At 35.4% G+C, this 72,089-nt stretch overlaps 2 protein-coding genes, 1 long non-coding RNA gene and 1 other non-coding gene across 7 annotated transcripts; 1 reads left to right on the forward strand and 3 right to left on the reverse strand.

The window, feature by feature from the left end:
• Nucleotides 1-13,445: 13,445 nt before the first annotated feature.
• Nucleotides 13,446-19,939, reverse strand: LOC129891298 (uncharacterized). 3 transcript variants are annotated; one of them, XM_055966604.1, is made up of 8 exons: nucleotides 19,792-19,939; nucleotides 18,602-18,725; nucleotides 17,964-18,083; nucleotides 17,791-17,869; nucleotides 17,485-17,571; nucleotides 16,109-16,171; nucleotides 14,124-14,223; nucleotides 13,446-13,919 (listed from the first exon to the last, which is right to left on the reverse strand). In XM_055966604.1, the coding sequence occupies exons 2-7, from the start codon at nucleotides 18,655-18,657 to the stop codon at nucleotides 14,146-14,148; spliced, it is 483 nt and encodes a 160-aa protein (XP_055822579.1). In that variant the 5' UTR covers nucleotides 18,658-18,725; nucleotides 19,792-19,939; the 3' UTR covers nucleotides 13,446-13,919; nucleotides 14,124-14,145. The 3 variants fall into 3 exon arrangements, with proteins under 3 accessions (XP_055822579.1, XP_055822581.1, XP_055822580.1); XM_055966606.1 differs by lacking the exon at nucleotides 19,792-19,939 and adding an exon at nucleotides 19,537-19,745; XM_055966605.1 differs by lacking the exon at nucleotides 19,792-19,939 and adding an exon at nucleotides 19,056-19,325.
• Nucleotides 19,940-20,571: 632 nt separating this feature from the next.
• On the forward strand, nucleotides 20,572-20,678 carry LOC129893635 (U6 spliceosomal RNA). The gene has a single exon (XR_008767528.1). It is a non-coding gene; the product is annotated as a U6 spliceosomal RNA (small nuclear RNA).
• Nucleotides 20,679-39,824: 19,146 nt separating this feature from the next.
• Nucleotides 39,825-53,021, reverse strand: LOC129891299 (subtilisin-like protease SBT2.5). 2 transcript variants are annotated; one of them, XM_055966607.1, is made up of 11 exons: nucleotides 52,829-53,021; nucleotides 51,805-52,029; nucleotides 49,833-49,977; nucleotides 49,329-49,723; nucleotides 48,620-48,715; nucleotides 48,448-48,520; nucleotides 45,120-45,405; nucleotides 43,968-44,293; nucleotides 42,501-42,768; nucleotides 41,917-42,198; nucleotides 39,825-40,603 (listed from the first exon to the last, which is right to left on the reverse strand). In XM_055966607.1, exons 2-11 carry the CDS (start codon nucleotides 51,978-51,980, stop codon nucleotides 40,197-40,199), a joined length of 2,454 nt encoding a protein of 817 aa, XP_055822582.1. In that variant the 5' UTR covers nucleotides 51,981-52,029; nucleotides 52,829-53,021; the 3' UTR covers nucleotides 39,825-40,196. The 2 variants fall into 2 exon arrangements, with proteins under 2 accessions (XP_055822582.1, XP_055822584.1); XM_055966609.1 differs by having other exon boundaries at nucleotides 52,862-53,010.
• A 14,335-nt stretch (nucleotides 53,022-67,356) lies between these two features.
• Nucleotides 67,357-68,163, reverse strand: LOC129891097 (uncharacterized). Its single transcript, XR_008767097.1, has 2 exons — nucleotides 67,942-68,163; nucleotides 67,357-67,863 (listed from the first exon to the last, which is right to left on the reverse strand). It is a non-coding gene; the product is annotated as an uncharacterized LOC129891097 (long non-coding RNA).
• Between the last annotated feature and the right edge of the window lie 3,926 nt (nucleotides 68,164-72,089).

Here is a 72,089-nt window from a genome sequence, read left to right on the forward strand (position 1 = left end):
GACTGGAGGATTTTTTGGAGTTGGAAGTGAATTTGAGGATTTTCCTCTAAGCCTGAGTTCTATGATAGCGTTGTTCGACCCGAGAGGGTGTCCGAGGTTCAAGCAAAGCACGCACGTCCGGAACCCCCATCCTTTCGTGCTTCTAGGGAGTGACTGTACTTTTACTTTCGCAGATGAAAGTTTTTTTAGTAGTGGATGTTGTAAGGACCCTAAAGGTCATTTTTGGATTCTTTGTAAAATGACCATTTTACCCCTCCTATTAGTTGCCCCGAATTACTTTTGATTGGTATCGGATGTTGATTTTTAGAAAATTCTATGAAAAGTTAAGTCTTTGGAAATTTTGAGTCTTCATAAGTTTTAAGTATTAAAAAATGGTATTTGGGGTCAATCGGAGTTACAGGTCTCGAAATGGCATTCCTTCAATTCCAGCAGCTCTGAAATGTCGAAATTAGCTTAGGAGACTTTACAAAATTAGTTTTGGAGTTGTAACGAAGTTTTGAGGCCTTGAGTTGAGAAATTAAGGAATTTTAAGTCAAGGTTTGACTTTGGTCAACTTCTGGAGTTTCGATACTCGGAATGAAATTACGAAGACTCTGTTGGATTTGCGAGGTGGCTTTTGGTCTAGAAGAAGTGTTGGTTGAATTTTTAGAGGTTCTGAGTCCGTTTTGGTATTTTGAAGGCCTAAATTGGTTAAGTTGTGACTTTTTGAGTTTTGGGTCAACGAGATCTCAAATTCAAATTATGATGGTTCCATCAGCTCTGGAATGAACAAATTAGGCTAGTAGCACTGTTGAAATGACTATCGAGGCAATCGATATGAGTTTGGGGTCATTTGGCATTTTCGACTTTGAAAGTTAGCCTATGGTTGACTTTCGCCAATATTCAAGGAAAACGGGCTTGAATGAAAATTTTGACAGCGCGGTTAGTTTTGGAATGTTGATTTTGGTCTAGAAAGATCCTTCATTCGCTTTTCGAGGCTTTCGAACTACTATCGAGGCCCGTTGTAAATGTAACTTAAAATGCCTCTTGGGTGTGGGACACACTTTTTATTAAAATAATCTCTTATGAGAATTATGAATGCGCCATTGAGTCCGAAACGTCGAATTTAGTGGGGTAGCATATCTGATTTATTTTTATCGGATTCTGAATGAATCCCGAGCACTCCGTTGGAGATTTTGGATTTTTCCAAAATCTGCAGCAGCTTTACCCTTTTTGGGGTTTTTTTCTCCAACTTTAAAACCCTTTATCTTGAGTTATATAGCTCCAAATTGGGTGATTCAAAAGGAAAATCTGTGAAATTTTTTGAGGAGAACGCATCAGAGAGCTTGAAAACTAATTTGGAGCATTCAATTCAGGTAAAAATCTTTATTTTATTTACAGCAGTGTCCATTTTCGGATTGAGTTTTTGAAGAACTTTGAAGAGTTATTTCTTGGCCTATATAAATCCGATTTAGGTGATTCCGGGGGCTATCTTGCGTGGAATTTTGAGTAGAACATTATGGAGTGTCAGAATCTTCTTTTGGCACATCATTTGAGGTAAATTGTTTTGATTGAGAGATTTTTGTTTTTGAGAAATCGACGCGTAAAGAGGCTGCCTTATTTGTTTTCTTAGTTGAAAATGTGGAAATTGATTGTTTGATTATCTTGCGTTATTTTTCCATCCCAAATTATGTTATAAATCAAATTTTTGAGCTTGTGATAACATTTAGAACCTATTTTAGGGGTCAAATCCTAAATTCTGTATGTGGGTCCCATATTTTTCGTTTTAGACTCCGAAATTGGTCTGTCTCCAAAAATTATAAAATTAGTGTCTAAACGACCGTATCGACGCTGCGGTTCTATTTTTGATAATGTGGCGGTGTTTTGAGGCCGTTCGAAAGGAAAAAGCTCCAGCATAATGATTTGAAACTCTCATGTTTAGCCTTCAGGTAGGCTACGGTTTTATCTTTCTTTAGATTAAGCTAGAATGTGTGAAGCATGTTGAAATAGTTGGAATTTGGGTTGGGTAGTTTGATTGTATATTTTAGGTGTTAAAAATCATGCTTTAGGCTTGTTATTGGGTTTTTTGGATATTTAGAAACATGTGTATTTTGCCGTTATTTGTTAGTATTGTAAGTAGAGTTGAATGAGCATGTTATTGATACTATGGGGTATGTTGGTCTTAGTATATGATGTAAACTTTCTTTAGATGTTCTGCCATCGCTCCGGTGGACTTAGATCCTTATAGAATAGTGTAGCGGGCTAGTGCCTGATAGTTTAGCCTTAGTTAGGCGTTACCCTTGCTATTAAAAATATCCCCATCCATAAATCAGTATAATCATGATTTTTGTGATGCATCGGCAACACTAGATTTCATAATCTTTGACTTTGGCTCCGGTTTCAGTTTTGGCGGCATATCGGTTGACTCATTTGGGAAAGATTTTTGGTACTGTTGTATTTTAGTTGGAAAGTAGAATGTTTGGCATCATGGGATAAATTATCTGTGAGCATCCGGGTACCAAGTTCCGAACTTCGTTATTAATTATTGGGGAGCATCCGGGTACTCAGCTCTGGCCTCTACCAGCTTGCTAGTATGACGAGCATCTAGGTACCCAGTCTCGACCTCAATCATACCGATATATTATGGTGAGCATCCGAGTACCCAGTCCCGGCCTCAACCGCACTTATGTATCATGGCAAGCATTCGGGTACCCAGTCCCAGCCTTGGCCACTTTGAATATTCAGGTGAGCATTTGGGTCCCAATCCCGGCCTCGACCCCTAACTCACCACTAGATCGATTGACTCTTGGAGATTCTGGGTTTGGAAATGATATAGTACTTCAGCTCCTAACATCGCAGATTCTTAGTTCCTAGCCTTGGTAGTTGTAGCTATTCTATGTACTCGGTGGGCTTATGGGGGTTCGTCCGGGTTTTTACTTAACTTGCGCACGAGTGTCCCGGCTGGGCTTATGGGGGCCTAGTTGGGTATAGTTAGTTGTAGTTCTCATAGGTAGTACTCTTTCCCCTTTTTGATGCTTATGTTGACTCCTATTTAAGTTATTCCTCTTTTTCATATTATTTTTACTTTTTCTGCTATTTCAGCATATGATGCCTACTAGGTACCTGTTGTCTTGGTACTCATACTATACTCTGCATCTACTTTCGTGATGCAGGACCGAGCATCAGCTACCGCCGTGGATAGATCGAGCCTATTGCAGTCAGCTTCGGAGACTAGAGTGAGCACTTGGCATTTTTGGATCATTCCTGTCTCCTTCAGTATGGATGGCCCATCTTTCACCTTTTGAGACTAGCCAGTTGTTGTATATATTTTTGGTCCACTTTCGGGACTTATACTCATCTTTTATTTTGTAGCAGCTCTGTACTTGTGACTTTCAGGTTTTGGGAGGGATCTTTAGTTGTTTATATCATATTTTGGTTTACTTCCACTTATTTTTTCTGTCTATCGTTATAATTCGACACTCTTGTTTAGTTTCTGCCCTCAAACCCATTACTTGAAGTTTCGAGTTGACGGGTTGGCTTACCTACTGGTGGGTTATAGTAGGTGCCATCATGATCTAAGGAATTGGGTCGTGACACTTTTGATGAGGCAAGTTCAAGATTATGAATTTCACGGTCTTGGGATTTCAGACCAATCACAACAACATATCAACCATCCAAACCACGATAATTAAATGCATAGTAAACTTCACACATTACTCAATGACTATCAATCGCTATTAAGAGCATATCTATGATATAGAATAAAAACCATAACCTACCTCAACTGAAGAACCGGAAGTCAAGCAAGCTAACTCACCAATGCCTTTCCTTTATTCAATGCCTCACATTTCAAATCTATCAATTATACAATATTCATAAGCAAACGAATCCGTAGACACCAATAATATTATATGTCTAGCCTAGACCCAAAAACTTATTCAAATCTATAATCAATTTTCTTAATCTTATGCCTAGAATTAAGTCTTAATTTATTTAAATAACATAACTCTAATGGTATTCATATAACATAATACACCTTATATTAAATTAGATATACCACTATCTCAAACCTAAATCATAATATGATAACAAAAGGATAATAATTCAACTCTAACTAACTAGTTACGAAGCCAGTGACTTCCACCACAAAAAAAACATAATTTTTCCCTATCTACAATTGATCCATTCTATCATATCATCCCATCATTAGCTCATCATGACCTAACAATTGCCTTATTATTAGCAATGATTGGCACTCAATTTGTGTCCATTAAATTCAAAAGCACAATGAACCCACACTGCAATAATCCACTTTTTTTCTCTTTAGTTCAATACAATAAGAATATAATAATATTACTTATACATGTAGCAATTGATGTATGAACAAACAAAATTGAAAAGATCACCTAAAATTCCTTACTTGAAGAACTTCGTTCTCTCCATTTTGTACGCCACACAGGTTAGCCTATCACCATTCTCTTTTCTACTTTTCAAAAATAGTTATGTACTAAAATTGACAAACCCTATTAACTTATTTTAATAAATATAAAATCAAAGGTATATGGTACTAAAAATAATATCAATTCAGCCCACTAATTAAATTAGTTATCTAAATTTACCCCTCAACTAAATAATTATAGTTATTGAATAGTCCAAAATACAACAACAACAACAACAACCCAGTGAAATCCCACAACGTGGGATCTGGGGAGGGTAAAGTGTACGCAGACCTTACTCCTACCAAAGTAGGACAATTATTTTCGAAAGACCCTCGGCTCAATAAAAGCATAAAAAATAGGTTAGATAAGGCTAAGAAGTTTAAAGCGATATAGGAAAGCAAATAAAGAGATCGACACAGATAACATAGAGTAATCAAAGTACAGAAAGTCATAGATAATAACAGAAATCAGAGCACAAAAAATTATAGTGAGCTAATGCACCTACTAATAAGGGAGAATAACGAGACTATGTACTAGCCTTCAACCCTAATATGGGTCCTCCACACCCTCCTATCAAAGGTCATGTCCTCGGTAAGCTGTAGTTATGCCATGTCCTGTCTAATCACTTCTCCCCAATATTTCTTCGGCCTACCCCTACCTCTTCTGAAACTATCCATGGCCAACCTCTCACACCTCCGCACTGGGGCATCTGTGTCTCTCCTCTTCACATGTCAAAACCATCTCATTCGCATTTCTCGCATCTTATCTTCCACCGAGGCCACTCCTACCTTATCCCGAATAGCCTCATTTATAATCCTGTCGCTCTTGGTATGCCCACACATCCATCTCAACATTCTCATCTTTTGAACGTGAGAGACCTTAACTGGACAACACTCTACCCCATATAACATAGCTGGTCTAACCACCACTTTGTAGAACTTGCCATTAAGTTGTGGTGGCACCTTCTTGTCACATAGCACATCGAAAGAGAGCCTCCATTTCATCCACCCTTCCCTAATACGGTGTTTGACATCATCGTTAATTTCCCTGCTGCCTTGCATAATGGACACAAGGTACTTGAAAATACTTTTCTTTTGGATGGCCTAGTCACCAAGCCTAACTTCCGCGCCAACCTTCTGAGGTGTCTCACTGAACTTGCACTCTAACTCTCTAAGTACTCTGTCTTGGTCCTACTCAGCTTAAATCCTTTAGACTCCAAGGTATGTCTCTAATCCTCCAATTTAGCATTAACTCCACTACGAGTCTCATCGATCAGGACTATGTCGTCTGCGAAAAGTATACACCATAGAACCTCACCTTGAATTTATCGCGTTAATCCATCCATTACCAAGGCAAATAAAAATGGACTGAGAGTTGATCCTTGATGCAACTCCATCACAATTGGAAAGTACTTTGAGTCCCTTCCTACTATCCTTACCCTAGTTTTGGCACCCTCATACATGTCCTTGATCACCCTAATATACGCCATAGGTACACCTTTAGCCTCCAGACATCTCCATAGTATCTCTCGTGGAACTTTATCGTAAGACTTTTCTAGGTTGATGAATACCATATGCAAGTCCCTCTTCCTTTACCTATACTGCTCCACCAGTCTCCTCATAAGATGGATGACTTCTGTAGTTGAGCGTCCCGGTATAAATCCAAACTGGTTCTCTAAACTAGACACTCCTCTCCTAACCCTCATCTTTACCACTCTTTCCCACACTTTCATAGTATGTCTTAGAAGCTTAATACCTCTATAGTTGTTGCAGCTCTAGATATCCCTTTATTTTTGTATAGGGGGATCATTACACTCGACCTCCATTCTTCAGGCATCGTTGCCTTCTTAAAGATGACATTAAATAACCTAGTCAACCAATCCAAACCTACCAAGCTCGCGCTCTTCCAAAATTCTCTAGGAATCTCGTCAAGTTCGATCGCTCTTCCCCAGCGCATCCTATGAACAAAACCCTTAACCTCCTCGACTGTAATACTCCTGCAACCTCCAAAATTGTGACGCCTCCCAGTATGTTCCAAATATCCCAACACAATATCTCTGTCCCGTTCTTCATTCAAGAGTTTATGAAAGCATGACTGTCATCTTTGTTTAATGAGGGTCTCCTCTACTAATACTTTTTCATGCTCGTTCTTAATGTACTTCACTTGATCTACATCATGTGACCTTCTCTCTCGTGCCCTAGCTAGCCTGAAAAATTTCCTATCCCCACCTTTCTCTTTTAGTTCAGCATAAAGGCGTTCAAAAGCTGCCATTTTTGCTGTTGAAACTGCTGACTTCGCCTCATTCCTCACTATCTTATAAAGTTTGCTATTCGTCCACTTCTCCACCTCATTCTTTTTTATCAACTTCTCATACACCATATTCTTTGCTTCCACCTTCCCTTGCACTTATCTATTCCACTACCAGTCCCCTCGATGCCGACTACGACTATCTGTCGAGATTCCCAACACTTTCCTTGCTACAACCCTAATACAACTAGCCTTCATATCCCACATACTATTCGTATCCCCACTACTATCCCAGGCCCCCATAGCCTTCAATTTCTCTTCCATCTTCAGGGCACTAGCCATGGTCAAACTCTCCTATATGATCCTAGGTCGGTCATCCCCGACCCTCTTCTTCCTCGTCATCTTGATCCCTCAATCCATCACCAAGAGATTATGTCGAGTTGTAAGGTTGTCAATCGGAATGACCTTACAGTCTTTGCACAGACCTTTATCATCTTTCTTAAGGAGTAGAAAATCTATCTGAGTCTTAGCCACCGAACTACGGAAGGTTACCAAGTGGTCCTCCTTCTTTAGAAAACTCGAATAGGCTATCACCAACCCAAAAGCTCTTGCAAAATCCAAAAGTGAAACTCCTCCTCCATTTATGTCCCCAAAGACAAAGCCTTCATGCACATCATCATACCTTCCCGAAATAGACCCGATGTGCCCATTGAAATCTCCTCCCACGAAAAGCTTCTCAGTACGTGGTATGCCTCCCACTAACTCGTTCAAATCCTCTCAAAAGAGCCTCTTATCCTCCTCGCCTAAGCCCACTTGCAGCGCATAAGCACTAATAATGTTCAACGTGATCCCTGCAACGACCACCTTAATCGACATCATCCTATCAATGACTCTCCTAACCTCCACCACATGATCCCTTAAATCACTATCTACTAATTAATAGTCCAAAATACTCATTAAAAATTTATGGAATAATTTTTTTATAAAATAAAAATATTTTAGTACTCAAAATAACCTAATGAATCATTACAGTCTACAACATATTTTATCTCTTCTTTTTTCCATCATAAATGTGAAAGTTGTTACTTTATATGATAGATAAATAGGTTACATATGGATGAAGTTTGAACCACAAAAGAAAATTGAGGTATCATTGTCAATTTATTGTAGATGTTTACAAATATATAGGAGATATCATCAATTGATGGACTGAGTAGAATCCATCCATCTTTAATTAATCATCACAGATTTGAGTTTGGATATTTTATAAGTTATGATAGAAAGTAATTTTCTTTTTAATGAATTTCATGCAGCGTGAATATGAATTATTCAAGGCTATAATGAGCATAACAAACAATGAGTGGAAAAAAAAAACAAGACAAAAGCAAGTTCTACATAATATTACTTATACATGTAGCAATTGGTGTATGAACAAACAGAATTGAAAAGGTCACCTGAAATTCCTTACTTGAAGCACTTCGTTCTCTCCATTTTGTACGCCACACAGGTTAGCCTATCACCATTCTCTTTTCTTCTTTTCAAAAATAGTTATGTACTAAAATTGACAAACCCTATTAACTTATTTTAATAAATATAAAATCAAAGGAATATAGTACTAAAAAAATATCAATTTAGCCCACTAATTAAATTAGTTATCTAAATTTACCCCTCAACTAAATAATCATAGTTATTAAATAGTCTAAAATACTCATTAAAAATTTACGGAATAAATTTTTTATGAAATAAAAATGTTTTAGTACTCAAAACGACCTAATGGATCGTTACAGTCTACAACATGTTTTTTCTCTTTTTTTTTCCATTATAAATGTGAAAATTATTACTTTATATTATCGATAAATAGGTTACATATGGATGAAGTTTGAACCACAAAATAAAATTGAGGCATTGTCAATTTACTGTAGATGTTTACAAGTGATAGTAACATATAGGAGACACCATCAATTGATGGAATGAGTAGAATCCATCCATCTTTAATTAATCATCACAGATTTGAGTTTGGATATTTTATAAGTTATGATAGAAAGTAATTTTCTTTTTAATGAATCTTATGCGGTGTATATATGAATTATTCAAGGCTATAATGAGCATAACAAACAATGAGTGAAAAAAAAAACAAAGACAAAAGCAAGTTCTACATAATATTACTTATACATGTAGCAATTGATGTATGAACAAACAGAATTGAAAAGGTCACCTGAAATTCCTTACTTGAAGCACTTCGTTCTCTCCATTTTGTACGCCGCACAGGTTAGTCTATCGCCATTCTCTTTTCTTCTTTTCAAAAATAGTTATGTACTAAAAGTGACAAACCCTATTAACTTATTTTAATAAATATAAAATCAAAGGTATATGGTACTAAAAAAAATATCAATTTAGCCCACTAATTAAATTAGTTATCTAAATTTACCCCTCAACTAAATAATTATAGTTATTGAATAGTCTAAAATACTCATTAAAAATTTACGGAATAAATTTTTTATGAAATAAAAATATTTTAGTACTCAAAACGATCTAATGGATCGTTACAGTCTACAACATATTTTTTCTCTTTTTTTTTCCATTATAAATGTGAAAGTTGTTACTTTATATTATCGATAAATAGGTTACATATGGATGAAGTTTGAACCACAAAAGAAAATTGAGGCATTGTCAATTTATTGTAGATGTTTACAAGTGATAGTAACATATAGGAGACACCATCAATTGATGGAATGAGTAGAATTCATCCATCTTTAATTAATCATCACAGATTTGAGTTTGGATATTTTATAAGTTATGATAGAATTAATTTTCTTTTTAATGGATCTTATGCGGCGTAAATATGAATTATTCAAGGCTATAATGAGCATAACAAACAATGAGTGGGAAAAAAACAAGACAAAAGCAAGTTCTACATAATATTACTTATACATGTAGCAATTGATGTATGAACAAACAGAATTGAAAAGGTCGCCTGAAATTCCTTATTTGAAGCACTTCATTCTCTCCATTCTGTACGCCGCACAGGTTAGCCTATCGCCATTCTCTTTTCTTCTTTTCAAAAATAGTTATGTACTAAAAGTGACAAACCCTATTAACTTATTTTAATAAATATAAAATCAAAGGTAAAAGGGCAACCCAGTGCACTTAAGCTCCCGCTATGCACAGAGTCCGGAGAAGGGCCCGACCACAAGGGTCTACTAAAAAAAATATCAATTTAGCCCACTAATTAAATTAGCTATCTAAATTTACCCCTCAACTAAACAATCATAATTATTGAATATTCCAAAATACTCATTAAAAATTTGCGGGATAAATCTTTTATGAAATAAAAATACTTTAGTACTGAAAACGACCTAATAGATCGTTACAGTCTACAACATGTTTTTTCTCCTTTTTTTTCCATCATAAATGTGAAAGTTGTTACTTTGTATTATAGATAAATAGGTTACAGATGGATGAAGTTTGAACCACAAAAGAAAATTGAGGCATTGTCAATTTATTGTAGATGTTTACAAGTGATAGTAACATATAGGAGACACCTCAATTGATGGAATGAGTAGAATCCATCCATCTTTATTTAATCATCACAGATTTGAGTTTGGATATTTTATAAGTTATGATAGAAAGTAATTTTCTTTTTAATGGATCTTATGCGGTGTATATATGAATTATTCAAGGCTATAATGAGCATAACAAACAATGAGTGAAAAAAAAAAACAAAGACAAAAGCAAGTTCTACATAATATATTATACATGCAATGAAACTATTTAGGACTAGAGGCACATAGTTGAAACCTCTCTTAAAGAAACAATGGAAGGAGATGTTAGCAGTTGAGTCATCATCGATCGAATGAATAAAATTGTCCACTTTAATTAAAGATTCCGAATTTAAATTTGAATATTTAAAATAATGATAGTAACCGGTTCTTCTTTTTTTTTTAATTAGTCTTACGCGCAAGGTAAAAATGCAAAGTAGTTGAAGCTCAAATATAAATATTAAAGATCAAGTGAAAATAAAATAAAATACGAGTGAGTTTTACATGTTATAAGAAATACAACAAACTACATTGTTTTGTTCAATACTTTGTTACATGTTGGAAAATCATGTTGTAATGGGCAGCTAGCTAAATCATAAAAGATTAAGTTATATATATTGACGGTGTCAAAAGAACATAAATATTTTTTTAATTTAATTTCATTTTTATTTAATTGGTAATGATGGTGCGAAAACCGTCTTATTGTACATATCGTGACTAGGGCTGTACAGGGCAAACCGATAAACCGCACCAAACCGACAAACCGAACCAAACCGGAAAAAAAAACCGACTAGTGGTTTGGTTTGACTTGGTTTGGTGTTTGGAAAAAAAACCCGACCATTATAGGGTTGGTTTGGTTTTAACTAAAAAAAGTCAAACCGAACCCAAACCGACCCGATTATAGATATACTACTTTTAAATTATGTTATACATAAAAATATTTATTAAAATGTAATTTATAAATATTTTTTTAAAATTTTTCATAATTTTTATTTTCTTTCTTACATTTAGATTTGGACTTGAGAAGGTCATCTAAATAATATACAAAAAAAAACATCTTATAAAGTTATATTATAAAGTTAAAACTTCAAACAATGTTCTGCCTCCATCTTATATGTTGATATTTTGTACTAGAACTCTTTTTAAGAAGCACTGCTCTGTGCTTTTTATTAGATACTATGAAAAATCCGAGAAACCCGAAAAAACCCGAAAACCCGAAAAAACCCGAAAAAACCGAGAAAAATTGATATCGAAAAACCCGACTTTTATTGGTTTGGTTTGGTTTATAGATTTAATAACCCGACACAAATGGTTTGGTTTGGTTTGTAAAAAATCCGAACCAACCCGGTCTATGTACACCCCTAATCGTGACCGTGATACCATCAAAGAAATCTAGTAGCTCAACTAGCAAGATTTCAATAATATTTTTCTACAAAATATCCATGGTATAGAAAATATTATAATAAGTTCTTTTTTATATAATTATCTCAATTATTATGTAATAATAAATAGATGTTAAAACAATTGCATATATATACATTTGGAATAATTCAACTTTCAAGTCTATTTTGAATTGAAAAATAACTTGATCCGTTCTTTATATAAGAAATAATCAACTTTAAAAAGACACTAAAAATGATTTTTATTTTATTTTTTAAATTATCAACATCGTTATCCAATTATTACTTTTCATAGTGATAACTCATAATCGAAATATTCCTCTCACATCATATTTTATTTATAACTAAATCACCAAATATTAGTACGTATTCTTAAATTCAATAAGATATGATACCTCAGAGGGGTCCACTTAGGTATTAGGTGGTAATACATTAATAACACTAAGGAAAAATCACAAAGTCGACTATCGCTTTAGCTCATTTTATACTTATTAAGAAAAAAAAATTAGCTTTCATTTATTGTTACTCAATATTTACTCGATACACCCTAAAGAGCCATAAATAAAATGATAATTTTATTATATCATTTTTTGAATATAGTAAATTCAATATTTTGTATTTTTGTAAAACGGTTATATAGTTAATAATAAGTATAAATTAGGAACAAAGTGATAAATTATCTCTTGATTTTTCAAATTAAACAAGTAAAAATAAATATTTATTTTTAGTATAATAAACAAGTAAAAGTGAACGGAGAAAGTATTATTTTTTTGTCTTGAATTTCTAAAGCAACACTTATTTTTTGTTGTTTAAACGATACTTATTTTAAGAGAACAAGGGCAACATTTTGTGTTACTTTTCTAGTGAAGTTTGAGGTTTCAAAAATGACAGAATGTACGCTTATTGTTTAGATTATATTATTTTTGATAACTGAGAGAGTTTTTTTTTTGGATATACTTGATGAGTTATTATGAACTAAATTACTAAATGATGAGTTAATATGAAAGCAGATGAAGCTTCGTAATGTGGTGTATTTATAGTTTTATAACGTGGCAGTATGATATCTCCTTTAATTTTGACAGAAAAAGAAAAACTTGCTACACTTATTATTTACACCAAACATTAGTTCCATGTAATTATCAAGTTTCTCATGACTGGATCATCATGCATATTCTACTTTTACATAATGGAGAAAAGGTGTATAAATAATGTTAGATCTGTGGCCATCATTATGTAAGAAAGAGGAAAAGAAAAATGAAAGAATTTCTTTTTTAAAATTAACATAAATAGGGAAAAGGGATAAAAGGTTTTCTAATGAAATAGACATCATGGCAAACAATGATTGGTGTGAGCCAATCACTTTTTTTAAAAAAAAAAAAAAGAAATAACATTGGCCAAGAAGGAATTTTATTTTTTTTTAATCAAGAAGGAAAATATTAAATGTTGTTCAGAGAGAGTGATAAGACCCTTGCATAGTTAAAGATCATAATGAAAAAAAGAAGTGTCTCACGTTATTAAATACTACAATAGAAGATGCTCTCCCATACGCGCATTACAAACTGAAGTAAATATATATCGAGAATTCACATAGTCGACCCAAACTACTTTGTGATTGAAGCTTGGTTGTTTGAAAGGTTCATTTGGCATGGGTTAAAGAAATATAGGAAATGTTTTTCCTCAAGAAAAGACCAACCTCTTATACTTGTGCTCAACTGCAGTTTTGTCATTTGCTGACCAGAAACTTGTGTGCTCCAACCAAACCTGTTTGCTGTGCCTGTTATTAAAGCTATATATGCACAAGAGCCAGTTAAAGCCAAATGCATATAAGTGCATGGCATCCATAAACATAAACCACCCGTGCCATTCATTTCTGCTTGTATTCATCGATGATTGAATGTTTCTTAATTCACAGTTGTGCATCCTTATATATTACATATATGTGTACACACAGATAGACACAGTAAACTAGTACATGCAGGCCAGTTCAAGTGGCATGCAACAGTTGCGTGCAGAAAGGTCTGAAATTCTAATTAGTATCAGCAAAACCAACCAAGGTATTCAAAAAGGGTACTGAATGGCAAAACAGAACATTATTCTTTACAACTTGTGCAAAGAAACTAGTTCATAACTTGGTAATTGTACCCATAGGTGTCTGCATTGGTCAAAACATCTCTGATAGCTCCATGATACCTTTAACGAGATTATTGAAATCTGTCTCTGACGAGCCCACGAATATAAGCTCAGCTTCAAATTAATTTGTTCATCCTGTTCTACCAGCTTGTGTCGCCTAAGCAGCTTAATACTGTTGATAAGGTCTAAAAAAATCACCAAAGAATAACAGTGAATATCTTTCACCAGTGGAAAGAGGGAACAAAATATTAGGCAGTTTGGAGAGCAAAGCAAATCTCGTTTGGAAACAGCATTTTCCTCAACATGCTTGATAATTCAAAAGAAACGAGGGTAATTAGTCTAAAACAGCAGGTAAAAAGCATATAAATTTATCTGGACCGAGAAAATACCATGTTCGAGACTCCTTAACTTTTAATTTGAATCTGATGATCGGACTCCATGTCGTTTGAAGAACTCACGAAATCCATAAGCACTTAGATCATAGTTGAACTGAAATAAGAAGAATATTAATGATCAGAACCACTTCAAATGCAAGACTAGTTTGGTTTACACTATAACTTTCCAACATGCTCTTGTTCTGTCATTCATGAGATAGATCTCACTGACAAGTTTGGTTTACACAATAACTTTCCAACATGCTCTTGTTCTGTCATTCATGAGATAGATCTCACTCAGATACAGTATGATTGGTGGATATCAAGCAGAAAAGTAAGATTATAATGGAATACAACTTATTTAGCAGATGGATGATGAAGTAAATATATGGAGAAGGTGGCACAATATTAGTTTTGTGAACTCGATACTAGATGTTACAAATAACTAGAAACAAAATTGAACTCACTAGTAACAGCACTGATGACCATTCTTCTTGCGTTAGGTAATATTGCAAAGAAGACATGCATGAAGATGACAGACAAGCAAGGAGACACTTGAATCCAGTTTGCAACAGATCTTAGACTAATATTGGGTTGTATGATTGTTGAGCTTCTCCATCATGAGGATCTTGTTGACCTGAATATTGAACCTAACAACATTCCACCTAGAATAAAGTTGGCCATGCACTCATTGGGTATCTGGTGTCTCCGTTAATAGGTGAATTTGGAACATGCAACTAAAATATCGTTTTTCTTGTTAATTTGTCACATTTATAGGACTCAAATTTCCTCTAGAATAAATGCAAGAGGGAATTTCCCATGCAACCTATAACCTTAAGAAGTTGTACGTATAACCATAATGAATCTTTAACCAGCTTTGAGAATAAGGGAGGAAAGCGAAAAAATAAAAGAAGTGGATTCAACATTCGGGCTTGATGACAAGTAAGGACATTCATAAGAATTGTAGAATGCAAACATTTTGTAATAACTCCCTAAGATTTGAAAAACGGAAACAAGGACAACTAACTGTATGGTAGGATTAAGATAGTCTAACAACTCCACATCCTGATGTACCCAATAGCTTATGGTAGTCACAGTTTTCAAGTGCAAGCATCATACAAGCTAATGAAACAAAGAAGATAGCTAGCAGCAATGTCAGTAAAAGACATCATTGCATCACTTAAAGGATGAAGCAACGCAAAGCGAGGGGCTATCACTTCATGGGCAAAGCTATGCACTTCAGACAATAGAGCACTTCAAACAATGCCGCACAACATGATCCTAACGAGAAGCAGTTGAGTCTTTGAATCTCAACTTTGAGTAGGATTGATAACAACATCTGTGTAAGTTGGATGCTAAAATTAGTTATTCAACCGCGAACTGATTATTATAGTACTAAATTTGCATATGTTTGATACTTTTTAATTTTCCGTAACTTGTGCACTTTTCTTCAGAGAAGCATCCACTTCACCTATCATTTTTCTCAAGTTTCATGGGCTTTGTCGATTCTTTGCGCTTTTCGCTTTTAAAAACCCTGGCAAAAGAGAGTGCATTCAGAAGACTACTCATCGTTTGCATTACATGGACTGTTTGGCTAGAAATGAAAAAGAGATGTTTTGAAAGTAAGATAGAACACACTTCTTTTGTAAAGTTAGATGTCTGCAAAATTTATACGTTTTGGTGTAAGGTGTAAGGTGCAAGGATGGAATGATACAATTTTTGGAATTTTCAGACTCCCCGAGGCTAGTGGAGAGCTTGTAAATTCTCCCATTTTTAATATTACCTTTACCTCATCAAAAACAAGAAAAAACTAATGGAAAAAATGACACTAACTATAAAAGAAACTATAGGATATGATATCAAATTACACCAACTATAATTTCAATGTAGCCACAGCAAAATCTTCATTACGATATAATTTTGCACATAAAATTTCACGGACAGAAGAAAATATTAATTATCACTTTCTCTACAGATACTTCACAAACATGAGAACTTACAGGTAAAACTTTGACAGAGTATTTGGTAATATTAGGATCAGCAACCCTGCCCTGAGCAGCTGCCTGGTAGAGAGCAAACCAGAATCACTCAGTTGAAGATAAAGAAAAAAGAAATTTATGGCTATGCGAAGCCACAAAGCTAAACATCCAAGCACAAAGCCCTTTCTATTGACGAACTGTGAGACATATCAAATAGTGTAGCAGAGACATCCAATACACATGCAGAGAAAAACAATAGACCAAACTAAAGTAGCATTAATTAAAAACGGAAAGAGAAAAGAAAGAAACAAAAGAAATCACACACTCCCACTTCTGGATATAATTGAACAGTTCACTTCTACAAGTAATACTAAAGAGTTAAGTATACCCTACAAAAAGTTCCAGTAACTCATTCGAGAAAACCATATGATCAATTCAATCATGTCTTATATGATACGAATGTAAAATGTACCTCTTAATCTTGTCCCAAATCAAAACTATGTAATATATAAAGAATAAAGCGAGTAATTGTTTTATGCCCTGAAACTATAGAGAGAAAATAGAGTAAGGAATAAAAACTTATCACTCTCTTTCCAAATTATTAAACTATTGCTCGGACAGAAAGAGATAGAGGGGGAAGGATGAGAGTAACTCCTGGAATGTCATGGCAATAACCTGCACAGAGAATATTGCTCTGTGTTCATGTTTTGCTGTCTGTAGCTTAAGTTGGTAGCTACAAGCTTGCCACTAGCTTTTGGTTGGTTGTGCTTCAGCTAGATTATCCAATAGCTTGTTGTAAGTCACCAAGATCGTGATGGGATGTTAGTGGCACTTTTGAGGTCAGGCACATCACTTTATTCAGCGGGAAATAACTGAGTTTGTCGGGCAGGGATTAGACACAACAAAAAAAACACCCCTTAAATTGCTGAAGAATTATGCATAAGATAAGGCATGTTTGGACCTCTAAGTATTCTAACAAGTCAAGTCTTCAGGGCAGGCAGTATGAAAAACATATGACAACCTATCATGCTTCAACTGCACACAAGTTCTGAAGAATAAAACCACTCCCTCTCGTCACCCACTGTATTCGATATAGCCTGATATTACGCTCTATTAGTTACCTACTATAAGTTCAATCACAAAGTAAATCCAGTAGATTATCCCTACTTTAGCAGAGTGCATCCGTGGAAGCCTCTTCTGCATCAACATCCCCCCCCCCCCCCCCGCCCTCTTCAGTTGTAGACCAAATTTGGAGGAAGCAATCGAGATGTATCAGATGAAAGCAGTAATTTCTTATTAGATGTAGCAAATGCATCTTTATTCTCTACCTCCGTCTATCAAGGCACTTATAAATCACACTTACATAAACATATAATTTCCCGACTCAACAAAATTACCTGTTCTGGACTATGAAATATCTCTACAAATGGATATTCCTTCTTTTGTCTTGTTATGCAAAACCCTGGGTACTTCGGGCATTCTACCTGAACAATACAAAATAATAATGAAAACATGGACCATGCATGAAAACATTTTATGCTATCAAAATCCAATTCAAACAACTAGGTCTTGTTCACATTTCCAGCACTGAAAAATAAACTCGTTGAGCTCCAACACCCCAGATGCCTGAAGAGACTTTTTTGTACCATACTAGCAATTATATTCTATCTACACTTGAATGAGAAGCTCAAGAAGTGTCTTACACGTAAAAATTTTACATGTGGATAAAACTCGGCTGCAGACTCCTCTAGAACTTTGTCAAGATGTTTGCTGTAGTTACTCCTACAGCAGCCAAAAATTATATGATCCAGAGATTAATGCGATAAAACTACAAAAGACATAAGAGAGAGAAAGAGAAACTATAAACTCATATTACTTGATCGTAAATGCAACGACTACCGGGGAGCCTTGATGAAGAAGTTGGACAAATTCACGTTCCGAGGTAAAGTGAATAACCCTGGATGGCCCAAGATCCTTAGGATAGCCAGTATAATACCTTCAAATACCAAAGAAAAAGTTAACCAGGCGTATTAACATTCAATTAATATAAAGAAAGACAGTGGCAGAGCCTGAATTTCATAAAGGGGATTCAAAAGTGTCATGCATGGGATTTGAATCTGTGACCTAAAGCAATTTTTAAATTTTACAAGAATTTTCCCTGATGTCAAGGAAATTTAACAGTCTATATAACCCAAAAAGAAAACTAGGTTTTACCCTATTTGCAAAGATAATTTTTCAGGGAAGGGGATTCAATTGAATCCTCTTTCTCCGAGATAGCTCTGGCCCTGAAGCAAAAGCAGCACACAATAGCTAAGCAATCGCTCTCTATGCAATGCTAACACCTAGTGAGCATGTCACGGTAGCAAAGCTAGCAACTTTACGCAGAAGAAATATTGTTTAACAAAGATCAACCGAGACAGAAATGAAAATAAACTAGCGCTTCCCAAGCTCTCTCTACTAGAGTGCGGGCACTTACTAAAATTTTGACATACACAGAGACAAAAAAGAACGTACTTGCAGGAGGAACGAAGGTTGACAAGGAACTTGCTAAAGAATGATTGCTCCTCCATAACAAGTAATCAAAATGCAGATTTAGTCTCCGTATTTTTCTATTTATTCCTTTAACAATATCCAAATCCTGTTAGAAGAAAACATCAATATCTCTCAATTTCATAATGAAGAAAAAAATAACAAGTGGATAACTGAAATTCATCGAGCAAACAAAATATTTGAGATGCAGGATCGGAACTTTACAGAAGACAAAACACCAAATAGAAGAAAATTCAAGAAGGAATTCACAAGATAAGGAAAACAAAAACATATATGAATGTAGAATTTATCTTTTTTTTCAAGATGAATTGGAGAGTAACCATAATAAGCAATCAATTGAATATCAAAATTTGGAAACTTTTTCAAATTGTATTTAGATATAAAGTTCAAGCTCATAGTTAGTGGTCAAGATACTGACGGTGCGTTTGGTTGTCAGCGGCGGAAAAGAAGGTTGTGATGGTGGCTGTGGCCTGTGAGGTGGACCGGCCAGAGAAGTGATGGTGGTCTAAAGAGGAGACTAGCAGAGGTACTTGTGTCATTTAGCTTAATCAATATGCATAAGCAAACTTGTGAATTAAAATGGTAGAATGGTTAGTAATTTTGAAAATTTGTGCATATTCACAAGCAGTGGAATCAAAAGTGCACGTTCAACTAATTGATGGTTAAATGTGTTTAATCAGATATCACAAGTAGAAAATTAGAATTTATCAATAATCAAACAACCACACGTGCTATTAACCCAAAAGAAAAACTTCTTTTAAAATGAACAGAATGGAACAAAAGTTGTAATATTTTTTCTGTTTGTTTCAAGAACAGTATTTAACAAGCAATTAATCAAAATTGGTCCAATTATGGAAATATGCAATAAAGAATATCACCAGTGAATCAAACCCACACACCAAAAAATACTTATATGTATCTCCCATTGTCGCTTGTTAATTAATTTTCCTCTCAGACAATTCGTCGACCAGGTTACGTGCATAATTTTTTGCTTAGTTTTTTGTAGTCTTCAGGCAATTGAATTACCCTCCTATCCTACCATGGGTATTATTGTTCAATCATAATTACATCTCAACAAGACTAGAAAGAAAGAAAGAAAGAAAGAAAGAAAAATCTGCAAACAAGAGAAATTGAGAGAGAAGAGAGAAACTTACCTGATGACCTGCTGGGAGGGAGAAGAAGTGGGAAATAACAAGAGGGATGTAGACACGCTGAAAATTCTATTTACCAAAACCAATTTATAAGAATAAATATTTTTTTTTTCTAACTCTCAGTAGTAACCTTCTCTCAAACTCTATTCATGTTATAAAGTTGTAGTTATGAATTACGACTTAGGCTAAAACATTACTGACAATAACAAAATTCAGACATTGAACAATCGAACTTGTAAATTTAAAATATTTCCAAATGATTTACAATTTGTGTTTTATATAAAATGTTATTAACGGTTACATCATAGTATCTTCAACTACACACATTGATTAATTCGGAAAAAAATGTGTATTAACTCCTATACAGAAATTACAAGGGTGCTTTTGAATTGTGCAATAATCACGCCATATATGGAGTGAGTAACTCTTACAAACTTTATGTTCTTTGTCATTGTAATATTTGAAGTAGGCTAGTCATGCTCTTTAAAATTAATTAATTTTTATTTTTCCCCCGGGGAATTTTTAGAATTCCCACTGCTTAACTTTCAATTCGCCTCTGACCATCAAATGAAATGTGAATAACCTGTTTCGTCGAGCCCCGAGCTTGTGGTCATGTCATATACAGAATTTAGACAACACATAAAATGAAATTCAAGAAGAAGAGGACCTTCACCAACAGAAATAAAAAGGAGAGTTAATAAAGAATTTGTTGATTGATTTCAAAAGCTGGTGAGTAAACAATCATTATTTATAATTTATGTTTGATTTAAATGAGCAAATTTAGTCCCTTCGAGAACATTTGATAAAATTGGAACAATACAGAGAAAATTAGCATGGTCGCTGTGCAAGGATGACACGTATAAATCGAGAAATGATCAAAAAAAAATTTAAAAAAAAACAGAGCAAATTTAACTAGTCAAATTTTTTATTTATATTATGAATTCAGACAGAATAGATACACCATTGGTTAATCTAAAAATTTTAGCACGAGGTCCATATATAAATGCATGCAAGAAGCTTTACTATATGTAACATCAACAAATTTTAATTTCAAACTTTGTCTCAAAAAGAAGATTTGAAAATTTAGTGGAAAAAGTTAAAAGATATTTATTGAAATGAATTATAATAGAGACAAATTCAAGATTATTGTTTTCAAATGTAAATGGGCTGATATTGCTTAAGATAGAGGGTATCAAAAGACTATTAATTATCTTGTTAAAGAAATCATAAATGGTTAGGGAGAAAGGGAATGTCCACCCTGTATCGAGCAGATGAATTTGACAGATTAGCAGTTGTTGCTATGAGGTTTATATTATTTTTCCTATATTCTCTTACAATATTCCTTAACTGTAAAATTCCTTATCAAAAACATATTGTAATTCGACAATTGAAAAGGTATTTGTAATTCTGCTTTCAAGTTTATAAAAAAGATTGTATTTCATCCTGAAAAGAGGAAGAGAAAATTCAGTTTGTGAAATTTCTTAATTTTTTCTTATTTTGATATAGAGCTGAAAACTAATATGATGTTTTGAAATGTTGTCGTGTATGCCTAGAAAAGATCATATTGATTATGTAAATTTGCTTAGCCAAAGCATCATTTTTATGTTGTTGATTGATGTCAATTTCAATAGCCAACTGAGTTGTAATTTTTCTACTACTCTTAAGCACATAATTTGATGCATTATGATTCAGATTCTCCTATATCAGTATAGCAGCAATATTAATTTCCTTCACAACTTTAATTTTACTTATTTGAGTTTCGATGGCACAATCAAATCTCGACTTGTAGATGGTACTGATTTCAAAATTGTTTCACGTCTTTCTTTATCAAGAGTTTGTCTAGCTTTTTCAACTTGATTAAATAAAATCAAAACTTATTGATCGATTTAAGTCCTCATCTTAAGATTTTTTTAAAATTCATAGCAATAATTACTTTATCAGAATTTTCATCTGTGCCATTAACAACTGAAACAATCTCATTTTTAATAGTTAACTTGTAACGATCTTTTTCCGTCGTTATGGATAAGTCAATGGGGAAGGAATTTGCGCCGGAAAACTTCTGAGTAGTAACTTGGAAATTTTGAGCATACGCCAGACTTGGAAAAAATCTGAGTCAGGTGAGGTCTGGGGTAATCCAGAAATGAATGGGTGATAAAATTATGAGTTTGATTATTTGAGTTGATAGACAATCATTAAGGAGCCTGTACGACTTTACGGAATCAAATTCGATATTTGAGTTGATAGACAATCATTAAGGAGCCTGTACGACCTTACGGAATCGAATTCGATATTTGAGTTGATAGACAATCATTAAGGAGCCTGTACGACTTTACGGAATCGAATTCGGACGAGTAGAACTCCCGTAATTGATCTTGACATGAAAGGGTTGTTTTGGAACGTCAGGGGTTAAGAATGTGTTGCGAAATGAGTGGCTTGGAACTCGAGTTTGGAAAGTTTCTGTCTTCGTGCAATTCGCCACGGCGGGATTATTCCTGCTATGGTGGGGCCTCTATGGCGAGTCAGTCGCAAGTAAAAACGGAAAAAGTTCTAAAAATGTTATTTTCTGCAAATTTGATTTTTCGAGAGCAAAGGGCGACCTAGGACAGTCGCTTCTCAATTTTCCACTAATTCTTGTGTTAAAGGTAAGTTAAATACTCCCCTAACTTGTATTTGATTCTTAGAACTTAGAATCCATGATACTTATCTTAGGGTGGGTTCTTAGCCTGAATTTAATGGTAGAAAAAAGCTCTAATTGGGTGATAAAATTATGAACTTGGCCAAGGATTAATATTTTGATATTATCCGGATAAATTAGGTCATTGTTTATTGATTGCTTGTGTTCATTGTTTGTTTAAGTCTAAAGTAATGTTTCATTTATTAGTAGGGGTAGATGGATCCTTCAGTTCGAATAATTTTTTCGAACTTCCTTTGATTCTTCAATATTTCAGTTATTCTTTAGTGTGTATCAAATAACGAATTAAATTAGTTCCGTTCGATATTTTTTAGTTCAGTTTTTTGATTATTTTCAAGCTTTGAACTAGCCATATTTTCACATATTGATGCAAAGCAAGTTTAGGCTAGAGTTCAATTACCAAGTCAATTCAGATGTAAATATATTATTTTGTAACACCCCGTATATTTTAAAGTGACTATTTCGCCAAGCTGAAAATGTACGAGCAAATTTTTTTTTTCACTTTACATTGTTCGTTGATGAGTTGTCAGAAGAAAAAAAATCCTAATGAATAAACACATCATGAAATGAATATATGGGGTAATTAAAGAATTAAATTAAAATTTTAGGCCAAAGGGAGATTAGTAACAAAAATTCAATTTAAGGATTTCGGTGAAGTATTTCAAATGGTCTGGTATGTGTTTGACTTGGGATGATCATATCTCCCAATTTCTACGGAGTTAGAGGGCATATGACCTAGCAAATTAAAGGCACATATAGTTTTCAATGCATTAAATCGATTGTCAATATGACGGGCCCAAGTTGGTGGAATGGATATATATTGATAGTTTCAACTTCAAAAGTCATTTTCTCCTAAAATAACTTCGTCTCAAGACTCAAAAAGAGAGTCTAAGTTCTTCATTGATTAAATATGTCATAGAGTTTGATAATTAAAGCTAGGGGTGTGTATCTGTAATGATCTTGAAGGCCATTTTTAAAAATTTATGTGAAATTACCATTTTTACCCCTATCATTAGTGCCCCCGAGTATTATTTGATCGGTTTGTGTAGTTGAAAGTGTAAAAATCTTAATGGTTTGTAAATTATGCAAATTCTTGAGTTTCATAGAGTTAAGAGGTAAAAAAGTAATTTTCGGTGCCAACCGGAGCTATGGGTCTCGGAACGGAATTCCGTCAATTCCAGCAGCTTTGAAATGTGGAAATTGGTCTAGGAGAGTTTACGGAATTAGTTTTGGTGTTGTAACAAAGATTTTAAGTCTTGAGTTGGGAATTTAGGGAATTTTAGGCCAAGATTTGACTTTGGTCAACTTTTGGAGTTTTGATACTCAGAATGGAATTCCGACGACTTCGTTGGATTCGGGGGATGGTTTTTGGTCTAGAAGAAGTGTTGGCTGAATTTTTAGAGGTCCCGAGCCCATTTTGATATTTTGAAGGCCTAAGTTGGTTTAGTTGCGACTTTTTGAGTTTCGGGTCAAGGAGACCTTGAATTCATATTTTGATGATTCATCAGCTTCGGAATGGACAAATTAGTCTAGTAGCATTGTCGGCATGACTATCGAGATAATCGATACAAGTTTGGGGTCATTTGGCGCTTTTGACTTTGAAAGTTAGCCTATGGTTGACTTTGGTCAACATTTTTGGAAAACGCACTCGGATGAAAATTCTGAATGCTCCGTTGAGTCTGGAATATCGAATTTAGTGGGGTAGCATATTTGGTTTACTTTTATCGGGTTCCGAACGAATTTCGAGGGTCCGTTGGAGACTTTAAATATTTGCAAAACCAGAAAAATCTGGTGCAAAAATCAGAATTTTCATAATTTTCTCTCAACTTTGAACCCTCATTTCTTGAGCTTTTCAAATTAAAATCTAGTGATTCAAGAGTCTATCTTCAATATATTTTCGCGAGGAATCCATTGGTGAGCTAGGAATCTTGATTAGAAGCTTCGTTTTAGGTAAGATTTAATGTTTTAGATGTTGCCTCGACCATTTTTGGATTCAGATTTTTGTAAACTTTGGAAGATGATTTCTTGGTCATCTTAGATCCGAATTCAATGATTCAAAGCTCTAAATTGTGTAGTTTTTCCATAGTAATACAGTGGTGTAATCATAAAATGATGGGAAAGATTTTTTTTTGTAAGATTCGCGTTATAGCAGCTGCCCTTCCTATTTTCGGATTAGATTTTTGATGAACTTTGAGATTTGATATCTTGAGCATTTTGGATCCGTTTTCAGTGATTCTTGAGGCTAAATTGCTGAGTTTTTCATAAGTATCGTTGTGGTGTGATCAGTTTTAGCTGTAGAGGCTTCATTTCTGGTAAATCGCTGTTCAAAGTTGTTGTCTTTTGCCATTTTCGTAATAAAATTGTGGTGATTTTTAGAAAATTGTATTTTTATGATTTGGAACTCGATTCTTACTTGATTTTAATGGGATTTTCAGCCACGAATCCTAATCGATGTGTAGAACATAATTTTTAAATAAAATTCCAGATTCGACCCTTTTCGAAAATAAATATATTTTTTTGGACAATTTTACCCCCGGTTCCGAAACCTATCAATATGGGTGTCATTGGACTCCTCGTGATGTGTATGTTTTATTGTTGATAGTAAGTTGTCAGTCCGGGCATTGAATTCGAGAGTTGCTTATTCGGTGGAGGTGTTCGAGTGCGGTTTCGGCAATTGAGGTAGGTTTGGTTATTCTTCTTTGAGACTGAAATGGGGCAATTAGTCATTCATATGTTATAAACTTTGGGATGGGGTTGTAGTATGAGTTGAGAATGTTATACATATTCATTCCCTCACGCTTGGCGCCAATGAGGTTTTTATTTGAGAGAAAAAAGAAGACTATGCCTTCGAGATAGAATGCAATAGAAACAAAGACAGGGAATATTCCCGGCTGGCATAGAAGTCTCTCGCGATTTTTTCATTACTTCAACTAGTACCGATTGATGGGAGAGAGACATATGTGGATTAGTACAATTCATTATTTATTGGTGTGATGCCCGTGTGGGGGCTTATTTATTAATATGTTGCAGTGTGGGGTTTATTTGTATTACATAGCCATGTGGGGGCCTTATTGGTTATGTTATTTGCTTTGAGAACATGTGATTCGTGATTTGCCTAAGAGAGAGACTTGAGTATATTATTTGACTTGTGATGCCCGCTTGATGGGTTGAGTTGGAGATTTTGAACATGCTTGAGTATTGAAATATTGTTGAGAAAGGGGTGAATATTTAATTTAAGTATTTCCTTCCCATTACTATCTATTGAGGGTGAATATCACGTGTAGGTTAAGTTTTGAGAACTTTGAACCTTGTACCACATTTGAGTTGAATATTACTTCCATGTCATATGTGTTTTAATGCATTCATCCTCATTCGTCATATCATGAAATATGAGAAGTTGAGAAATATGGAAATTCTTTTTGAGAAAGAAAATAAAACACCTTTAAACCTTTGTATCTTGAGTTCCTGACCGAGGCAGTTTTACGGTAGGGTAGTGGATGCATTGTGATCCCTTGACCACGAGGAGGTGGCAAGGATGATGAGATATTTTGATTGAGGTATATGGTCTGCGAGACCCCCATGGGTCCTGCTTGGTAGCACAGCTCGGCAGGTGTATACGACAGGCTGTGCGACAGTCTTGATTCCACCATACCACCACATCATTGCATCATCATATTGCATTGCATTGCATTGATATTTGTGCTGCTTGAATTATTTGATTAATTATGATTATGAGCTGTTATTATGGGTTTACTTTACTCGTGCCACTATATATATAAACTAGCGGCACTGATGCCGAAATGGGACTTTTCTGTATGCAGGTGGAAACGTTCCTTAGTTTATTTCATAGTTTTGATTAATTCCTTATACTCAGTCAGCTAAAACCTACTGAGTACATGTGAATTGTACTCACCCCTACTTCTGTATCCCTTTTTGATGCAGATACTAGTTGGGGTACCTCACGTGGCAGTTGATACTCTAGCAAATTGTGTACTCTCAGATTAGTGGTGAGGTCCCAGAATTCGGATCGTCACTAGTCTATCCTTATTTTTTAGTCTTTTGTATCATTCAAAGACTTATGTTGTATCTTCAGATTCGAACCTTGTATTAGATGCTCTTTATACTTATGACACCAGGTTTTGGGATAATTTCTTCATTTTCTTTCTTTTCATTTAAATCGTGACAATGATTTTTGGGTCGTGACAATTGGTATCAGAGAAGTAGGTTCCCGGTCCCATATGTTAAAGAGAAGGGTGTTTAGTAGATTCTTGCGGATCAGTACGTAGACTTCCGCACTTTTCTTCGAGAGGCTACAAGATACTTAATAGGAGGATTTCCTTCTTTTTACTCCGTTTGTACGATTTATTTATATCAAGTGTTGTATACCTCTGATCTATTCTTTCTGCGCAGATGGTGAGGACTAGAGCCACAATTATTGAAGGTGAGGCTGCACCTGTTGCCCGAGTCCTAGTACGCGGGAGAGGTAAAGGACGTGGTGGAGTCAGGGGATGAGGCCGAGCGGGAGGAGCGGCACCTGCTCATGGACAAGCTAGAGAGCCATCACATGAGCTCATGTATGAGCATGAGGATGATTTGGAGCAGCAGACTGAGGAGCAGAGACCATCCCAACCTCCTGTGGTTCCCGATAGTACTCCGATGCTTCAAGAGTTATTGGTTCGATTATTGGCTAGACTAGATGGTGCTCCTACCTCTGGTATTATTTCAGGTACTGTAGGTTCTCCTATCATAATTGGTGCTACACCGCCAGTTCAAGGGCCTAGTGTAGGATTTCAGACTCCTGGTTCATCTTCAATGCCTTCTATTGCACCTCCGAGATTTGTAGCTCCGCCAGTTTCTACTAATGCTGCCATGTCAGTAGCTGAGCAGAAGAGTTTCGAGAGGTTCGTTCGATTGGCACCTCCAAGGTTTGATGGTAAAGCCGGAGAGAAAGCCTATGACTTTTTGATTGAGTGCCAAGACAGGTTGTTCAACCTAGGCATTTTAGAGGCACATGGAGTTGCTTACACTTCATATCAATTTGCGGGAGTGGCCAAAGAATAGTGGAGGTCAGTTCTTGCTCATAGACCTATTGGTTCTCCTATGATGAGTTGGGAACAGTTTACTGAGGTGTTCCTTGAGAGATTTGTGCCTTATAGCCTTCGTGATCAGCATAGGGATGAGTTTGACAGACTAGAGCAGGGCTCCCTATTTGTATCTGAGTACGAGACTCGCTTCCATGAGTTATCTCGTTATGCTATATCGAGTATTCCCATCGAGTTTGAGCGAATTCGCAAACTAGTGAAGGGATTCACCGGTTATCTCCAAGAGGCTACAGCCTCTCTTGTACTATCTGGGGTACGTTTAAGAGTATTATTAATCATGTCAGGATGATAGAAAGTATCCGACGTGCTAGACAGGGTGGGGCCAAGAGGTTCCGTCGGCAGGGTCAATTCAGCGATCATTCCTCCAAGGGTAGAGAATATTCGGGTTCAGGAACCCATGGTTATTAGGGCAGACCAGTCCAGGCAGCTATTCAGGGTTCTTCGGGATCTGGAGGTCATTTTGACACTTCTAGTTATTCCCCATAGAGTTTAGGTCCTCGAGGTTGTTATGTGTGTGATGAGTTTAGGCATAAGGCCCAAGATTGCCCGAAACGTGCTCCTTCTACTGGACGGCCCGGGGCACCAGTTGTTCGTTCTACAGATGCTCCAGTTATTCGAGGTTCTTCGTAGAATACTAGAGGTTGCACCTGTGGTGCTAAGGGTGGAGCACGAGGTAGTGCTCGTGGGGGTTCGCAGGCTAAGGGTGACCGTCAGTTATGTTATGCTATACCGGGTAGATATGAGGCAGAAGCCTCTGATGCAGTTATTACAGGTATTGTTCCAGTTTGCCATCATTCTGCTTCAGTATTATTTGACCCAGAATCTATATATTCTTATGTGTCGACTTATTTCGATGTGGGTATTGATTATATGAGTGAGTCCCTTATTGTGCCTATTACTATTTCTACCCCAATAGGTGAATCTTTAGTGGTGGATCGGGTATACAAGGGATGTTTGGTGATATTTTCGGGTAGAGAGACCCGTGCAGACTTGATTTTATTAGACATGCTTGATTTTGATGTGATACTGGGTATGGACTGGTTATCTTCTTATCATGCTATATTAGATTGTTATGCAAAGACCGTGATCTTAGCTTATCCCGATTTACCTAGTGTGGTATGGAAGGGTAATCCGAGTTCATATCCTAAGAGGGTGATATCTTATATTCGTGCTCATCGCTTAATGGATAAGGGTTGTTTGTCTTATTTGGCTCATGTACGTGATCTCACCACAGAGTCATCTCATATAGAGACTACGAGGGTGGTGAGAGAGTTTATGGATGTATTTCCTATAGACTTGCCGGGAGTTCCTCCTGACCGTGATATCGATTTTATGATTGATTTGGAGCATGACACTAAACCCATCTCTATTTCTCCTTATCGGATGGCTCTGGCAGAATTGAAAGAGTTGAAAGAACAATTGGAAGATTTATTGAAAAAAGGGTTTATTAGACCTAGTGTATCACCATAGGGTGCACCGGTTTTATTTGTGAAGAAGAAAGATCGTACTATGAGGATGTGTATTGACTATCGACAGTTGAACAAAGTCACTATCAAGAACAAGTATCCTCTCCCTCGCATTGATGATTTATTTGACCAGCTTCAGGGTGCATTGGTATTCTCAAAGATTGATTTGAGGTCGGGTTACCATCAGTTGAGAGTTCAGGAATCTGATATCCCGAAGACTACATTCAGGACTCGTTATGGGCATTATGAGTTTGTGGTTATGTCCTTCGGGTTGACTAATGCCCTGGCTATTTTTATGGAGTTGATGAACCGGGTATTTCGACCTTATTTGGACTCATTTGTGATCGTGTTTATTGATGACATCTTGGTTTATTCCAAGAATGAGGCAGATCATGTTAGGCACCTGAGGACAGTCCTTCAGAGATTGAGAGAGGAGAAGTTGTATGCAAAATTCTCCAAATGTGAGTTTTGGCTTGAGTCCGTGACATTCTTGGGTCATATAGTGACCAAGGATGGTATTATGGTTGATCCAGCCAAAGTTGCAGCGGTTCGTGATTGGGTTAGGCCTACTTCGGTTATCGAGATTCGGAGTTTTATTGGGTTGGCAGGCTACTATCGTCGGTTTGTTTAAGGATTCTCTTCTATTGCAGCCCCATTGACTAGGCTAACTCAAAAGACTGTGGCATTTCAGTGGACTAATGAGTGTGAGGTGACCTTTCAAAAGCTCAAGGAATTATTGACTTCAGCACTTATTCTAGCCTTACCCGAGGAGGGCGTGGCATTTATTGTGTTTTGTGATGCTTCGGGAGTCGGCTTGGATACTGTATTGATGCAAAAAGGTAGAGTTATAGCTTATGCTTCTCAACAGTTGAAGGTACATGAGAAGAACTATCTTACCCACGACTTAGAGTTAGCAGCGGTGGTGTTTGTTCTGAAGTTGTGGAGGCATTATCTCTATGGAGTGCATTGTGAGGTCTATACTGACCATCGTAGCCTTAAGTATATCTTTTCTTAGCCGAATCTGAACATGCGTCAGCGTAGGTGGTTAGAGTTATTGAAAGACTATGACATTACCATACTTTATCATCTAGGCAAAGCTAATGTGGTAGCGGATGCCCTGAGTCGCAAAACATCTAGCATGGGTAGTTTGGCCTTTCTTAAGGATGTGGAGAGGCCTTTGGCGTTGGAGGTTCAGTCATTGGCTAGACAGTTGGTCCGACTTGATATTTTTACACATCATGGTATTTTGGCCTTTGTGGAGGCTACGTCTACTTTGATGGACCAAATTCGTACACATCAGTTTGAAGATGAAAACTTGAGGGCCATTCGAGACAAAGTGTTGAGTGGTGAAGCAAAATCAGCCTCTCTTGATCTGGAAGGAGTTTTGAGGATTAATGGTCGCATTTGTGTGCCCAAGGTTAGTGAATGGGTATGTATGATATTGGAGGAGGCTCATTATTCCAAGTATTCAATTCACCCGGGAGTGGCAAAGATGTTTCATGACTTGAAACAACACTATTGGTGGTGTAGCATGAAGAGAGACATTATTGATTTTGTGGCTAAGTGTCTAAATTGCCAACAAGTGAAGTATGAGCATTAGAAACCGGGTGGTCCTATGCAAAGGATGCCCATTCTTGAGTGGAAATGGGAGCGTATCACTATGGAATTCGTGTCTGGATTACCCATGGCATTGGGTAAGTATGACTCTGTCTGGGTGATTATGGATCGATTGACCAAATCAGCCCATTTCCTTCCGGTGAAGACTAGTTACAATGCGGATCAGTTAGCTAGGATCTATCTTCGTGAGATTGTTAGGCTGCATGGGGTGCCTATCTCTATTGTGTAGGATCGGGGTTCAGTGTTCACCTCTCACTTTTGGAAGGCATTACAGCGTGGTTTCTGTATGCGGCTAGAGATGAGTTCAGCATTTCATCCCCAAACCGATGGTCAGTCCGAGCGGACAATTCAGGTGTTGAAGGATATGCTTAAGGCCTGTGTGATTGATTTTGGTGCCCGATGGGACCAACACTTGCCCTTAGCAGAGTTTGCCTATAATAACAGTTATCACTCCAGCATTCAAATGGCACCATTTGAGGCATTGTATAGTCGTAGGTGTCGATCACCCATTGGATGGTTTGATTCTGTTGCGGTTGATGCATTGGATACTGACTTACTTAGGGATGCTGTGGAGTGGGTACATTTGATTCAGGGTCGACTATTGACAGCTCAGAGTCGTCAGAAGAGTTATGCTGATAGGAGGGTTCGTCCCTTAGAGTTCATGGTGGATGATTGTGTGTGGCTTAAAATATCGCCCATGAAGGGTGTGATGAGGTTCGGAAAAAAGGGCAAGCTTAGCCCAAGGTTTGTTGGCCTGTTTGAAATCCTGAGGAGAGTAGGTGGAGTGGCATATGAGTTGGCCTTACCTAGTAAATTGTCAGCTGTCCATCCGGTGTTTCATGTTTCCATGCTTCACAAGTACATACCGGATGAGTCTCATGTGATTTCTTATGATGCAGTAGAGTTGAGTCCGAATTTGACTTATGAGGAGGAGCCGACAGTTATTCTAGATAGGTGGCTTCGTAGACTCAGGACCAAGGAGGTTGCTTCGGTCAAGGTGCAGTGGCAGCATCGGCCTGTTGAGGAGGCGACTTGGGAGTTAGAGTCTAATATGCGGGCTCAGTACCCTCAACTTTTTGAGATCCCAGGTACTTTCTTTTATCTTATGTTCGAGAACGGACATCCTTTTTAGTGGTGGATGTTGTAATGAGCTTGAGAGTCATTTTTAAAAATTTGTGTGAAATTACCATTTTTACCCCTATCATTAGTGCCCCTGAGTATTATTTGATCGATTTATGTAGTTGAAAGTGTAAAAATCTTAATGATTTGTAAATTATGCAAATTCTTGAGTTTTATAGAGTTAAGAGGTAAAAAAGTGATTTTTGGTGCCAACCGGAGCTATGGGTCTCGGAACGGAATTCCGTCAATTCCAGTAGCTTTGAAATGTGGAAATTGGTCTAGAAGAGTTTACGGAATTAGTTTTGGTGTTGTAACAAAGATTTTAAGTCTTGAGTTGGGAATTTAAGGAATTTTAGGCCAAGATTTGACTTTGGTCAACTTTTGGAGTTTTGATACTCAGAATGGAATTCCGACGACTCCGTTGGATTCGGGGGATGGTTTTTGATCTAGAAGAAGTGTTGGCTGAATTTTTAGAGGTCCCGAGCCCATTTTGATATTTTGAAGGCCTAAGTTGGTTTAGTTGCGACTTTTTGAGTTTCAGGTCAAGGAGACCTCGAATTCATATTTTGATGATTCATCAGCTTCGGAATGGACAAATTAGTCTAGTAGCATTGTCGGCATGACTATCGAGATAATCGATACAAGTTTGGGGTCATTTGGCGCTTTTGACTTTGAAAGTTAGCCTATGGTTGACTTTGGTCAACATTCTTGGAAAACGCACTCGGATGAAAATTTTGAATGCGCCGTTGAGTCTGGAATATCGAATTTAGTGGGGTAGCATATTTGGTTTACTTTTATCGAGTTCCGAACGAATTCCGAGGGTCCGTTGGAGACTTTAAATATTTGCAAAACCAGAAAAATCTGGTGCAAAAATCAGAATTTTCATAATTTTCTCTCAACTTTGAACCCTCATTTCTTGAGCTTTTCAAATTCAAATCTAGTGATTCAAGAGTCTATCTTCAATATATTTTCGCGAGGAATCCATTGGTGAGCTAGGAATATTGATTAGAAGCTTCGTTTTAGGTAAGATTTAATGTTTTAGATGCTGCCTCGACCATTTTTGGATTCAGATTTTTATAAACTTTGGAAGATGATTTCTTGGTCATCTTAGATCCGAATTCAATGATTCAAAGCTCTAAATTGTGTAGTTTTTCCATAGTAATACAGTGGTGTAATCATAAAATGATGGGAAAGATTTTTTTTTGTAAGATTCGCGTTATAGCAGCTGCCCTTCCTATTTTCGGATTAGATTTTTGATGAACTTTGAGATTTGATATCTTGAGCATTTTGGATCCGTTTTCAGTGATTTTTGAGGCTAAATTGCTGAGTTTTTCATAAGTATCGTTGTGGTGTGATCAGTTTTAGCTGTAGAGGCTTCATTTCTGGTAAATCGCTGTTCAAAGTTGTTGTCTTTTGCCATTTTCGTAATAAAATTGTGGTGATTTTTAGAAAATTGTATTTTTATGATTTGGAACTCGATTCTTACTTGATTTTAATGGGATTTTCAGCCACGAATCCTAATCGATGTGTAGAACATAATTTTTAAATAAAATTCCAGATTCGACCCTTTTCGAAAATAAATATTTTTTTTTGGACAATTTTACCCCCAGTTCCGAAACCTATCAATATGGGTGTCATTGGACTCCTTGTGATGTGTATGTTTTATTGTTGATAGTAATTTGTCAGTCCGAGAATTGAATTCGAGAGTTGCTTATTCGGTGGAGGTGTTCGAGTGCGGTTTCGGCAATTGAGGTAGGTTTGGTTATTCTTCTTTGAGACTGAAATGGGGCAATTAGTCATTTATATGTTATAGACTTTGGAATGGGGTTGTAGTATGAGTTGGGAATGTTATACATATTGTGATGCCCGTGTGGGGGCTTATTTATTAATATGTTGTAGTGTGGGGTTTATTTGTATTACATAGCCGTGTGGAGGCCTTATTGGTTATCTTATTTGCTTTGAGAGCATGTGATTCGTGATTTGCCTAAGAGAGAGACTTGAGTATATTATTTGACTTGTGATGCCCGCTTGATGGGTTGAGTTGGAGATTTTGAACATGCTTGAGTATTGAAATATTGTTGAGAAAGGGGTGAATATTTAATTTAAGTATTTCCTTCCCATTACTATCTATTGAGGGTGAATATCACGTGTAGGTTAAGTTTTGAGAACTTTGAACCTTGTACCACATTTGAGTTGAATATTACTTCCATGTCATATGTGTTTTAATGCATTCATCCTCATTCATCATATCATGAAATATGAGAAGTTGAGAAATATGGAAATTCTTTTTGAGAAAGAAAATAAAACACCTTTAAACCTTTGTATCTTGAGTTCCTGACCGAGGCAGTTTTACGGTAGGGTAGTGGATGCATTGTGATCCCTTGACCACGAGGAGGTGGCAAGGATGATGAGATATTTTGATTGAGGTATATGGTCTGCGAGACCCCCATGGGTCCTGCTTGGTAGCACAGCTCGGCAGGTGTATACAACAGGCTGTGCGACAGTCTTGATTCCACCGTACCACCACATCATTGCATCATCATATTGCATTGCATTGCATTGATATTTGTGCTGCTTGAATTATTTGATTAATTGTGATTATGAGCTGTTATTATGGGTTTACTTTACTCGTGCCACTATATATATAAAATGGCGGCACCGATGTCGAAGTGGGACTTTTCTATATGCAGGTGGAAACGTTCCTTAGTTTATTTCATAAGTTTGATTAATTCCTTATACTCAGTCAGCTAAAACCTACTGAGTACATGTGAATTGTAGTCACCCCTGCTTCTATATCCCTTTTTGATGCAGATACTAGTCAGGGTACCTTACGTGGCAGTTGATACTTTAGCGGATTGTGTACTCTCAGATTAGTGGTGAGGTCCCAGAATTCGGATCGTCACTAGTCTATCCTTATTTTTCAGTCTTTTGTATCATTCAGAGACTTATGTTGTATCTTCAGATTCGAACCTTGTATTAGATGCTCTTTATACTTATGACACCAGGTTTTGGGATAATTTCTTCATTTTCTTTCTTTTCATTTAAATTGTGACAATGATTTTTGGGTCGTGACAGTATCGGTTAGTTCGATTCGATTTTAAGTATTATCCATTCGGTTTATCAATTTTCAATTTTTAAATAGACTAAACCGATAATCAAATCAATAAGATATTTTTTATCGGTTTTTGATTTATCAATTTTTGATCTTTAACGATTTGATTTTTGATTTAACCAATAAGAAAACGCTTTCAAAATAAATATACGACTTCTCTAATAATTTTCAAAAATTTTGAACGTTACTGAAAAAGGTAAAAAGTTTCTTAAGGAAAAAATTCAAATGCTCATTAGATTTAACCTCAATTAGGATAAAATAATCTCCTGATTGTTTACCAGCGAAGTCAAATTTTTTGAGAAAGTGGATATGGAGAAAAGGAGAAATCAGAAAAGGGAGAAGAAGAGATCGAAGTAAAAAAAGAAAGAAATCAAACTCACAACTCACAACACTAGCCGTTGCCTAATCTTTGTTGTCGTAGTTGCAACTTGCAAACCGTAGCCGTCATTCTTAGTTCTTTAGGTTTTGAGTTTTAACTTTGTGAACCTAAAGTGGCAACGCCTAAAAGGTAAATACATTGTGAACTATGAATTAGTGTGAAGTGTGAAGTGTGAATTAGTGTGAAGTGTGAATTAGTGTGAACTGTGAAGTGTGAATTGTGTAGGGTATTGATAGTATGCTATAATGATTATATATTTCTATAAATATTTTTTGTTTGATATTTGTGTATGAGTAAATATTAAAATAGAAAATTATTATAATCTTAATGGGTTATCAGTTTACCCAATAACCTAATATTAAAAACCAGTAACGAATCGATAACCCAATAATATTTTTTTATAAAATCATTAAATAACCGTTAACCCAATAACCCAATAGCAATAAACTAACAACATTTTTTTTGGTCTGATTTTTGCACACCCCTAATTAAAGGTTAAGTGCTTCACAAAAACTATTCTACATGTTGAGCTCATCATTTTGACATAGTTTTCTCCGTGTTTTGTATGGTGCTTCTATAACAAGGTTTGAATAACAGGTTTCCAAGGAACTATTCGTATGTTGCAGTAGCTATAAGTTATTTTGATAAGGTAAGATGTCATGACCCGACCTAGGGCCTAGTCATAACACGGCGATTAGAATCCCGAAGGACCCCAACCAAGCCTTTTAGCATAACATTCATGAGCATACATAAGGTAAATAAGAACTAAAACTAACTCAAGATACGAAAGCAAAATCTCAATAGAACATAAGTCTTGAAACGAGAAAGCAACAACATGGACTTTTTAGTATCTAACATACCTCTAATACTAGATGGGGCATGAGACAATCTCTCAGCTCACCCAATAGACAACATAAGAGTAATGAAGTACAACTGTCCAATGCAAAATAAATGCCATGTCCTCGAACTCTGAGGACTCACAAATAAGAAGCTAATATCAGACTCTAGCTACAAATGGGAGAAGGATGAACACGATCGTCGGACCCTATATTATGATTCAATATAGTTAAAAAGTTGCATTAGTACATGGAATGCACTAAGTATGTGAGAAGATGCATGAACAATAAACATAGGACATAGGCAATATGAATCATAGATGCTAGACCAATATCATGAAAACATGAGTAAAGTCGTGAAAAAATTAAAACATTTATCTCATTGGTCAATGCATCAAAACATCATACTCATCATAAGAAGTTACATATGTGGGAGATAACTGTAACCGACACTAAGACCATGCGAGTCATTACATGGAATCCAATGATCCTCACATCAAGAAGGGGGAGACTACTTGCCAAGGTAGACTCTGTCCAACTTTATCATTATCATGTGCTATATATGGATCCACTTGCTAGGCCATATTGGCAAACCTATGGTGGCAACGTAGTTTAAGAGACTAGAGGTTGCTACTAGGGCTTAGGTTAAGCCCCCACCTCAAAGTCACTTGGTGCTAAGTACATCATCCCATGGAATACATATCATAATATAATCATAAATCATACTTGTAAAAATCATAAGCTTTTCATAATCATAATTCATAAACTTGTTCGTAGGAATAGTTCATTGTCAAGTGATTCATGTAATGTGGGTGTAGGCCTTCCACAAAACATCTTTAGGGTCTTAAGTCACATTTCTCACTAAGGATCTTAAGTCACCCTTTCATTAGAGTCTTGAATCACCTTCAAGGATCTTAAGTCACCCTTTCATTAGACTTTCTTGAAACATAATTAAAGCATTATTCATCAACTTCTTTGCATAAAGCATCTTTAATCTCATTCATGAAGCTTTCATTAAAATAACTTGAAAACCATGATCATATCTCATAAATCATACGTGAAACTAGCATATAGCTTGGGTCATTAAAATTCAACTTGAAATCATGCAATATGTTGTGAATTATGCATAATTAGGCTAATAGCATTGAATTATATTATAATTGAGGAGACCTAATACAAATCATGAAATTAGGGCTTTCAACTGAAAAAATCATAAAAGAATTGAGAAGAAGTCTTTGGGATTCCATGGGTGAAAGGTACCCATGGATGAAGGTATGACCTTTGAGAGCCCTAGATTGAAGAGAATGGAAGCTTGACCTCGAAGAAACCCTTGATTTGCTTGAGGGAGAAGAAGACTCTTGAGATAAAACCTTGGAGAGAATATTTTGGATTTTGGGGAATTATGGTGAGAATGAGAGGGTTAGGTGAATCTAGGTTAGTTAATAGGTAGGAATCTGGTCTCAAAAAGCGTCCACATTCATTAATGAAAATATAGGGAATGATCAAAATACCCTTCATTAAAATTAAAAAACTGGAGCTACATAGAGGGCCCACCACAGTCCGTAAAATTCACCACGGCCCGTGATGGTGTCCATGGTCGGTGCCTTGAACTTGGGAGGAAGGGAATCTTCAGGGCCTCCTTCACGAAGACCTGACGGTCTGTGAAGATCACCACGGCCCGTGGTGAGGATTGTGGTGAGGGACCTGACAGGAGGGTCTGTAGGGGTGACCATTACAGAACTCACCACGGTCAGTGAAGCGTAATACGCCCTATGGTCCCTGCCTTGGAATGATTTTTGAGGGTCTTAGGGGAGGAGTCACCATGGAGGGCACCACAGCTCGTGGTGCTTGTCGTGGACCCTTTCCTGCAAGGTTTAAGCTTTCTGAAACTTCCACCACAGTGGCACATCACAGATGTGGTTTTAATACGAGCCGTAATGGCCTTTATGGTCATCACTTGGTGCCAAAAACTGCATTTTTTGGAAAATCATCTTTTGATCCCCATTTTTTTTGTCTTTCCAACTTTCGGATCTTACATAAGAATTCCTGCGCCTCTCTTCATTGTTAAATTGTAGTTATACATTATTATTGAAGGACGATTATCGAGTTTTGAAATTCTTCCGTTTTGTTTGGATTGCGGAATGTTTTAGGTAGCTAAGGGTTGTGTTAGGATTATTTTTATATGCTGCATTATTTTATTGAAAGTATAAAGGGAGTAAACTCAAGCTATCAGATAATACCTCTGAGGTATGTAATGCACCGTTTTCCTCCATTTTCAAGCACGATCTACGTCATTGATGGAATTAGTATTCTACATTTTAAATTCATATAAAGGTATGGTACAGTTCTGTTAAAAGGTTGGAAATACATTGTGAAAGTCTACAGTTATTGAAATGCTTAAGATATACGAATGTGATGTGATGGTGATATATATATATAATTATTTTTATAGTTGTAAATTGAGTTTGGAGACCCCTTATTCTGAGCATTGTGAGTTGATTCTATATGTGGTTTAATTATGAAGTAGTTGTGTATATGATTTTCATGTGAGTAAGGCCAGAGAATTAATAGTGTGAGCTTGCCCACATGATAAGTTAATAGCGGAAGTCCAATTGTATGATTGTCAACATGTGTAAAGGAAACACCAAATGAGAAGAATATATATGTATATATACAGATCCTAAATGTGAGAAGGTTATATAGAAATCCACGTGCTCATGTTCAAGTTATACGATAAGGCGGCAGAAATATCTTTATAGCATTGTTCATAAGACTACTAGGATCCTTGTGTCATCTAAACCTTTGTGAAGGTTGTTTTATGTCATTGAGTAGGCGTGCTTATATACTATTTGAAAGACTTAAATGTTATATGTACATAGTTGCAGTTTAGGAGTCTTAAAGAGGCCTATTTAAGCAGCAATCTCAGAGTCAGCTTATGTGCTATATGTGTTAAATAGACTCGATATGAGTCCAGTCGGCTCCGTGGTGATAATGACTATGTCACTATGTTACACCACCGATGTGGTAAATTCGATGAACAGATACAGTAATAGCTATAACTACAACTCAGTACACCACCATCATGGACATGTCAGGAAGACAACTGTTTATTTAGATAAAAACACCTCCGAAATGGTCATCTCAATTGGACAAGATCATCGTTATGACTGGATTATGTTCATCACTTGGGAAGTATGATTTGTATATGTGCTTACTTGGTTGTATTCACATACAAATATTAAGTTGTTAGCAGATTTCAACTTCCAGAATCTCAGGTTGTCTCAATATCTTCGATATACTTATGTTTATAGCCTCTAGCCTTACATCCCAGCACACGTTATTCGTACTGACGCCCCTTTTCATTGGAATTTTGTATTCGTGGTGCAGATAGACTTCAATTGTCAATCCTAGTAAGAGTCTAGCTACAACTAAGAGTTGGTATGGTCCTTTCTTTCAGGAGCCATGTGCTAGTTTTGATAGTATTGTATTTGATGTACTATATGGGTAGGCCAAAGCCCTATCCTGTGCACTCAATTTGTTATTCTTTAGAGGCTTTTATACTGTATGTATCGACTTTCCGTTGTCCTGTGACAGGTAGCCTTATCGGCCTAGGTATTACAATTTCAAATGTTATACAGCAAGCTTCTCAATTCAGTCAGTATCGAGGCCACGCCCCAAGTTTTTTGGGGCATGACACACTTCTTAGTGGAAAATAATTAAATGCAATAAATTGGAAGCTTTGATTAACTTATACAAGAGGAAGTCAAAAATAAACTAGGGAAGAGACAAACCTACCTTACCTTCCCTTTTCTAACTCTTAATAAAGGCTCGAGGGCCAATATGCCATACATACCAAAAGGGGGGATAAAAGGCATTCCACCATGTTACAACAGAATTAGCAAAACTTAGGAAGGGAAGAAACTACCTTCTCACCTCATACTATTAAACTTTACATGATTTTCACTTCATACCTTATATATTTGGAGAAACCACATCTAAACCATATGCATCTTATTCTCACAGATCCAAAGAATATGGCAGCAAACAAGATATTTCAACTTTGGATTAAGCAAACATCGACCAGCCTATCGATCATAACCCATAGCTGCAACAGGGATCCTGACTTTGTGACCTCTGCTACCTTTCAGTAAAACCTCTCCGAAACTGTAGGCTCCTGTTACTGATCGGACAGTGAGTGTTACCGTGAATTTCTTTGATGCACCGTGCCTTAAAGTCATTGCAGGAGGATTAGTTTCAATGGCAACTTCTGGAGCCATTCTTGCCGTTACAACATAAGTTTCTTCCTCAGCAACATTTGTCACTGTGCGTGTAATTATTCGAGTTCCCACAAGGTGTGAAACTGCAATTGAGGGTGAGTTGAAATTTGATGGTTGACCAAGGGTGTAGTTGCATGGGGAATGCGTGAACTTCTTTATTTCGAGAGCATCAATTCCAGGCACAGTGCACAAGAACCCCAAATAATCTTGATAACCTAAAATCAATAAAACAAAAGCTAAAGCAGTTAGAACATATTGAAAACTTAGTTATCAAGAGTCAGAATGGAGCTCTGAAAGCTGTTTGCATGTGGTATTCAACCAAGGTTAATGTTACACCCACTGTAGAGCTGCAAAAGTTTTGGGAAAAAACTATAATCTATAACATTCCTGAAAGACAAGAACCATCACTACTCTCGAGAATACAATCTTCCTTTATACTATTTGTGGTGAAGAGAAAATCTTCCAACAACAACACCATACCCTATATGTAGTCCCACAAAGTGCAGCCTGAGGAGGGTAGAGTGTACGCAGATCTTATCTCTACCACAGAGGTAAGGTAGAGAGGTGGTTTCCATTAGACCCTCGGCTCAAGAAAAAAAAGTCTAGAAAAAGACGTAATGGAAGTACAAGAGACTAATATATAGTAACAAAAACAACAGATAGTAGCAGCACAGTACTACAACAAAATAATACTATAATCGAACTACATGAGACCATGCACAATCTTCTATTATATTATTCTATCCATATAAGTTTCTTAAATGCAGGTTCAGCCACTAAAATTTCTTAGATGCACTAATCATTCTTGAATTCTACTTTATTCTTTTAGGGGAAGAAGTTAAGATAAGGCCATAGAGAAGACAAGTACATGCCAACCTTCACAAGAATCATTGCAAGTCAACAGAAAAGACAAAAGCACATTACCGAAATGTCAAGTTTGACTCCAGCCAACCAAAAGTAATTGCAAAGCAGGAGACAAAATCTAAGGTAATTTGGTATGATGAAGCTGAATTTTTCTTCACGAAGCAAGAGTGTAAAAATTAATTACTTCGTTTTTATAACCGAAAAATCCCAGAGTACCAATGGCGCAAGGTCCAAAACTCAGTGGGGATAAGGATCCTCCCTCAACCCTTCTCCACTTAACTACCAATCTTTGGTCTATGGCAGAGTTCGAACCTGTGAAGTGCGCCTAATCCATACATGTGATGTTGTGCTCCTAGCACTAGACCAAACCCTTGGGGCCCTAGAGTGGAAAATTATCACAACTCGAGTAAGGGAACCAGTCATGATTGTGTGTTCCTGTATCATTCCAATTAGAAAGGAAACAACAAAGGGAGACTGAAAATCTTGCAACTAGACTGTAGAACTCAAGTGTATCAAAGGCAATTAGTCAAATAGGATCCCCAGCTTAATTGTTGAAGGCACTAACTGCTCCCAATTAGCAAGAGGATTATCTAAGTAGGATTTATAATCTGGCTAGAAACAATAAACTATATCAAAACTAGAGCAAAGAGGAACAGAAGCTCACCTGCATCAAAAATAAGTCCGGGATCCAGAGCTGCTCTAGGATTAACATGTCCGCTTCCATAGTCAAATGGAGTAGCTGGAACGAGCGTCAAGGTCTCAGATCCAGAATACTGTTGTGCTTGAAGCGGTCTCTCCGCCCTATCAATGGTTGATGAAGTTGTCATCAATGCTGATTTAATAGCAGCAGGGCTCCAATGAGGATGGTGCTGCTTGATAAGGGCTGCTATTCCTGCTATATGGGGCGCTGCCATGCTAGTTCCAGAGATCAATGCAAATCCTTCACCTGATTCAAGCAAATATTTTGCAACAAATGGACATAAATGATCAATTTTCTTGGTATCAGATTATAATTTAAGTCCATTAAGCAAGAGGAGCCTCAAATTCAGGATACAAGGCTTCTTATATATTTCTAAATCGGTAAGGAAGCCACAAACTCAACTGCTAGTTCATTGTTTATGGCCAAGGAAAAAATAGGCTTGAAATCAAAATAAAGATGACTACTTAAACATATAAATCTACCATCTAACAGACAACATAAACATTTTAATTGATTTACCTATAAACAATAATATGAAGGCAACATACCACAATAGTTGGCTTCATCTGTCCCGTTGGGAGCCCAGGCAGCCCAAATAAGAGAACCAGGAGCCAGTATATCAGGTTTCAGGAGATCAGCATCTTGAAAGCTGTAATCTTTGACATTAGGTCCTCTAGCAGAGAAGACAGCTACTTGAGGTGCAGATTTGTGGAGTATCGGCCTCAACCCATTCCCAATGCTTCCTGTTGATTTAAAGCTCTTAACTCGTCCAGTCCAATCTCTTGAAGTCGTGATGTTGTAGTAGTTTACAAGCTCCTGAAAATAGAGACAAGCATACAACTTTAAATAACATAAGAAAAAATAGAAAGTTCTACCTATAGAAGCTAATTGAAATAGCATTTAATGAGACCACAAGTTGAACCAAACACTGATTTAAGTCATTAGAAGGGACAACGATTACTCTTTTTCATTCGGATTCTATATATGAAAAGAGACAGGTTATTATTTTTTTCCAAGATGTGTGATCCCCTTCGCCATAGTGGTACAGAGACAAAGACTACTTATGTGTTGAACAAAGACACACAAATCATACACCTCATTAGAATGTAGTGCGGCATCATCATACAACAGGAAACAAAACTACCATTTTCTGGACATGATATTTCATATAACCAAGAAATGTCTATTTTATTATAAGTGATTCCTAGCTCTTGAACTAACTAGAATATTTTCTTTATCTTTATCATCACATCCAGCAACTTCATCAATATATGTGATGTTGGTATCTGTGTTTAATGCACTATATACTTCATAACTTTTGTTTGACAATTTTCAAAGATTCCAACATCACATATAATGATGAAGTTGGATGTAACAATAAAGATTAAGAAAATATTCTAATTAGTTTCAAAATCTAGGAGTCGCGTATAATAAAATAAACATTATGCCAAATCTATTAAGAGTTCCTCCTTTTCCTTCCTGCTCAGGACTGGTCAAACATAAGGAAAGTGGGGCTTCTCTTTTCCTGATATAAGCATCATTCAATTGATCTATCCTATCAAGAATTAACTGGCCACCCTGAAAAACGATTTCTTAGGATACAAAAGAGGCAGGGAGTGATGTCCTGTTTGTGTGTAGGGGTACCAGAAGTCTCCTGGATTCAAACATAAAATTAGAAAGAGAAGAAGGAAACTACAGGTTCATGAGTGAGTTGGTGACAGACAGGAGCTTCTGTTGACATCTTGCTTGTACTGGTTCAAATGTGCCTCTAAAACACATACTAAATTTAGTGTCCATGCTTCTTAGTCTTAGCACTCAACCTTATCAGAAAAAGCAATTATCTTTCCATTAAAGAACCTCTCACGGCAATTTGCAATGTATAATAGTTTTGCAAATAAATTTGTCTATTGCAAGAGACGAGAAGCTTCAAGGAAACCAAAAACTATGACTTCCCATCACAGAAAGCTAAAAGACAATGACACCACTAAAAGAGTACAGAGAGTGTTGATACTTGCCATTGACATGGAAACATCTGTTATAAGAATCCCAGGAACTCTAACAGGAACCGGGTCAAATTTTGTTCCTGGTGAAGCATTTTCTACAGCAAGAACGAAGCCAGCTGCACCAAGAGCTTTTGCTGTTTCCGCGACTTTTTTAATCGATGCTGTGCCAACTACGAAATTGAAAGAATAACCACAAAGAAGGATGTTTCCCTCCACCAAATTCTTGTTTAAAACTTCTGGCCTTTGACAGTCAGCAGGACTATACTTCGTAACTGAAGAATCCAAAAGAACATCATTTGCTGCTACCATAGTGAATGTCCGGTTTGGATGTGTGGAAGCTGTAGAAACCAGACGTTTGCTTAGTAGTGGCAGAGATTTAAAACCAAAAACTAAGTCTCTATATTAGCATTTGAGTGTAAAAATGGTCACGATATAACACCCCACAGAAGCATCCCATAAATAAGGATCTCACTTCTCCTCATCAATAAGTATCTGATTATTCCCTTTTTTTTTCTTTTCTATTTTTGGCTTCATTGAGTGATTACACTATTTTGGGGATCTGAAGTTTCGAAAACCGCTAAACTTTGCGAAGACAGACAGGGAGAAGAGGGAACGAGTATAGATATAACATGAACAGCAAATCTGATGTTACACAATATTAATGCCATGGCAATTGAGGACATGGATTAGCCTTAATTGCATGATGTCACGAGCAACTAAAAACTTATGGAAGATGGATTACAGGGAAATGATGCCAGCTACAGCAAAGCAGCTGCTAAGCTATTCTTCATGGTGCTGTTAAACCAGATGTGCTACTTTAAAACACAAAGATGATAAACTGATCATTACTCTGACAAGTAGATGAATCAACAACATTATCAAAGAAACAAAGAAGAACAAAAAAGAAAGAAAAAAATATGACCCAACCACAACAGAAAAGTTACAAAGAAACATCTCGAAACTCAGCAATCATAAATTTCCTTCAAAGACCAAACATGTAAAAGTTCTGGATCAAACATAAATGAATCATCCATTTGCAGTTAAGGTAAAAACAAAGGGTGATAGTGTCTAAAGATGATTTAGACTTTTAATGAACGAACCAGAGAAAGATCAACTGATTGAGGGGCACCACTTAGAGTATGTCAAAGGGCATAAAGAGCTTACGTGATAGACCGAGTCCAGCTAAGACTTTCCCATTTCCTAATGTCAAATGATTCTTGTATCTACGATCATCAACTGCAGCAGCCACTGTTGCAATCCACGGACTATAAGAAACCAAAGTTTTGGGGAAAGGACCTCCATTACCAGCAGCCTGTGCAACAAATACACCGGCTTTCACAGCTGAAAGAAGTGTAGCATCAAAAGGGTTCAAAAATGTTGTCTTTGTAGTTGCTGGTGGACTGTTTGGCCCCACAGAGAGATTAAGAATGTCCACACCATCATGAACAGCCTGTAAATAGCAGTGCTCTTTTATCAGTTTTACAGTCTAAAAGATAACACTATCACTGCAAAACCAATCAATTATCAAATTCGAGCAAATTTTATAAGTTTTATTTAGGACTTTCCAAATGAGAGTATACTAAATCATGCCTAAAAAATACTTGCTGGTACCAAGTTGACTTCAGCTCTGAAATGCTTTGAATGAACGAATTGTACGCAATGTTATTGAAACTCATACCTTTGTTGCTGAAAGTGATGAAAGAATGTGAAACAAGGGGTCATCTCCTCATAGGTGAAATGTGCTCTGGAGAAGTTTGAACATAAAGTGATCCCTACCGAGTTGCAGTTAGTTCTTTGAATCTCAACTTGGAGAGTTGAATTAGTATCGGCATTATTGTATGCTGAATTAGTTATTTTAGTTGCAATTTCATTGAATAGTACAGAGCTAATATATTTTTGGTATTTATAATTTTTTGTAATTGTGCACTTAACTTCACTTCAAGTCTCTTTTTGCTCTCTTTAAAACACTGGTGGTACATATTTTATTCAATATATAGTTTAAAAACATACAAGTTCTGTTGCATCAATTCTTCTAAAAAAATTAGCGGTGTTTCACAAAGCCTTAATCATTTCTTTTCTCTTTTTTTTTTGGTTATTCATAAGATTTCATTAATAAAACACTAGGATGATGTCAAAAGTATATATCATGTTGAAGTTGAACTTAGAGTAGATCTTTTTCTTCAATTGGATCTAACCAACTACCACAAAAAGGTATTTTCTCTTTATACCAAACGAAAACTATTAGTACCCCTATATCCCTTTTTATGGTACAAATCATGAGATCTTTATTTTGTTCCTCTCATTCCAAACCCAGAAAATACCAAATGTTTTTTGCTTCTCAAGCAGCTTTCCTCTGCCTGATTTTTGGAATCTCCAACTCTCACTTAACCATTGTCCACAACAACAAAATTGACATTAAACAATGACAAAGCTAAAGACTAAAAGTTCAGCAGTGATCCTGCAATGTAGTAAATGATGATCTGCATCCTCCCTACTATAATCCTTTTCCATTGTGTATTCCCCTCTTGAGCGAACTTTAACCAATGCCTTGATGAAAATACTCAACCACATAATCCCCAACCCTCCTTACATGGATATTGTCCATTTCCTCATTAAACCAGATGATATTTTTTTCTCCCCATCCTTCCTTCCTATTGAAAGTCTCTCCTTAAATCTCCCAATTGATTCGGGACTGGTGATGATGATGATGATGATATATATATATATATATATACAAGGACGTGAAATATTTGGAGATTCTAGATAGAGATGATTATCCATATTGTCGTCAACCCAACTTGTTTGGGATTGAGGTGTTGTTGTTTGCGTTGCCTCAAGCACCAGCTACCAAAGAGGACTTCTGTTTATAAATTTCATCATGAAGGCATTTTTAAGTACCTAATCAGTATTGTAGAGCTTTGGAGTCCATACATCCTGCATTTCTCCAACTAATACCAAAATGAATTTGTCAATCTGAAAATTTTCCTAAAGAGATACTACAGCTATCTTGCATGTGAATCAGAAAGAATTAGTGTGTCGTCAGTGTGAGATATATACATTCCACCTAGTGGCCAATATATGCATTTCACCCAGTGGTCACTGCTCCAATTTCAGTAACAAAACCTTTTACACCCCCAACCCCTGCTTTTGTTCTCTCTATCAACTTCATAATTGTTCCATCACAAAAAGGAATAAATGGGGAGATAAGGGGTCCCCTATCTCATTCTTCTCATCAGTATTGTCAAATGCGAAAAGTGTTAAAAAAACGCTCCAGGTCTATCGGGACTTTAAGCACAAAGTGCAATTAAAGTTTGAGCCTTAGTTTTTTTAAAAAAAAAGGCTCAACAAAAGAAAATATAATGATTCCCTTTAACAATTAATATATTTTATTTGCTAATCATAACAATTTTTTAGAATTCTTTTATCCAAGATAGAACTTATGGGCAATGAGGAACATTGCCTTAACACTGAGGTGCAGCCTTAGTGATGCAAAGTGCCTACCCAGCTTCAGGGCTTAGCGCGCCTCAAATGAACCTTTGACAACACTGCTTCTCGTACTTCTGAAGAAGCCACAAGTTGTTGTTGAGTATGACAAAAAGAAAAATAGTAGCATCTAATCAATGATCTTCACTTTTGTCCAAAACAAATTATTTTCTTAATAATCAAGAAATCCTATGTGAGTTAACTGACCAACCCAAATTGTGCATTATATCAGAGGCTTTAGTCGGGAGCAAAGTTTGAACTCATGAGGTGCGCCTAGCTCACATTCACATGTAGGTCTTTACCACTGAACTGAAGCCCCACGGGCAAAAGCAGAAATCTGAATTAACATGATTATATGCTTCTCTATATCCAAACTCAAGCTTCTTAACTTTGAATCTACCATTCCATTCACTATCAGAGCGGCATGTAGAATCAGCCTTGCTCCCATAAATGCTGTTTGCAAGTTAAAGTAAGTTCTTTTATTACTTGGTCTTAGCCTTCTCGAATAACATGTTGGGTATTATACTAGACACTGCCCACAAAGGCTGATGGCTCAGATATAGGTATCATCTTTTTGCTTCTATTTTTCTATCTTTGTGAAAAAATTCTGCTTTTACTTTGTTTCTAACTTTCTATTAGCTTTGATATCTAATTCTTCCATCTAGTTGATGTTTACAAGACTTTTAGTCTCAACTTGTATAACTTTGGTTGTGACAAGATTCTAGAGCTAATCTTCCTTGGCATTAGAAAATGGGTACCTTTGTGATTATTTTACTTTACACAAAAAGTGCCTGAGCCACAGAGGATAACCCAATTCTCCAAGTGAATTCTTGTTTTTTAATAAAGATCACCCAAATGTCCTCCTGTCTACTGTGATGAACTCAAATATGTAGATTATAGCACCCATGCATGAAATCTCAGTGCCACTCAAACCCATAGTGCAACAATTTCTAAGTTAAAGCTTGCATGCATATTGTTCATACATGCTAATTATTTTCAACGGCCATACCTGTTCAATAGCAGCAACTACATCTGCAACAAACCCTCCAAATAGCCTGTATAGTGCCTTGTATACAGCAACTCTACAAGGAACGAGAATTTCCAATTTTTAGATGAATTTTCAATACTAAAGAGACCAGACACTATGCTAGTCAAATCTTGGAAGAGTTACTTAAACTTACCTCGCACGAGGTGCCATACCACTTGCTCTTCCAAACTCAAATCCATGCATTCTGACAGGAATCCCATTGTTTCCAGCAGCGATAGCTGCTGTGTGGCTGGCAAAAAGTATCATTGGTGTCAGTCTGGAAACAAATATTGTGATAGACAGTAGCCAAAATAAATTAAAATGAGAAATATAGTCTATACGAGAAAAGTAGCTTTCAACTACAGAAGCTTTATGAAAAAAAAAATCTTGGGAGATCAATCTTATAAAGCAATTCCTCTTGCACTGAAGCATGTTCGAAAATCAAAATGACGATGACTTTTTTTTGTTGATCAGTTCAAAATGACGATGTCAATCCCCTTAAAGTAGCTCAATTTATTCATGTTGGTAAAGAGCAGAAAAATTTTCCACAAGATGATAATAATGTTTTGTTGTTAGTAATCACTAAGTCTATCATTTTGGTGATTTGACAATCAAAAGGTACTTGGTCCAAATACACACTGAAGAACAAAAGATTTTTGTCTTCAGGAAACTATGCAGTTTCTTAAGTGAACATAGCTACTTCTGAACTCCCACAAAGTACTAAATTTCTTTTAGCATCTACAGTTGTGTAAGCCCTTGTCAACAAAAATTGAAGTTTACCCAACAGAATATCAGTTGGAAAACACCATTACTTAGCTCTTAGAACACAACGAAGTTAACATCGTAAAAAAATAAGCTCAAACCTTCCATGTCCATCACCATCTAGAGGAGAATCAAAATCAATTGCAGGATTAAATGAACCAGCTGCTTTTGCAGCTTCCACAAAATGTTGAGCCCCTATAATCTTCCCATTGCAATAGTCTTTCTTGGTGTTAGGATCAATTTCACATTTTCCTCTATATTTTGGTAGAGGTCCATAGGGCTCAGTGTTGTGGCTTGCAAAACTTGGATGGTGTGGATAGATGCCAGAGTCGATGAAACCTATTACGATATCCTCGCCTGCCCGGTCAAATCCACCACCTGTCGGCCATACTCCTGTAGGGAGCCCCAAAAACTGTGGCGTGTGAGTTGTAAGTCTCTTCACCTTCCAATCTCTCTCCACAGACTTCACACCAGGAGCTCGTCTGAGGATTTCTGCCTACTAATGTATTCTTTATGTAAGAAAATACAGGTAGAAAAATACTGATCATGCTCAATAATAAATAGAAGGAAAAAGAAGAGCAGTCTCTGAAAAAGCGGAGTGTCACCTGCTCGTGTGAAATATGAGCTGCGAAGCCATTAATGAGATGGCGGTAGCTGTAGATTTTCTTGTAGGTCCCACGGTCAAATAGCAAAGCTAGAAGCATATCATGCTTCTTTTCCAGATGTTGGGCATAGGATGTAACCGATTCACTGAAAGCACAATGGAAATAAGAGTAAGCATATCACAGACAGTTATCTGAAAGAGTGAACTATAGGTTGTGACACGCCAATATCCAATAAGAACAAAGCTTCTTGTACAAACTGAGAACTCTCGGTATGTATGGTATGACGGAGAGAATTTTCTTGAAAATGTTTTCCACCATGAAGACTGAAGACATCTTCTGGTGTTTTGATTACCCCAAAACATTTCTAAAGAAAAAACAATCATTTGAATGGAAAAATATGACTTCCCTCACTTACGAGAAAAAAACATTTCTTTTACTAGTATCCTAACTGTTACTCCATATCAATTGCTCCAACCAACCCTAAATATTATTATAAATCTTTAACACTCCAAAACTTCATCAAATTTATCAATACAAAACACTACAACCCAACTGATAACATTTTGAATATGTTAAATACTAACCAACTGATGACATTATAATCACCCTTCAATAATAATTTTCCAGAAAATATTTTCTACTCACTATCCAAAGACTAGAAAACATTTTCAAGGAAAACAATTTCCAGGAAATCATTTTCGAGGTAAATATTTCACTTCATATTGAACTCAAATTTCCCGTTTTCATCTTCTTTTTTTTTAGTTAAATCATAGTATCATTGTTTACAAGCGAGCATCATGGAACGAAGTGAACATTGTACAAAATGCATATGCATGGAGAACCATTTATGTAAAAATGAATCTCATAGAAATAACATTACAATGTCACTGATTATATTACCAAAGCTCTACAAATTTCAGAACTATCACAGTTTTTGTCATGACTCACAACCAATTGTAACACAGTTTTCCTTTGTACAAAAAATGCATATGCATGGAGATATAATCTTTTATGGGAAATAAATTCAAATATCATTACAATGTCACACTGATAATATTACCAAGTTATACAAAGTTCAAAAGTATCACATTTTTGTCACAAGCAATTGTAACATCACTTTCCTTTCTAACACATACCAAAAACTGAAAGTAAAATTTACATGAATGAAAATTTGATAAATTTTCTAATTTAAAGAGAAATATTGGCAAAACTTGCAATCTCTCCTAGGTACTCTAGTTTTAGCTCTAAACAAATACATTTTGCACAAACATAATATATTCTTCTTTTTCTTTTTCCTCTGATAAGCTAAACTGTTAATTACAGATGAATTTTGTTTCCTTGGATGAAAAGGGCAATGAAAGATACTAGATGTTAGTTTACATCAACATCCATCAGTAGCAGAAAAACAAATAATCCATTAATCTAAACAACTTGAAAAAAAGTCAAAGTTTTAAGAATTTATCAACTCCATAAGCACCTTCCTAAGATGAACATGTGCAAATTGAGGTGGCACCTAACAGCTTTAACAAGATCATTTTTTTTCTTGTCAATTATAAAAAGTCAGCAAAAAATATACAAATGAACCATGTAGCCACATAAACAGACTAATCAACTGTTATTTTCTATTATTTTTATTTTTATGACAAGGGAACCTGCGGCCACTATCCTTTAGGTGCACACAGGGTAAAAACCCCTCCTGTGCAACAGCTCGCAGACCAGGCAGGAATGGTAAGCCGCACTAGGCAAGCTCCACGCGACAAGCTCGACCCAGAAGATCGGTCAAACCCTTGTTGTCGCATACTAGGGGTTTTGAACTTGAGAACTCCATTATTGGAAGACCCAAACCAAACCATATGAGCCACCCCAAAGGGTACTAATCAACTGTTATTTTCACACTTCACCTCATGATGTTCAAACACCTGATGGGAAAAAAAGGTGAAATAAGAGAAAAACAAAAAGAAAGTGGTCATACCTAGTAGTATCAATTTTCTCATCAGACTCTGCAGCAGTTGCTTCAAAACCATCAATGCCACCTTTATAACTTATGACAGGCTCTCCTTCAACTGTCACTATGTAGATTTCAGCCTTCCCAACATTCAAGATACCGAATAACAGGACAATAATAACACTAAACCACATCTCTCCCATTTCAGCAGAGTCTCTTCGGACACCTTCAAATCCAAGATGCCTACAGTGTCTGTTTCAATCCACACAAAAAATCAAATCCAAAATACCAAAACATAACACAATTATTCCAAAGTTTCACACACAAACACACAGTAGCACACACGTGTAATTTTGGAATTCACTAGTGTTAGTACTATATGCATCATTTCTTGTACCCACCTCACAAAATCAAGAAATCACAAAGAGGAACTCACCCCAGCTCAAGAAACTCAAAGGGTATTCATAACTTTATCTATTTTAAAGCAACTATACAAAAAATACAGAAAACCCCAGATGTTCAATACTATAAAGTACTATTATTGTACAACTCTGCAAGCAAACTGTAGAGTAAACTTGTGTAGTACTCTATGCATCACCCCTTGTACCCACCTCAAAAATCAAGAAAAATACAGAGCATAAATTGTCTCCAGCTCAAGAAACTGAAAAGGGTATTCACAACTAAACTAAGAAAATCCAAATATTTCAAAAAAAAAACAGAAAAATCCCCAGATGCCAAATTAGCTAAATAATGCAAATGTTCATCTCTACTACTTAAAACAGAAGTAATATAAGTTGATCCAAAAGCTTAAGCAAAACCCCTTCTACATTACTTGAAAAATGTGTTTAACTTAGAAGTGAAAAGCAGCTGAAGAAAATCAAAGAAAAAGAACAAAAACCCAAGTAAGAAAAAGAAGGAAAATAAAGAAAGGTGAGATCTTTAGTCACAAAATGAACCAAGAAAAGAATCAAATCATCAAAAATGGTAAACATGAACTCTTTTTAACCAGACAAAGTATAAAAAAACAAGAAGGAATATATGTATATTATACTTTTTTGTGTGTCTAAGGGAAAAGCAGAGGCACCATGAAGGATCACACAATGATGAAATTGTTGTTGATGTAGCTTTGTTGGAGGGTCTCTACTCAAAGAGAGTAAAAGAGTAGGGAATGCAAAACCTATAGATACAGAAAAGTGTGTATTTGTAGAGAGAGAGAGAGAGAAACAGAGTGATGTGTGAAAAGAAATAAGTTAAGGGCACCTTTGGTTGGAATATAAATTATCCCGAAATTAATTATAACTAAATTAGTTATTTTGAAATTTTTGTTTCACCCTTTTTAATGTGAGATAAAAATAATAATATAATTTTAAAATAAATTATTTCATAATTTTATCATAATCAAATATAAAATAAATCCAATTATTTTTATCTCTCGTACCAATTGGAATCCTTAGTGAAGTGTAGTGTGGAGGTTGTTAGGGTTCTTTTCAATTTTGTCGTTATTTTTACTTTACTTTTTTTTTATGTAATAGTAATTCTTTTTTCAATTACCAAAATGGATTATGATTTGGACGAGTGTCAAAATATTGTAAAATTTATGTAATCTTTGAAATTAATTTTCTTAATATTAAATAACAATATTATATATTTCTCTTTCATATATATATGATTTTTATAAAGCGATAATAATAACAATAACATGTTTAATATAGTTTTATAAGTGACGTTGAAAAAAAGTGAGGTGAATGTAAACTTTTACTTCTATCCTTGAGGGGTAAAGTAATTATTAGTGATAAATCGTCACTTCAAGAACGAATTTGAAAGAATAGAAAAGGCAATAATGAAGAAAAAGAAGTATCAAAAGTAAAATAGTGTAGATAGTGAAAGATTGTACACAATTGTTCAATTTTGAAATCTTCCGCTTTTAATTTATTATATTTTTAAAATTATATTTATTATAAATTTATTGAATTTTTGCACATAAATTTATATTTTGTATCAAAAATACCAAAGTTAGATTGACGTAACTATCCTATTAAATAATTTTTATAACTAACTTCAATTAGAGGATATTTTGATTATTTTAATTACAATGACTTAAATTGATAATTTATATTTTGGATTCTGTCTAATTTAAATTGAAAAGTAAAATTAATTAATTGAATTTCATATAATTTTAATTCCAAACGGGTCCCTCTTTTATTATTATTTTTATTTTTTTGTTTATATGATTTTTATTTTGTTTTTTGTTTTTATATTTGTAATGCTTTTATGTGTGTTTTTCTGTAGAAACGCGCTTAAGACAAAATCACCGAAGATGGAGGAATTTTGTATGAAATCATTATTAACTAAAAGAGAAAAAAAAAGTTTTTTTGTAATAATTACGATAGGGTCATCTTTCTTTTTACAAAATAACACTTTTTACCCATAAAAAGATAGACATGTAATATTAGGACAAATTTTTTCTAAAATCCACCATACAAGAAAGAGAAGAAAAAAAATTAGAAAAGAACTACGTATCTCAAAATAATATCACTTTAGAAATTCAAGAATGCATAGAATTTTAAAGAAAATAATTAACCTACTTTATTAAATAATAACAATTTAATAAATTATATTTATATTTATTATTTTCATAATTGACGTAAAAAGAGGTAAAGTAATAGTTAAAATGAATTTTCTAATTAACAACTAGATTTAGATTCTATGGCAATACACTAATGACAAAAATTATTGTTAAAGGTTAGAAGTCACAAGATGAGAGTTTCCATGTTATTTTGAAAAGCATCTTATAGTATAGATTATAAAATTAGATATTGCACTTTAATCCATATTAGGAATAAGTAAGCTTAAAGTTATATCATGTGACTTTTTAATGCTTAGTCTTAGCTAAACTTCATATTCATAACAAAGTACTAAATTGTATTTCATAAATATTTATTTAGGATTTGAAATCTTCTTTATCCGATAAGTGTAAATGGCACTGCAAATTAATTTATATATTTATAAAAATAAATTTTTTAGTGTATGCATGAATGTTTGAGTATAAAAGAATATATATATCAGTCATCTTTATATCATTTGTCATAACTTCAAGAAACTGTTTACTTTTAATTTAATTATTTTTTATTAAATATAAGCAATATTTAATTATAGCTTTAAAATATTATATGTTATCTTAATGTATTTGAATGAGTACTTAATCATATAACCACATAATTTGAAATTGTATAAACCTTACAAATCAATTAGCTATTTGATTACTATATCTAATTACAAATTCAAATACATTGAGGGGATGTTATGACAATTTTGAAAATTTCAGGGTGTATAATTGGAAATTTGATCTTTTTTTTTTCATTTCATAGCTGTAAAAAAGTTCACGCCATTAATTAATTCTTCAAAAAGTTATTTCATCATGACACATACTTTTGAAGATTGAGTAATAAGAGACAATTATTTATTTTATTTTACTTTTTAGATTGTGAAGTCAAAAAAGTACGAATAAAAAATGTGTAAGTAGTTGGATTCTCATTTCCCATTTTTGGTGGGTTGAAAATGAAGTATTTTAATTACATTGAAGGGAAAGATTGACCCTTTAGTCACAATCACATTTCCTCCCTTTGAAAATTATTTTTTTTAATAATTGAGTGAACTTATTGCAAAGAAAATAAATTTTTAATAATTGAGTGAACTTATTGCAAAGAAAATATATTTTGAATAATTGAGTGGACTTATTGCAAAGAAAATAAATTTTGAATATACTTGAATTATTTTCATTTATTGAATTGAGAGTTTATGGGAAACATGCTCTCTATTTTGGATACACGTCAACTTTTTTGATATCACTTATCGAATTATACTAAATTTATATTTTAGTGGTATTTGTTAAATTGTATAACTACCTTGTTAAAAAAAAAGAGTTGTCAAAGAAAATATATTAATTATTTTGCTAGAGCCAATCACGTAAAAACTCCATGTACCTTATCTATATTAATTATTTTGCAAGAGCCAATCACGTAAAAATTCTATGTACATGTGCGATAATGTGAGACTTGAATTTTCATTTCTAACACAAGGTACTTATTAGAGTAATATCAATCCAAGTCATTTCATAAATAAAATATTATAAATTAACCAATTAATAATTTGAACATATAAAATTTTATCTCTTGATCTTAGTGGGGATAACATTTTTCGTTTGCATGTTCATGAAGTTATGAAAAACACAAATAAATCAAAAATAGATAGAGAGGTAGAAATTTCTCAAGCAAATCACACTTCTTCATATACATCAGGAATCCATTAATGAGAAGAGGTTGGGAAAAGCTTGAACCCAAACTCTGGTCCTTAGGAACAACAAGGAGTAGTACATGAATGGTCACATGTTGTGCAAGTATTTTATGGTTAAAAAGCAATTGTCTTTTGTACAGCTTGTGTATAAATTTATTATAACTATAGAATACTCTCCTTTTGTGAATAACTGTTTATCGAGTGATCCACAATCGATGAAAATCTCTTTTTTTTCTATCTTTATTTTGATGAGTCAAAACTATAACTTTTATGTTTCACTGAGTAATAGTTCAAGTAAGTCTTATATGAGACTCTCAAAAGCTTGATTCAAATAAATAAATGAGTGTTCTAATTCTCTGAACTATATATCCTCATTTAATTTTAGTCATTCAATAAATAAAATTTTGATGAATAACTAATTAATTTGCCTTAATTTTCATTATTCTTTTTCCCCTTTTTAGTCCAGTAATCACAAAATGTTATTTTTTTTCGCGCAATAGACAAAAAAGGTTTTGATGAATGGAAGGATGAGAGAGGGTGAAAAAAATATCAATGATATAAAATTTCAATATCAAAGGTCTATGAATAATTTCATAAAAGACAATGTTATAAAGCATCATCACACATTCGTACCATAATAAAATAAATCTTCTTATAGAAATAAAATAAAAAGTCAAAAGCTTTGAATCAATGAAGACTGAAAAAATTGACTTGAGACCTATTTCATTCCAACCTTCATCTTAGAATTTGGACCTAATTAGTATTAAGTGAAAATTGATGAAAATGATGGAACTTATGAATACAAACGATTCTATTGAAAAACAAATCCTAATGATTTATTGATTGGTATAAAGATTAAAAGTAAGATGAGTTTGAGAAAATAATAACAAATGGTTGTTCTTCTGTTTTGCTTTTTATTTATAGAGTTTGTACATGTTGGTGATAAATATAAGAGTCCTTAGCTGATACCTATTCTAAAGAAGAGTAATCTTTTTATTACAAAGGATAAGCTACAACAACTGAATTTAAGTTGATGATGGACTCTAATAATTGGGATGGCAAAATAAATTAGAGATTAACTCATGCATTTTGAGAACTGAAAAGTCATGAGTTAATCCTATAAATAAAATAGGGATTGAAAGTGTAGATATTCGCTCGCATAATTTATTTATTTTTTAATTGCAAAATATATAAAGACAATACAATAAAGGAAAAAAAATAAGAATTTGGTATGATATATCCACTCATATGATACTATATATATATATATCGTAAAAAAAATATTTGAAATACAAGAATTAAATAATTTTCTGCGGTGGAATAAAATATCTCTCATAGCCCCTTCGAATAGATTTGTTTTTTCCTAAGGAATGTTGTTATGTTATTTTGAAGGGCGCACTAATCCCTTGAATCCCCCCAAAACAACGTTCTCTTTCAGGCATTTCAACCAATCGATGTGACTCAGGAGAGCAGCTTTTGCTAAAACTCGAGCAGTTTCTTGAAAACTTGCTTCATATATGAAACTTTGAGTATTGAGGGATGCTTTAATTATTCCCAATAAGACGACTATAAATTGGCGTTGCCACCTAGCTTGTCGGCTGTGCATCCAGTGTTTCATATTTTCATGCTCCGGAAGTATGTTTTGGACGAGTCCCATGTGATATCCCTTGATTCGGTAGAGTTGGGTCCAGATTTGACATTTGAGGAGGAGCCCATAGTCATTCTTGATAGACAATTCTGTAAGTTTAGGACCAAGGAGATAGCTTCATTGAAAGTGCAGTGAAGGCACCGTTGAGTCGGAGAGACGACTTGAGAGTCGGAGGATGATATGCGTGCTCAGTATCCCCAACTTTTCGAGGCTTCAGGTACTTTCTTTTACTTTATGTTCAAGAACGAACATGAATTTTAGTGGTGGATGATGTAATAACCCTGAAGATCAATTTTAGAAATTATTGCAAAATGACTGTTTCATTCCTCTCAGTAGTGGCTCCGAGTCATTTCTGATCAGTGTCGGCTGTTGGTGTTGGGAAATTCTTTGAAAAATTGATTCTTGGGAGTTTTTGAACTTTTCAAAGGCATACAGTGTTCTAAAGTGGAATTTGAGACCAATCAGAGCTATGAATCTGGAAATAGAATTTCGTCGATTCTATTAGCTCTGGAATGTGGATTTTGGTTTAGAAGAGTTGACGGAATTAGATTTGGAGTTATAATAAAGATTTGAGGCTTTGAGTTTTGAATTTTTGAAACTTTGGATCAAAGAGTTGACTATGATCAATGTTTGGAGTTCGGATGGTCAAAATCAAATTTTTAAGACTCCGTTGGATTTAGGGGATGATTTTAGGCCTAGAAAGAGTTCTTGTGTGTTTTTCAGAGGCGTCGAGGGCTTTTTGATCTTTTTGAGGCTTAGATTTAGTTTGGTTGTGACTTATTGGATTCTGGATCAAGAAAACCTCAAATTTGAATTCTGATGGTTCCATTGAGTTCAAAACATTGAAATTAACATGGTAGCATATATGACTTGTGTGTACGGGATTTTGATTGAATCCCGAGGATCTATTCAGAAGTTTGAAAAGTGGAATTTTAGAAATTTTTGTGATCTAGTGCAAGCATCGCAATCGCAATAAGGGGTTCACTTTCGCGAACATCACTTTTGCAATGGACCCTTCACTTTTGAGAAGCCCGCTATTTTTGTGGGGTGTCTCTTTCCCAACCAAGCGTTGCTTTCGCGAGGGTCGTGATAGCAAGCCTGGAGTCGTGATCGCGATAACTTAGACGGGTTTAGCCGGGGTTTATGTATTTTCACCATTTTTGAGTTTGTGAAGCTTGGGTAGGCAATTTTCAAAGAAATTTTGAAGGAAATCTATTGGATAAGTGATTTTAACCTATAATCTTCATAACCCATTGCTTAATTGTGGATTTTATCTTGAAAATTTGTGATTTTTAATTGGTGAAATTGAAGTCTTTCAAGAACATTGAAAAATTTATTTAAATGGTGATTATGATCTGATTTGAACTTCTTTTTCAAAACGGTTTTCACCGATAGATTCTTAATGCTATGAGGAATGTTTTCATCCAAAAAATTCCATATTTAGATCCCATTTTCGAAATTGAATTTTTGAGCCGTTTTGACCTTTTTTAAAAAAATTTATGTTTTTGGTGTCGTTGGACTCAATTTTTTATTGTGAATTATTATTTGACTAGATTGTGGTATTTTGGAGTATATTTGGAAGGGAAAGACTCACATTGTTGATTGATCATGATTTTATCTAAGGAAAATGAACTTCTAAAACTCCATCAATCTTGTAGAATCTTGAATTTTCTTTCTTGTGTGTGTTGGAGAGTAATGGGAAGAGGTTACAAGTTGAATTATTTCGTGAACTAATGTTAATTGATCGATGGGGTTAATAAAAGGTTTATGTGCTAATGTTGTGATTTAAACTGTGACACGCCATGATCTTGATATCTATGTGTATTTGTTGGACTACTTTGGTAGCCTCATTGTGATTACGAATTATTTGAACTTGTCATTTTTCCTCATTACATATGTAAGCATACTGATTGTATTTTTTTCTGGAATACTGTGATGAGATAGACATGATTTATGAGGTCGAGGTCATTTTCGTCCAGAGCGTGATGCCGAGGTTATTTTTGGTGGGAGATTGTGATGCTGGGGTCATTTCCGATAAGAGCGTGATACCGAGGTCATTACCAGTGAGTGAGGGATGCCGAGGTCATTTCTGATTAGATTATGATGTCGGGGTCTTTTCCAGCGGTTGCACACCTGCATGGCCATTGAGTAAGCATATATATTTCTGCATATCTTGTGTGATAGACTTGATACTTGTACTTAACTTGTGATTATTTGAGCGTTATGACTTGTGACATTGAGCTACGACTGTGGACATTGTTTGAACTGTTGAGTATGAACTGTTAGGTTGAGTTGATTTTCTCTGCAGGTTGTAGTTATGGAGGTTCAGTTTGGTTGGAAAGGAGTTCGTGTATCCTATTAGATTTACGTAGTTTTGTTTGTTGGCTTGCTGGATATTTGTTGTTTGGTACTCACTTTTTGCTTTTACACTTGTGTAGGTTCTGAGCCCGGACAGTGAGTATTTCCTTTTCTGATCATCTGAGGCTTCTAGGAGATTGAGAAATGTAGCTATTGACATTCGGTCGGTTCTCTTATTCCTGCATTTCATGTTTTACTCTACTTAAGAGTCAAAGACATATTTGAGACTTGTATTTTTATTCCAGTTCTATTTTAGTGGCTTATACATGTGACAACCAGTCCTTGGGGGTTATTTAAATTTGAAATCCGCTTTTGTTTATTTATGTACCTATTTAAACTATTTCCTCCTTATTTTCCGTAAATGTTGGGTTTTAGGCTGACTTTTTTGGTGAAAAAGGACAGGTGTCATCACACTCGGATTTGGGTTGTGTTAAAATGGTATAAGAGCCAGGTTTATAGGTCTTAAGTGTACAAGACAAGTTTAAATAGAGTCTCGATGATCGGTACGAAGACGTTTGTACTTATCTTCGAGAAGGTATAAAGACTGTTAGAAAATTTCCTTTATTCCTTCTTTCTGATCGAGCGTAGTTGTTATCACTAGTATTGAGTGTCGCGTGTTGTTTTGACAGATGTTGAGGACTAGAGCTTCAGCTATTGGTAGTGAGAGGTAGTCCCCGAGACAGTTGTTGAAACCTCAGCTAGGGGTGGAGGTAGAGACCGAGCTGCGGCCATGGAGTGGTTGTTGGTAGGGGTCGTGCTCGAGGAGCGTCACCTGCCTGAAGTTGTGCTTGAGAGCCTCCCTAGAGCCACATGTTGAGGTTCCTTAAGGACTAACGACACCATTGTTTCATGAGATCTTATTGAGGATGCTGGGTGTGTTGGAGAGTTTTACTTAGGGTGCTGCAGGCACGCCATAGGGCTCACAGACTAGAGTCGGGGCACAGACCCCAAAGCAGTATCAAGTCCTAATTTTCTGAGAATAGGTAGGTCAGCTACCATAGGTTTCCGCACTAGCTGTCGGTGTACAGGTTGCTCTAGATATGGTCATGAATATAGCAGATCAGTAGTGCTATAAGAAGTTTTAGAAGATGAAACTATCCCAGTTCTAAGGTGGTAGAAGCGATGAAGCTCATGAGTTATTGACGTTGTGTCATGATATGCCAGAGGCAGTAAGCATAGCTAATGCTCGGGGTGTTCGTTTTGTCGCACTCTAGCACCGTGGGTCAGCTAGAGTATGATGGAGGACATTCATAAGTTCCAGACCAATTGGATCCCCTCTAGTAGAGTGGGGGTACTTTTGCTTGTGCATTTGAGGATTGCTTTATCCCATAGAGCGTACGCAAGAAAAATAGATTGAGATTTTAGAGTTTGACCCAGGGTGGTATGTCTGTTGTCGAGTATGAGGCATGTTTCTATCAGCTGTCGAGGCATGCCATGACGTAATCCAAGATGAGGAGGAGAGAGTCTGTAGATTTGTGAGAGGTTTGACTTTCTTTATTCGATCTTATGTGTTCAGATCGGCCCGTAAGGGGGCTTCCTTTCAGTCCATTATAAGCACCACCAAAGAGGAGGAATTGATGGTCAAAGAGGAGTTTGGGGACCCCAAGAGAGCCCATTTTAGTGGATAGTTCTAATGACTTGAAACGTCGTTAATTAAGAGAGAAACAAATCGCAAGTGAAATAAGTCAATTGGCCCTACAATCTCGCCAAAGCGGGATAGTCTCGCCACAACAGCCCTTCACCAGCTGGATGCCTGCCGCTAGAGCAAAAAATCGTGGGATAGAACTTAAGTTGTAATTTTCTTATTTACCCATTCCTCCCAAGGTGTAGTTTATAGGAAAGAGTTATTGCAAAAACTCTCTAAGAGGTTGTTCAAGACTTGAGAAGGAGGGAGGAAGAAATCTCATCTCTAGAAAGATTCCAACTGGTAGATCTTAGGATTATCTTACCCGTCTAACATCTGAAACCAAGGATTTGAGCCATATTATCTCCCCACGGCTGTTTGGCAGCCAGGAAGGCTAGGGTCTCTTATCTGAGTAATTAAATTTATACTTGTTGTGTAGTATAAAGGAATTTAGGGAGAGGTTCATAACAAACTCTTGATTATGGGTCATAGGCATAAAATTGTAGGTGTTTTCTGTGGTGGAACTTATGCGACCTAGGTAAGGTAGTTGTATAAGGAGTTTAGGGAAATTGATAGTGGTATTCTCGTAATTAGACTTGGGTGTTCGTAATTGAATTAATTGTACGTCTATTGGTAGGAAAATGAAAAGGATGGTAATAAAGCCTAGGGGTTAGCAACTTCTCTTAATTGAGTGCACAAGTCTGAGTAATTGTATATGCCTTGATTTTATTTGCCTACTGTAATTGTAAATAAGGATTGTTGTGGTTGTGAGAATCGAATATCACATTTCGACATGTTCTTAGATTGGGTGTCACATTCTGACACATTACTAGATCGGGTGTCACTTTTCAATACATTCCACACTCGGGTGTCACGTTTCGACACATATATGTGGTTTGAGTTTGGGTCCCAAGAGAGGAACAAGTGTATATGTAATAGTGAGTGTAGCTATCAATGAACTAAGGAGTGTAATTCTTATAAAAGAACCCTATCGATGTTGTGGGTATTAGTAGTTGGGGACTGAGAGTCAGCATATGCTCATTCATGGGTAAGGCGGTGAAATCTTGTGAGGCCCTGATATGATAGTTGCGATATTTTATACCGTCGGGATTAAGAGTGGAGGTTGTTTTTTAGTAAAGAGTTGATTTTATTAGGGCTCGGCTAGGTAGTAGTAATCATTGTACGTGATACATGAGGCCAGAGCCAGCTAAGAGATGTGGTTGTGGGATGAATGGGTCATGTCTTGTAAGGTAAACGGATTAAGGCTATATATAGTGGTGTTGCTTCATGAGTGGGAAAGGTAACCGATTGTCTTGACGATAAGGGTTCTTAAGGACCTTACGGGTATAGCCATAGGTCTTAGCCTCGGAATCCGAATGGGTGGTGAACCCGTGGCTAGAAGATGGGTGAAGCACTATAAAAGTGAGAATAAGGAGTTACTTGTAAGTTTTGTGTGCATGGATAGAAATCTTGTTGCTTATGATCTTCCCTTATTTTCTTATATATGTTATGCGATAGGTATCATATTGACTGATGATGCCGACCAGTACGTGTTTTTTGTACTGATACTACTCTTGTTATACCACTTGACATGGTCTAGTTTCAAGATCAATAGAGTTTCAGAATTGAAGGTGAAGACGATCCTCCGACAGCTTCTACTTCTTCTCCCTTTGTGGTTGGAGTTGTATCTTTTATTATCTTGTGTCCTGATCCGTAGAGCTCTTGTACATGTTTTAGACTAGTATCCTTGGGGGGTTTAGACAATATCTTGTATAAAATTGTAGTTCTTGAATTATTACATGCTTAAATGGAAATTATTGGCTTACTATTTAAATTTTTCTGTAACTTCCGCAATGCTTATTTCATATAAAAAGTTAAGGGTTCTCCTACTTAGGTTTTAAAGTGGGTGCCCGCAGTTTCAGAGACCCGTTCATGCTTCTATGCAACCGACCAAGAGTGGACAGGTAGTTCGAGGATCCCAGAGCTCGGACCGAGGTAGTTATGGTATTCCATCGAGTTCTTCGCAACAGTCCTACGGGCCAAGATCTTATTTTAGTTGTGGAGATTCGGGTCATTACACTCTGTTTGGATAATTGTTATCCATCATTTCATAATGTATCGTATTGTATTGTACTGTATGATAGATATAATATTTGGTTAGACTGTATTATTTGTTGCTGTTTAATAACATTTTTATTATTTGGTTTGATTGTATCGTACTATATTATAATTGATAAGTTTATTAAAATATCCTTAATTATTTTAAATATTAAATTAACAACACTATTATGCATAATCTTTTTATGTCATATGAAAATAACATAAAATAAATTATCAATTATAATTATATTATCAAACACTATCATCACACCTATATTTATGATAGATTTAATTAAAAATCACTAATCAAGAAAATTTTAAAAAAGGAGAAAAGGTAAGAAGATACTACTTTGTATCAACTGACTAATTAATATATTTATCCGTTCTCTAATTGTTAACTCTAAATCATTAACTATTTCAATAATTGTTAATTCAATTACCCATACCAATAAATTGATAAGCTAATTAAATATTTGCCAGCTGCAGTAATGTAGACGTATGGCCATGCATATCATTTTATTCATAACTTAGATCATACTAATAATAATATCTATAATAAGTATGCTATAAATTTTTATAATACAACAAATAATTCAAATAATTCGCAGCTTAAAATGCATAACAAAATAATTGTCACTACCGAAATATTCATATCATTTATAAAATTAAAAATACTTAAAATTTAAATAAAATTAATCTAAACTTAATCACGTGCTAGCATCATGGTCAATAAAAGAGTCTTGCGTTCTTCTTGTGGACATCCCATCAGTGTGCGACATATAGTTGTTCCTTGACAAATGAATATATAAGCCTTTGAGTTCATATGAGATTCCAAATTCATCTCTTTCACCATTTGCCATATCTCGCTTTCAGAAATAGGTGGCATAGTTGAAAGTCGATTAATGAAATGAGCCAAATTATCCATGATACCTCTCAACATATCAGCCATGCCTTCAAGATGATTATGTTTAGACTTTTTATTTCTTATAGGAGTTGGTACCTCTGTATAGACATTTGATATAGGTGTGTCATTAGTTGGTTGACTTTGCTCATCTTGTCTATGTTCCTCGATATTTTCAATGAAGCAGTATTCATAGAAATTATTTTGTCAACCTCATCAATAGTCAACGAACTAGTACTTGATCTTTTTAAATTTTTATCGGCATCTCTTTTTAACATGTCTGGTCCAGTCTCAGCATGCTTTCCAATAGCTCTATACTTTTCATATAACATCATTAACTTATCATAATTTGTGATAGACTTGGTCCTCAAATCAGCAACTTCGGGTTTAGCCTACATATAAAAAGTACAACATATTAAGATATACGTTAAAATATAAAAATAAGAGCAAAACTAATAAATATGAATATACCTGAATTAATTGATCCCACACTTCAGGTTCAACATCCCACATATTTGTGATGGGATCCCATGCAAATCCACTCATCCCCATTTGAAATGTATCATAGTATTTGTTGAATTATTTTTTAATTGTTCTCATCCGATTGTGAATTCTCTCCTTATTAATAATTTTACCAGGAAATTTTGGTCGTACTTCCTCAATATGTTATTCGGTGCGTGTGTAGTGAAAGATCCACCAACCCTGTTTCCAAGATCATGCTCACGATAAAATGCATCAATTAATGTATCATCCATATAATGTGACCAAATACAAAGAGAATTATCTGAAATATTTATATCACTTGAAGTGAATGCCTTCGATTTTTTCACCATCTTGACAACTACAAAATTAAAATAAATATCATAATAGTTAAACAAGTATCACGACTCCAACCCGCCGTGACTGGCACCCACTCTAACTCTCCGGTGGGAGAACCATTCTAACAGCCCAACAATAAAATTAAAATATGTACACAAGCTTAGATATGCGAAAAAGGATATAAACTAGAATAATGACTGAGTCCCCATAAATTCAGCAAAAAAATCAAATATAAAGAAGTGCGGAAACACCCTAGGAGACTGAAAGTCGTCCGTACCAAAACTCTAACAATGTCTGAAAAGGAAGGAAAACACTCCCACAAGACAACATAATAATAAAACTGTGTCAAAATATCTGAGTCCTCAGAAGAATGATTGAGATTAATGGAAAAGTCCATGGCAGCATGATAGAGTAGCTCACCCTTGAACTTTGAACAAACTTTTAATCTTTCAACCGAGGTCTCTCCACAATCAGCTAATTATGCCCTGTACTCAACAAAAGGGTAGAGCAAGAATAGTATCAGTTTCCAAAGACAACGGTGTACTAGTAGGATCACGCGGTTAGCCAATAAGCGGATCATAGATAAGTAAATTCAACACAATAGGCATATACATATACAAAATAAGTCAACAACATCTCAATATCATAACTCAATGTCTTCCACATGCTATAATTTCACACAAGGGTCCTTTAAAGGGATCTACAAATAATCAATTTTATGTCGGAACGTGGCATCCGATCCCAGGATATCATAATCATAAGAACACTCAATGTTTACAATATTTATACCTCCAAGAACAAGTTTATCACAATAACAGGCCAGCAAGTGATCATTTCACACATAATCTAACATGTTTTCCCTATTCATATACACACGTGCATATCATGAAGCAATTTAACAAGTATATGAAATATATACGGGAAACTAGACCATCAGTTACCTCAAATTCAAGCTTTCACAACCTTACAATGCAAGAGCCTTCCTTTTTCGGGTTCGTTCTTTTCGATCTTGGTCTACAAAACATAAAATACATATCAATGATCAATACAATGGCCTAACTATCAGGAAATATAACAAAATTTCACTCCCTAGGCCAAATCCATGATCCTAACCTTATCCTAGGGCTATTTTTCAGCATATATTATCAGTTCAAACCCTCCCCCAATGATTATTACCCATACTTCTAGTTTCTAGAAATCAAAGTATAAATCTAGGGAATAAAAACTTTACCTTAAGAGTGGAAATTGGTGGTAAATCAATGAAAATCGCCCTAGGTCGCCTCTTGGGATTTTAGAAACTGATTATTGCAGAAAAGATCATTTCTGGTCTTTTTCATGACTTAAATCATAACTGTCCCGCTTTGGCGGAATATGCGGAAATAGTGAGTTTAGAGTTTGTGCTTCAATCCCCCATTTCTCAACACACCCCTTCCAAAGATGCATTAAAATTTTACCCTTCACGCCAAATTTGATTTTGAGAGTTTTACTCGCCCGAATGCGATTCCGTGAAGACGTAAATGCTCTGTATCATCTTAGATATCAGCATGTCCAATAAAATTATAGATTTAAGCTCTCATAATTTACGTGATCACCCTAGATTTCACCTGACTCAGAATTCGTCCAAGTCTGGCCTAGGCTCAAATTTTTTGAAGTTACTATCCAAAGTTTTTTGGCCCGAAATTCTTCGCTATTGGCCTATCCCTAACGACGGGAACATGTCATTACAGTAAGCGAATGTCATCTCACAATATTAAAGAGTTATATTATAAAGCAAAATGCACTGCATGTGATGTTTATAATTGAAACAATAGTTCACAAAATTACTTTCAAATAGCATAAAATAAATAAATTTGACACAAAAATTTATTTAAATTTTTCTCCTAGAAAATTAGTTTTGATAATTATTCCACATTGCAACTGCTATGCCATCTCGAATCAACTCTCCTCTTCTAAATTCTTCATTGTTCTCCCTGGGATTCGGAACTTCTTCTTGCACATCATTATTATTTATAAGTTCCGCATCAACTTGAGCAAGTAAGTAATTGTTTGGATCTACCCCTCTTAAATAATTATGTAAAATACAACATGCAAATATAATAAGCTTTTGCGTTTCAACACCATATGATGACTCTGTTGAACTAGAAATTATAGGAAATCTCTTTTTAAGAATTCCAAATGCTCGTTCAATAGCATTACGCAAAGAAGCTTGTCGCAAATTACATAATTCACGAGAATTTTGGGGTGGATTTCTTGAATACTCTTTCAAATGATATCGCTCTCTCAGATAAGGCGTAATAAGCCCACTTCTCAACATGAGTCCAGCATCAACAAGGTAGAATTTTTCTAAACATAAATAAATAAAAGATTCAATATTTGTTCATTACAGGTACCTACGCCTAGATAAATTTGTATAATATTTACCTTTAGGAATTTTAGTGGATCTTCTTGTCTATTTAGTGCTTCTTTCATGATTCTTGAACCAGATACTGTACCTTCCCACCTAGCTAACACGTATGTGAATTTTAAATCAAATTTGCATGCAGCTAGTACATTTTGTGTTGGATAATCTTTTCTCCCATGATATTTTGGTGCTTCACTTTGTGAAACTTTAACACGTATATGTGTTCCATCAATTGTACCAATACAATCGTGATATTATAATTATCAATTAAAATGCAAATAATTTTAACATTAGCTAAAATTTAAATAATTATTATAATTATGTTTACCTTAAAATATGGGTAGAATCTTTGGTTGCTAGCAATTTCAAAAGGAACTTGGGAGACATCAGGTTGTTGAATAATTTTTTCATATAACCCCAAGATAGCTCGTAGGACGGTATGAAAATGACGACTGACTGACTCTCTGGATCGTCGAAAGATGAAAGATAGCTCACGATTTGTCACATTATGTGCTAACAAGTAAAGTGTTTTTGCAACTTGCTCCTCAACGGTAACTCGAAGTGTTGGTCTAGGACCTCGTTCTTTAAAATATCTCACATAGACCAGTAAAAGCTGAATGGGTCATTCTTAAAATACTACGACAAAGTTCAGTCGAAAATAGATGACTTAATAATTCATCTCTAACTTGCTCTCTCTCAAGTCGTATATCATGTGTGATTGTACGTTGATCATTTTCGATTTCACATGCATAAGTCCAAAACCAAATTACTATTAAGAGATCAGCACATGAAGCTAAAGAGCTCAGTTGGCCCAATATTTGACTACTATCTCAATTATTTTGATCAGCCATCTATAATAAATTAATGAAGATCCATCAATGAATTAAATTATACATAATAAAGTAATTTTGCATAAAAATTACTCACGATATATACACATTTATAAACTACGGACATACATGATATCTCCTTTTAAGACTTACACCAAAATCCCCCAATACAATCACTAAAAAGCATAGATAGTACCTCAACAACAACAAACAACAAACAATTTGGAATCATGAATTATAGAAAATATGTAAAATTTTGTACATAATACAGTTACCAAAGTACTTGTAACAGTGAATATATATATAATATAATTTTTTTATATCATAGTACTTGATCATTGACTATTGTGAATTAGACAAAAAAAATTACTAATACAATAGTACTTTTCTTTATACCATAATACTTGTTTTCTGCCTTGTACCAGAAAAAAGGGCAAAAGAACAAACACTTAAAATTTAGCTATTTATATTACAAGATCATACAAATTGTAATTAGGCAATGTTACATTCTTTTTCCTACAAAAAACAACTGATACATACAATTTAATAAAACATGAAAAAACAAACAAAAAAATAACCAAAAACGTTCTAGCAAAAAAAATAAAACAAGATAGCTAGTAATTTTATAATTATTATGCAAACAATAAGAACTTTCAACTTGAAACAATGGCAGAATAGTAAAAAAAAATTAAAAAAGATTATGAACAAAAAAGAAAGTACCTGCAACTTGAGAATAATGTAGAAATATGAAGAAAAAAAAAACATATAAAATTGCATTACTAAAGACAATATGTTGAAAGAGATAAAATAATATAGAAGAGGAAGCTACATGACCTAGAAAAAAGAAGAGAAAGGAGCAAACCTAACCTAAAAGGAGAAGCAAGTACGTAGTAGTTGTTGGGTAGGAGAATTGGTGGAATTAAATAATATAGGGTAAAGGGTAAAATTGTATTAAGAAATATTAAGTAAGGACATACTTGGAAAAAGAAATTAGGTAACAATAGGATCACACCAAATCGGTTGTTACATAAAATGAGGGTTTTCATTGTTACGTAACAATGGAATTTAACAATAAAATACATTTTAAGTAACAATCAAAACAAACATTGTATCTATGGCAATGATATAATACAATATAATGGGTAACAACCTTCCAAACAAGGGGTTATTCGGCGGCTCCAGAGAGAGATTTGATGCCTCTGGCTAGAGGTCGAGGCAGGGGTCAGCCAGGTAGAGGTGGTAGAGCCTCTAGTACTAGTGTTGTGGTTCCGTGGGATAGAGGTACGGTTCAGGTTGGTGGTGGTAGAGGAGCTCAGTGCTATGCTTTTTCGGGGAGACCCAAGGCTAAGGATTTTGATGCAGTTATTACAAGTATCTCCCTAGTTTGCCATCGACCTGCATGTGTGTTATTTGATTCTGGATCTACATTCTCCTATGTGTCTACCTATTTTGCATCTGAATTTGATTTGATTTGTGATCGCATGTCCATGCTTGTTCATGTTTCTACACCCGTGGGTAAGCCCTTAGTGGTGATCAAGTGTATCGATCTTATCTTGTTTATTTAGCCGGGTATGATACTTGGGTAAACATGATTATTATGGGGATGGTAGACTTTGATGTGATACTGGGTATGAATTGGCTTTCTCCTTATCGTGTTATTCTTGATTTCTATGCCAGGACTATTACATTAGCGATACCTGACGTCTCGAGGATCGAGTGGAAGGATATTAGTGGTTCTTATCCTAAGCTCATCTCTTATATGCATGCTCAGAGATTGATTGATAGGAGGTGTGTGTCTTATTTAGCTTTTATTCGGGATACCAGCGCTGAGTCACCTCTTATGGAGTCTATTTCTGCGGTTAAGGAGTTTGCCGATGTGTTCCTTACTGATCTTTCAGGAGTTTCTCTGTGTCACGACCCAAGCCTAGAACCTAGACGTGACATGGAGAATAAGGAACCCGAAAGTACCTCAAACAAGTCTCTTAGCATTCTTTTAGCCTTTCATATGAAATACCCTTTTTCGGAGCTATGTTTGAATAAGATAACTCTCTAATTAAGATTTGATGTCTTATATGAATTGTAGCTCTAGAAGTTTTCTTCCATGTCGTTCAAGAATTAACTGATTTGGATCATCTTACAGTGAGATATAATTTTTCTTTTACAATTACTCCATTTCGTCACAGCACCAGATCTTGCAAAGATTAATTTATTTGACCTACTTAGCCTCTGAATCTTAAGATATGGTCTTCATAAAAGTTGTAGATAATAGTGTTGGGGTAATTTAGAAATTTGAATCACCTAATATGACCAATATATTAAAAGTTATACCCAAAATACAGAAGCAATATTAATTTCATCGAGAATTGGAACACTTATCCTCGAATGAGACAAGACTTAGCTTGAGTAGAGTATAGTGTAAACAAACAACCTATCATTAATGCGATAGTGCAATTTAAAACATCGTTCGAAACATATTTCTTAATTTTGCATGCATATGACAACAAAAGTTGGAATTCAAGGATTTTCAAGTAATTGTCCAAGGACAACTTAATACCTTAGACTTGAGTAGAGGGAAAAATGTAAGGGTATCTCTTAATCATATCCGCTTCTGCTTCTTCTACTTGTTGATTCCTCCAAAAGACTTTAACAGATGCAGCTTCTTTGTTCGTCAATTTCTTAACTTGTCGGTCCAAAATTTCAACCGGAACTTCTTCATAGGTCAAGTTTTCTTCAACATTTACTACTCCCAAAGGAACAATGGAACAAGGATCACCCACAGATTTTCTCAACATAGACAAATGGAATACCGGATTAACCATGGTCATTTCCAATGGAAAGTCCAACTCATACGCAACCTTGCCAACACGTCTTACGATTCTATAAGGCCCTATATACCTAGGGCTCAATTTTCCTATCTTACCAAACCGAACCACACCCTTCATGGGTGAAACTTTTAGATATACCCAATCATCTACATTAAACTTAAGATCCCTTCTTCTAATGTCAGAATAGGACTTTTGACGACTTTGGGCGGTCTTCAACCTTTCTCTAATTATCTTCACCTTTCCTAAAGCATCAAGTACCAAATCGGGTCCCAACAAGGTCATCTCACCTACTTCGAACCAACCAACCGGGGATCTACATCATCTCCCATACAAAGCCTCAAACGGCGCCATCTCAATACTTGAGTGGTAACTATTATTATAGGTGAACTTTTAAGGAACTAAGAATACCACAGAAGATGAAGCATGTATCCATGGATTAAAGACTGCCTTGACCCTGGGAATATAAGAAATCGAAGTATTTAGGGATTCGACGCTTATCATCTGCCAAACGCA

This window comes from Solanum dulcamara, chromosome 6, assembly GCF_947179165.1.
Source record: "Solanum dulcamara chromosome 6, daSolDulc1.2, whole genome shotgun sequence".
NCBI lineage: Eukaryota > Viridiplantae > Streptophyta > Magnoliopsida > Solanales > Solanaceae > Solanum > Solanum dulcamara.

What these genes read in the sequence shown, in the direction of transcription:
- LOC129891298 (XM_055966604.1), bottom strand. Translation starts at nt 18,657, where the DNA reads ATGGAGGAGCAATCATTCTTTAGCAAGTTCCTTGTCAACCTTCGTTCC. An exon ending in CACATGTAAAATTTTTACGT is followed by an intron (nt 17,572 to 17,790) that starts GTAAGACACTTC and finishes TGTATTGTTCAG; the next exon opens with GTAGAATGCCCGAAGTACCC. An exon ending in ACTCTGTCAAAGTTTTACCT is followed by an intron (nt 14,224 to 16,108) that starts GTAAGTTCTCAT and finishes TTCTTATTTCAG; the next exon opens with TTCAACTATGATCTAAGTGC.
- LOC129891299 (XM_055966607.1), bottom strand. Translation starts at nt 51,980, where the DNA reads ATGGGAGAGATGTGGTTTAGTGTTATTATTGTCCTGTTATTCGGTATC. An exon ending in CTCATATTTCACACGAGCAG is followed by an intron (nt 49,724 to 49,832) that starts GTGACACTCCGC and finishes ATACATTAGTAG; the next exon opens with GCAGAAATCCTCAGACGAGC. An exon ending in AGCTGGACTCGGTCTATCAC is followed by an intron (nt 44,294 to 45,119) that starts GTAAGCTCTTTA and finishes TGGTTTCTACAG; the next exon opens with CTTCCACACATCCAAACCGG.